The 72,089-nt window shown below is 36.5% G+C and overlaps 2 protein-coding genes across 4 annotated transcripts; one reads left to right on the top strand and one right to left on the bottom strand.

Moving 5' to 3' along the window:
* The first annotated feature begins 1,079 nt into the window (after positions 1-1,079).
* LOC115905193 (endogenous retrovirus group K member 7 Gag polyprotein-like) lies at positions 1,080-2,801 on the top strand. Its single transcript, XM_030951315.1, has one exon. The coding sequence runs from the start codon at positions 1,080-1,082 to the stop codon at positions 2,799-2,801; it is 1,722 nt and encodes a 573-aa protein (XP_030807175.1).
* Positions 2,802-16,349: 13,548 nt separating this feature from the next.
* Positions 16,350-56,532, bottom strand: LOC115905232 (heparan sulfate glucosamine 3-O-sulfotransferase 1-like). 3 transcript variants are annotated; one of them, XM_030951378.1, is made up of 2 exons: positions 56,451-56,532; positions 16,350-17,506 (listed from the first exon to the last, which is right to left on the bottom strand). In XM_030951378.1, exon 2 carries the CDS (start codon positions 17,394-17,396, stop codon positions 16,467-16,469), a length of 930 nt encoding a protein of 309 aa, XP_030807238.1. In that variant the 5' UTR covers positions 17,397-17,506; positions 56,451-56,532; the 3' UTR covers positions 16,350-16,466. The 3 variants fall into 3 exon arrangements, with proteins under 3 accessions (XP_030807238.1, XP_030807237.1, XP_030807239.1); XM_030951377.1 differs by lacking the exon at positions 56,451-56,532 and adding an exon at positions 55,832-56,416; XM_030951379.1 differs by lacking the exon at positions 56,451-56,532 and adding an exon at positions 36,468-36,563.
* Positions 56,533-72,089: the final 15,557 nt, after the last annotated feature.

The following is a 72,089-nucleotide window of genomic DNA, read 5'->3' as shown; positions in this document are numbered from 1 at the left end:
GGGAGAGATTTGGGGCCTGAGGGCTTTCTGAAATGAACCAGCTGAGAGTATACAGTATCTTCTCCTCTGGAGTACTGGCTGTGTGGAATTTTTCCCTCCAGAGCTCAAATGTGTGATAAATTTAGTATATTTAAAAATATGTTTTCCACCTAAGCTTTGCATGACAATACTATAAGTTGTAATTATTTAACTGTTAGTAGTTATGGTTTAAAGTAACAGACTAAGGAGGAAAGACTGGAAATATCCTAGTCTCATTAGAGTCATCACTCTTTGCCTTGGACATTGGTTATGAAATATTATTAATTTGACATTTTCAGCTTACTTTCCAATACTTTTAAGAATCTCTGAGAGGCTTTTATGATTGCTTATTTTAAATCATAGGACATTAAGTACTTCAGACAAATAAGATTTTTATGCTCTTCATTTGTATAATGCTCAAAAGTCAGTCTCTAAGCATGCTGAGACTCTTTTGCTGGAGATATCTTTATTACTCTGTCTGTATTACATATGCCTGTCATAACTACAAGAGGAGCAAATCCAAATTCATCCCCAGATGTGGGGCAAGAAAATGACACTTAGTAATAAGAGAGCAAAGGTGACTCGGCTAAGAAAAAGGACTGTTCAGTCAAGGCAGGAGAGATGTAAAAAAGTTTCTAAAATGTGACAGGTAGCAGAACCACAGTAGTTTGCAGGAAAAAAATCTTATACAAGCACTTGTTTTAAGGAAAAAAGCTGATGTGAACACTAGGAATGTGATCTATTGGTTAGCAGATGCACAAATGGTTATACTTGTTGGCTATCCAGGTGTGTGTTACTTTAATCTGATAGTGAAAATATTATAAAAGCTATGTACACTTTTATTACATGTTTTCTAGTTATACTGTGCCTGGGGACTGTGCATCATTCCTACACCACAAATGGCTCCCTGAACAGGGATACACAAGCTCCTAGGCCATCCTGGACCTGCAGCATATCCTGACTACCAGTGGTGGCCTTCAGGGATTGCCAAGGACAGCCTTTCATCGCTGCCTAAGGAACAGGTTAGCCTTGCAAGCAGGTGGGAAAAGTTCCCCATAAAAATGGGCAATAATATCAGTAAACTGGAAACTCTCCATAAAGACTGTTTACTGCATATTACAAAGGAACAAGGGTATAAAATACAAGAAAGAAAGCTTATACAACTCCTTATATGGGTGAAAACTTACTGTCCTTGGTATCCCCCCGATGGCTCCTATGACCTCAATCACTGGAAGCGAGTGGGGGAGTCTCTAAAGTCTCATCAGTTAGACAGTCATGAGGTTAATCCTGATGAATTCATTACATGGCTGATTGTTTATTCTGCACTACAAGCTTTTCGCGATTCGGGAGAAATATTACACCCAGCCGTAAATTTGTCTGCAGACACTTCCCATGCACCCACAGCACCCCTTTCACGTCCTGATTCAGCTGTTTTGCAAGTGGAGGAGGGAATTAATGGGGAGGAACCGGAGGGCGATCTCGTGAATCTGAGAGCTATTGATCTAAGACAGGAATGTGATTTATATCCTGCTATAAAGCCGCAGCCACTGAAACCTATGGCTGCATCACCATCTACTGACACAAAGGTGCTAAAACAGCAGTCATGTCTCCCACCCTATGACATGTCTCCCTTAAGACATGTGACTGATAATGAACTTTCACTGTCCTCTGAGCCAAAAAGCTTTTTAGACACCTGCCGAAGACAAGCATTAGATCAAGGGGATGTTGAATTGCTCCATGCTATGCCCACAGTCTATCAAGGCAATCAGCCTCATCATGAACAAATTTCTTATGAAATGGTTAAGGAATTAAGAAAATCAGTGAAAGAAAATGGTCTGCAGTCTTCCTATACAATGAGACTTGTAGAAGCTATAGCAAAAAACTATGTTATGTTACCTGCTGACTGGAAAGCTTTATTTAAATTGATTATGACAACAAGACAATATTCAATATGGTGTGCAGAGTATGAAGAGTTATGTGAAAATCAAGCCCAGGCTAACATGGACACTGGTAATGCTGGAATAACAAAGGATCATTTGGCAGGGACTGGAGCTCAGACAACCATAAGAGATCAGTTAAGAATGCCCCCAGAGACACATAACCAAGTGAGGGGGCTGGCTATAAGAGCTCTGAAAAGAGTGCCAGACATTAACAGAACTGAACCTGGCTTCTCCACCATAAGGCAAGGACCCCAAGAACCCTACATTAATTTTATCGATCGTTTGCAAACAGCTGTGAACAGGCAAATTGATTTACCAGCTGCAGCGGAAGTTTTATTGAAATCCTTAGCCTATGAAAATGCTAATACTGACTGCCGTAAAGCACTCGATCAAGTAAAAACCAAACCTGGTACTTCCTTAACTGACTTTATCAAAACTTGTGCACATATTGGTACAGAACAATACAGAGCAGATTTACTAGCAACTGCCTTAGCTCAACAGCTACAAGTGGCTCAGGCAGCAATTAAATGCTTTGGCTGTGGAGAGGAAGGCCATGTGAAAAAGCAGTGCTCAAAGAACAAGCAAGGGAAGAAAAAACCTAGTAAACCGTGCTTCAGATGCAAGAAAGGTTACCATTGGAGTAATGAATGCCATTCTAAGTATGACAGAGATGGCAAACCTCTGCCACAACGGCAAAAATTGAAGGGCGGAGTGAAATCCAGTGCCACACAACAAAACAGGATCCAGGCACAGCAAACCCACACAGCTCAAGTTACATCCGGAGAACCCCAGGCAGTGCCAGCTTGGACTTGGCAGCTTCCACCACAACCACAACCACAATAAATGACACATCAGTTCAACTTACACCTACTGGCTTAAATGGACCCCTCCTTTTAAATGCCATGCATTGCCGTTCTGGAAATCATCATCATCTAAAAGTCCACTTTTTATTTTACTAGGAATCAACTCTGATTCTAGGGGTGAAATAAAAACCATAGTTTGGACTCCTAACCCATTTTGTACTATCCCAGCAGGATCATGCACTGCTCAACTGACACCACTCCCTCTATTGCCAGACATGCAATCAATACCATCTGTCAATGCTGACGGGGGCACTGGAGGTTTTGGGAGTACCAGTACTCCTAACATTTGTTGGTCCAAACTCACTTCAGTACAACAACGTTTTCTAACCTGTGTAATAGATGGCAAATCTTTTACAGGATTATCAGATACTGGAGCAGACATAACCATCATCAGCAAACATGAATGGCCACGTGAATGGCCCTTAATAACTCCAGCAGCCATCATTGCGGGCATCAGAGGTCAGCATACGCCACAGCAGTCAGTTAAAGAACTCATGGTGTAGGGCCAGAAGGGGAACAAGCACCTCTTAAACCACGTGTACTTTCTATTCCGTGTAGACTGTGGGGAAGAGATCTGTGATGACAGTGGGAATTGTCACTGACAACAAGTCTTTAAAAGTGGTCACTGATGAGCAGGTGAGACTTAAACGCTCATGGAACACATACTCCTGTGTCGATCAGTGGCCCCTCAGATGGGAACAGCTGCAACAAGCACAAAAACTGGTCAAAGAACAACTGGATATGGGAAATATAGTCGCTTCCACTAGCCCATGGAACATCCTAGTATTTGTGACTCAAAAAAGACTGGCAAATGGAGACCCTTACAAGATCTGACAGCTTTCGGTGCAGTAATAGCTCCAATGGGTGCACAGCAACCCAGAATACCTAATCCAGCAATGATCCCTGAAACTTGGGAATTGTTAATTATTGACTTAGGAGATTGTTTTTTCACAATTGCATTACACCCTGATGATGCACCTCATTTTGCTTTTTCATTGCCATCCTTGAACAACAGTGAACCCATGCAAAGGTATCACCGGGCTGTGTTACTGCAAAGGAGGGAAAAGTGCTACTATATGCCAGCTTGTGGCCACAAGTGCTTTACAACCAGTGCAGCAGAAATTTTAATCGGTTCTATTGTATCATTATATGGATGATATACTGCTAGCAGGAGATTACTCTTTTGTATTGCAAAACTGTTTTGTTGTTTTGGGTCTTTCTCTTGACAAATTTGGTCTTTGTATTGCAGCAAAGTTCAAACTGTCCCACCTTGGAAATACCTAGGGTTTCTATCATTTGAACAGAAAATTGTTCCTCGGTCCATTGTGCTGCCAACCTCTATTAAAACATTACATGATTTGCAAAAATTATTAGGAACTACTAATTAACTCAGACCTACCCTTGGTATCTCCAGGTATCTCCACTGAGGAATTGTCACCCTTATTTAATTTACTTAAGGGAGACACAGATTTAACATCTCCTTGTGAACTCAGTCCAGAAGCCCATGAAGTGACAGATAAAATTCAGACATCCTTTGTATCCAAACAGCAAGCAGAATTACCACTGAGACTTTTTGTTATCATAGCTGAATTCCAACCATATACATTAATAGCACAGCGATGTGATGATAACAATTATGGATGGTAGAGGGGGTATTTTTACCTCACACATTTTCAAAAACAGCAACCACATTACTTGATGTGATTGTTAGACTTGTTTCCAGAGGACAAAAATTATACCAAACCCTATGTGTTTTTATTTTTTCTTCTTATATCCACATTCCTTTGCCTGCAGATGCTTTTCAGGATATGTTCCAGGAATCATTAACTTTACAGGCTGCCATGACAGACTTTTTGGGAAACATTGTTAATTCTTTGCCAAAAAGTAAAGTTTTGCAATGTTTAAAAGATCTTTCTCTACAGCCACATTTTCTAACATTGTCACAACCCCTGCTTGGAGCAAAGACAGTCTTCGACAGCTCTGGGAAAACTCAGAAAGCAGTTGTTGCCTGGAAAAATTCAACAGGGGATTGGGAAAACTCTGTGATTTCTCAGCCAGGGTTGACAGAGGTAAGAGAATTAGCAGCCACTGTAGAGGCTTTTCGGTTGTTTTGAAATTAGTCTTTCTACTTAATATCAGATTCCTTGTATGTAGTTGGCATTTTAAACCATGTTGAACATTCCTTTCCAAAGCAAGTGAACAACAAGAATTTGTTATCTACTCTGTATGATTATGTCTGATGCCATCTCACTGTTTTTATGTTATGCATCTTAGGCCTCACTCATCTTTGCCTGGACCTCTGCTGGAAGGCAATGCAGTCACAGACACTCTAATGACAATGGCAATCCAAATCAAATTACACAGGCAAAGTTGTCACATGAGTTCTGTAATCAGAATGCAAAAGCTTTGAGTAAACAATTTAATCTTACTTTTTCTCAAAAAACAGACAAATTGTTCATTCTCTGATTGCGCATGCTTAACACCTTTACTTACCACAGTAGGTACAAATTCAAGAGGATTATGTGTCAATAAAGTCTGGCAGATGGATGTTACACACGTTTCTTCTTTTGATACTTTAAAATATGTGCATGCGTCAGTTGACATGCATTCCAAATTTTTTGTTGCCTCTGCTCACAAAGGGGAAAAGGGAAGAGATGTCATTAAGCACATGCTGTGAGCTATTGCTACCTTAGTTGTTTCTGAGGTAGTGAAAACTGATTATGGTTCAGCATATGTCTCACAATCAATGAAAACCCTCTTTCACTCTGGGGGTGCACATCACTTAACTGGCATACCTCATTCCTCAAGAGGTCAAACTGTTGTGGAATGCACACATGCCCTTTAAAAGAATATGCTTCTTAAACAAAAAACAGGGAATCCCCTCGGGTAGCACCTCAGGAACAATTGGACAAAACAACATTTGTTTTAAATTTTTAAAATATTTCCAGATTTGATAACAAAATAGCAAGTGAAAGAAGGTTTTCCCATAATACTTTAACAGATTTTCAACAGCTGTCTATTATAGAGATTAGCAGAGTGGACAATGGCTAGGCCCTCTGCCTTTGCTAACATGGGGGCATGGATATGGCTGTGTTTCTCTATCCACAGGACCTTACTGGTTACCTGCAAAGAGCATCAAACCCACTGCAGAAGGAATGATAGCTTGAAGGCATCACTATTTTAATTTGGTAATCAGTTACAATGGGTTTAGGCACAACATATGTAGCCTTTTTTGTCATCCTCAGTGGATTCTCGAGGATTGTGAACAAAGCATGGGTCCCACAACAAATGGCCAATGTTTGGCTCACATTGGCCAAAGCAATTAATCAACCTACACTTTGAAATGGATCACTAGGAGTGGTCACGTATATACAAACATGTCTGGTTGGCATTCCTTTAATGAAGGATGAATGGAACAAGTTATGCAATCAGAGGGTGACACATGACTGTACAACTCCAGGTAAGCATAGGGTATCATGGTGGTGTTTGGGAACATGGCAACATAATGCTGGCCTGTCTGTGGGATGGTGTTTGGGCAATGTTAATACAGGCATGAGAAAAGTAAGTAACTTCCCTGCTGTCTCACTACATCCTCAAGAACTGGATGTACTAGGCTCTATAAAACTCCTGTGTGTTTTTATCTTAATTATGCTAACAATCCAAGCACAGACAACACAGGAGTTGATGTAAGAGGCATTTAAGGTCATGCCTCTGCCTGGTGCAATCTTACTATTCCTCACAAGTCACATCACAGACCAATGCAATAAGCCTGCCTGATAACATATTTTTATTAGGTGGCAACAGAGCATGGCAAGGCATTCCAGGTAAAGCAGTGGAAGGTCCATGTACTTTTGGTCATTTAACCAAGTTTCATCCCAGTCTCGAAGCACTAACTAATTGGACACCATGACATAGGTGAAATAAACATGATACTAAGTCATTTGGCCCTTCTTAACTCTGAGGTTGAATTCTGGAATCCTGCAAAGAGAGTTCTTAGTTCTTTAATTGCCTTTGTTGATACTGCATATGCCTTGAGCATAATTAATAAACTAGCCTGTTGGCTTGTGAAGGAAATGAATGCTTTTTTAACAGGATCATTAACAGATGTTAACTCTGTACATCATGCAACACTGAAAAATAGAGCAACAATAGACTTTTTTTGGCCCAGGGACACGATGTGAAGACTTCAATGGAATGTCCTGCATGACCCTGAGTGACCACTCTGAATCCATTCACAAAAGCATCCTGGAACTGAAGAGACTGGAGAACTGCAACAAAACCAGAGATGGGATCCTTTCAGCCTGTTCTCCTGGTTGGGAAGTTTCAATTTTGGGCCTTCGGTTAAACACATGGTTGGTTTAGCTATAATGGGACTTAACAGCACTTTTGATGATTATGTTATGTTTGCCATGTGTCTTTTTTTGTATTCAACAGCTGATCAATTAGAACATAAAGCAGGTAATGCTTATGCAGACACACACTGTATTTACTTTGCAATGCTTGTAAATAAAAGGGAGGGAGGTGTGGGACAAGAAAACAAAGAATGCTTAGCAATAAGAGAACAAAGTCTGCTTGGGTAAGAAGAACAAGTACTATTCAGTCAAGGCAGGAGAGATGTAACAAAGTTTCTATAATATAACAGGTAGCAGAACCATGGTAGTTTGCAGAAAAAAATCTTATACAAGCACTTGTTTTAAGGAAAAAAAGATGATGTGGATATTAGGAGCTTAATAACTTACATTATTGGTTAGCAGGTGCATGAACAGTTATTCTGTTGGCTATCCAGGAGTGTGTTACTCTAATCTGATAGTGAAAATATTAAAAGCTATGTACACTTTTACTAAATGTTTTCTATTTACACCACAAGTGGGGACCATGCATCAATCATATGCCAAATCCACATCCTGTGAAATTCTGACAGGTTTACTTAACTTGAGCAGAATATAACTGTACCTACTGCTACTGAAGACACAGGTAGTGTGAATAAAATATCAGAATACAGGCACATCCAAATAAAGGGTCCAGATCTGCAACTTCAGCCAAGGTATTGTGTCTGTAACAGGTTTTTTTCTGACCAAAGGCACAGAATCAGTCTCCCATTTGTTTAGTTTATTTTAATCTTCCTATCAATGGGGTAATGGAAAAGCTAAAACATTTATTCAGACTTTTCTATTGCTCTTACTTTTGGCATTGTACTATACTATATATAAATTGGTTAGCTATAGTCTTATAAAATGTTTCAAGCAATACTTCATTTAAAGCAATAATGTAAAGTTTGACAGTTGTCCTTGCCCACCTTATTACCACTAAAAGAGCACTTCTGCACTGTATTTCTTGATATTCGAAGATATCTGAATGACCATCAGTGATGAGTAAAGAAATAGTAACTGAACACAACTTTGAATCAACAGCAATAAAAAATATTTTAGTAATTCAAATAAAACACTTTCTAAAGTAAAACAAAACTGTTCAAAATAATTTCTGTTATCATTAGCATTGAAATTACTATATTTATTTTAAGAACTGGTGGCTTAATCAGCATTGAAGGCATGTTGCACAGTGTTAGAATATATTCTGTCATTTGGCTCAGCTTTAGGCAATTATACATGTAAATATAATTACTATGGTATTTTTTTTAAACATATTAGTCTCAAGTTTGTGATGAATGAATCTGCAACATGTTTTCTTAACACCTTTTTGAAGTGAATTAATCCAATATTAATTTATTTTAGATGTGCCAGAAGCATCATCCTATTAGTAATAAGTTGAAATAGACAGCAGGAAATGCAGGTCCCTTCCTAGCATTGCCAGAATGTATCTCTGTGTGTATCCAGCAATCTGGGTGATATGTTGACAGAATGAGGCCAGCGATGCAAATAAAGGAATTCTCCCCCTCCTCTCCTTGCGGTTTATTGCTTGTCATTGACTAACTCACTGACTAGAATTTCTACAGAAAAATCAAACTAGTAGAGAAGCAGCTTCTATATTAGCATGACTATCAAGTGTTTAATTTGTGTATTAGGTGATAAGAGTATTTATGTTTCCAAAATTACAGCTATTTAATTTGGTTTATCAGCTGCCTAAGACTGAAGTAGGATTCTCTAGGTATATAAATTTCAGGCTGGATTCTTAACACAAATTAGAGTAGTTTTACTGCAGTCGCTGTAGCTGACTGTCATCAGTGTCACTTTACATTAGTGGAACACATGAATCCAAAGGCTTCTGTTAAATACCAAATAAATACTTCTTTTTTAAAATGGAAGGTGATTTTTTTAAACTATCCTCCCAAAATATCTAAAATTATGCACGCTAGATGTGTTAGGGTTTGTTATTTTGTCTTAATCACTTGCAATTTTTTAATCTGATTCCCTGCTATACTAACAACAGCAGAGAGACAACATATATTTATTTTTGCAAACCATAGGGTATATGTCTCAGCAATTAGTGTTTTCAGATCAGGAAAGCTCAATTTAAGATCAAAACTATTTATTCCATAAAAGAGAAAAGCCAGAATTCATTAATAAATGAAAAAATGCCCCAACAAAAACAACAAAATCAAACACAGAATTTATAGATAGAGAAATTCAAAGATAGTGGATGACTGGAAGGAAAGTTGTATTTACGTGAAATAAATATTCTGGGTTTTAGCATTAAAGTGAGGTAACATAATCCTGTTCCTTTTGATCATAATACACAGATGATCAGGATAGGGAGTCATACAAGCATATACAACTGTACCCAATTCTGATTTGATAAAAAGGAATCATGGACAAAGGACTCAAAGAAGACAGATAACAAGCTCCTGCATTTTCTGGCTCATTGTATCCAGTAGATACAGAAAGCCAGATTAGTATATTTTATTCATATTTACTTGAGTAGCTTTATTTAGCTAGCATAGCTACCATCTGTGAAAACCAGTGCTTTGCACAAAAATAATGGAGAACCTAGTTAAAAAAAAAAAAAAAAAAAAGTGGCTTCCAAATTTAGTTTGCTGTTACTGATGAAATACATACTGCAATTTGGCAAAAATCTCTCTTGTGGGTGATTTGAGGGGTAAAAAGGCACCTGATCACTCATTTCCACACAGGCACTCTACCAGCCAGAAAATTTTTTTCTCAGATTGAAGCCTGCACCTCTGTTTGATGAGAGGGGGAAACCACTCTTCCCAAGCTCTCAAAAACTGCTGCAAGCAGACATTTGACTGCTGAAGCAGCCCTGCTTTCTCCAGTCTGGGGCACACAGCTCAGTATGATTCAGCAGGTGCCCATTTTAAGTGACCATAATTTTATTTCATAGGCCATTTTTCTCACTCAACTGGAAGTGTAAGGCTTGGCTGTCCTCATGCCTAATCTTTGTATATTTAATGCAAGTGATGCATGTTTTGAACTGCACCCTTATAAAATTTAAATCAGCTGGCAAAAAAAGGTATTTCCTATGAAAACATATTTTGAAGGGAGAGATGAGAGGGGCAGTGTAAGGCATAAAAGAACTAAATGAGAAGTTGATGGTGTTGTAATGCTGCTAAAGAGGTAACTTTTGAATGGTAATACCTTATTTAGGACTCTGAAACCAAAGTATTTTTGAATTCTTGGATGCATTTGAATTTTAAAATTCCACATTTGTCATTAAAAAGTGTAGAGGAGGATTTTACACTCACACACATACACACAATTAAAAGAAACTAAAACACAGAGAAAGTTTGTTTTTTAAAAGTATGAAAGGCAGTTTGCTTGAACTATGTTCTGCTGTGCTTACTGTGTATAAGTGGGCCCTACATACACGATCCACTGACTGGTTTTTCTCCAGCCCATCTGTATATCTCTTTTATTCATTATGTCATATGTACACCTGACAAAGAACTTCAATCATATAAACACTGTTTGTCTGGCAAACACATAGTTAATACCACAAATAATAAGTTACAGATAGCTCATATATAACTGCTGCCTCTGGCTTGGTATGCCTTCAGCAGCATCACTTTAGTGCCCAGCTGTAGTTTGTGCCTGTTTTTGTTTTAGACTCAGTGTATTTTGTAAGCTGTGTGTGATGCATGTGTGTAACTACAGCGTATGCTGTTTATGAGCCCTTAATCTTTCTTCACTTGAGGCAGCACTGTCCTCCCACAGTTTGCAGAGTTCCATCTGCATCACTTGTCTTGAATTGTAGATTTGTATCATAGCAGAGTATAGAAAAGGTATCCTCAATCTTCTCATGACAGCTGCACAGCATTTTTCTAGGCTGGCAGCCATTGTCAAATCAACAACAAACCTGCTGCATCTAGTGCTGCTGGTTTTCCATAAGGAATTTCCAAGGCATTTTAAAATGCCCAATATTTAGTGAGGAGAGTTATTACTTCCCATCCAATTTACCAGGGTATCACTGCAGAATTTCACCCAAGGATAGGCATAATATACTCAACCTGTCCTACAGCACTGTAGGACTCTCTGATAAGGTGAAATACAGTGTTTTGAAAATGTATATTCATGTATATTCCTAATAGCCTAATGAGCACAAGATTCATTCAGACATGTAGAAGAGCTAGCTAAATCCCTGAAACAGCATCCTAGTCCTGTGCATTGTTTTACCAGGCCAATCATAATTTTCATTTGTAACTGTGCCATATTGGGTTAACAAATATTTTACAGTAGATGGCCTTCAGCTCCGGTTTTATCTTGTTTTAGTTGCCCTTATTTTTTCCTATTGCATGTTTGGTTGGTACATCCCTAACAAAGTTTATGATGGATCAAAAAGAAAACTTATCCAGTCTAAGCAGCAAAGGGAATGGCTCCTTAATTACCTGGAATGGCTTCCCTTTAATTACTGCCACTTGATTTAAATCTGAAAGGCAGTGCTTTAGAGTGACAATGTGTTTAGTCTAACATTCGTCAGAATAAGAAAAATTGGAACATAGTTGTATTATGTAATGAAGAGTGAGAAAAAACCGAGGCTGTTAAGCTATTATCTGTCCCTATTTAGAAGTGGTTTTTACTGAGAACTGTAGCAAATTGAAGTAATATTAATTCTGGTATAACTCTCTACTTTTATTGCAGGGTGACTTAAGCCACCTTTTTATCTCAGAGGAAACAATCTAATACTAGAGAAATGGTCTTTGAGAGAAAAACTGCATCCCTGGTTGAGAGTTTACATGAAGGTATTTTTTTAAACACTTAGTGAGAGGTTTTTGTAATGGCACTGAAAGAATACACAATGTGAAAGTGTAAAACTATATTGAATCAGAAAATAGACTTCACAGTACTTGTTACATGGGCTAATACGGGAGAGTCTGTATTTTTCATCACATCTATTTTCACAGAAAAATACTATTTTTATCAATCTGTTTTAATCTGCTCTATTTCCCCTAAGTAGCAGATTCACCTTCAAGGACTAATTTATACATTGCAGTTCTGTTAGTGTCTTGGTTTCCAAAATGTTTTCAGGAATTGTGGTAAGCTCATGTCACTGTTAATTAACCTTAAAGGCAAGACAATACAATTGCTCTGTAATCACAGAATGATACTACACAGTCTGTTTAGCTACCATTGGTTTTAACTTTTAAATTAGTTTTAGAAAATAGCAAAACAATTTATAAAGTCACATTGAAACTTGAAATAATTAAAGTGGAAACTATTTGGCCAGTAACTAAATATTGTTCATTAACTGCTGGCAATGATTAATGTGCTAGGCAAATTATTACTGATTTTTTTCCAATGTGTCTACATACTTATGACAAAATTCAAGCTTTTGAAAGCAATTAAGACCAAATCCACAAGTACAGAAAATAATAATCTACAATAATATAATACTTTAATAATTTAATTATTCCTTTCTCATAAGGGAAAAGTTATTGTGCAATTCTTACTTTGAATCAAAGTTTTGTAGGGTAAGTCTCTCTTTTTTAATTTTTTCAGTTAAACTGTGTAAGTAAACTGATAAATCATGTTTTTGGTTTTGATCACATAGATTAAACAAGAAATTATAGGGATTATAAAAATATTAATTTTTTTTCCGACTCACAAAAACATCTGAATTGACAAAGGCCATAAGAAGTCAAATTTGATAGAAACAATTTAATTTTAAAATTTCTTTTTGATGTGCACAAAGGCAGAGAACTCCTTATGTGGATAAGCTTCCCTACAGTAGTCAATGTGATTGGTTTCCAATAGATAATCTTTATAGGAGTATCAGTTTTGTATCAAGAGGACAGGAAAGGAGCTAATGTGGAGCAGCATGCAATGATGTGTGTGCCCTCTGTAAAGCTCTCCACAATTAAAAAATATCTCTGCTTTAACAGGTATCCTTTAAGAGGGACTCCAAATGCCAGGCTTTCAGGGCTAAGTTGTGAAAGACCAGAAGCCAGAGTCCAAGGATTCTAAGCACCTGGATACAGGGGATACAATGGAAAAATCCAACCCTTTTCCTGGTAAAAGAATGGGTTAGAGGGCAATGGAGGAACTTCCTAATTTCTTCCTTATTAGTTAAGTATTACTTAAGCTTAGTATTTTTTAAATGTAAAACAACATCAAAAGCTGGTCAAATCACCATAAATTCTGCAGTAGTCTTGCACATGTAATTATCTGTTCCAGATGCTCCCAAAGACCTTTGAAAAAACTGCATGACTTCTTCAAGTGACCTTCCCACATGAAATTTACTTTTGTAAACAACACTTGAGTATCAGATAATGAGATGATAATTTCTTTTAGAGAAAAGTAACTTCTAGTTTACTATCAATTGTTTAAATTCATGAGATATATGTAAATTCTTAAATTGTGAACTATCTTGTTAATAACATCTGCATACTGATTGTAAGCCTTCAGGTCTTCCCAAAAAAATTGACTGCTTTTTAATTCCAAGTTTCAAAAACAGTACTTTTTATTTTACTATTACTCAAGTATGGCTCAGTGGATTGTATATTAAATTGATCTGATTCCCTTCCTAAGCATGAGGGGAAGGAGGGTTTTCTTAAAGGCTGTAAGAATGGAAAAGGTCAGGACAACATGAAAGAATATTTTTCAGACCACAAATGAGAAACTGATTGAAAGTTTGCAATGTAAAAATGCAGTCTAACCTCTGTTCTGCAGAGGTTTAGGTGCATGCTTTTTGACCATTTATTAAAACAAAATTTCTGGTGAGAATCTTGGTTTACATAAAACCACACCAAACCAAACCAACCCTTCATCCAGATTATATTAATATATTTATTAATACTTTATATACTTCTCATGATATTAGTAAACTCTAAAATAATATTAAATTCATTCCATCAACTCTGTTCGTCCCCAAAATGCTGAACAGGAATGAGGAGTGATAACAAATCAAACAGATATATGCATCACTAATCCATACAGCTCAGCTCTCCTTGAAATGTAAATTCCAGAAAGGGACTTGCATTTTCAAAGATGCATACAGCTTCTGCTAACTGGTGCTCCTGCATTCAGCTCATTTAAAGATTAGCTGTAAACTTCAGAGAAGAAAGACTTGATGCCTGCAAGCATAAATATAGAAAGACATCAGAATTTTTTCCCTTCTTTTTTCTTGGAAGGCTATGAAATTTAATGCGGCATATAGACGTATGAGTTTTTCAATTACTAGCATCTACCTGAAACTTTTATTAAAGTATACATTGTTTTCAAATTTGCTTCTTGTAAGAAAAAAATAAAAAAAGTAGAAATAAATGTTTAGAATGTATAAGAAACAGAAAGTAATATTTTTTTGCCCAATATAAGCTGCATTTATGTTGCTCCCTTTGATAATGTATTTCTGAAATTGGAAGGAGTTTTGTTTATCACTGAGATTGCATTGGTCAGAAGGAACCAGCCATGCTAGACAATATTGGGAATCTGGATTTGGGTGTTCTGTCATCAGACTAAAGTGCTGTGGCCACAAAATAGAAAGAGCCATTCTGATATAGAATCACACTGTAAATTCAGAATTCAGACATTTTCTGGTCTAGCTTTTTACTTGACAAAAGACAAAGAAGATACTGTTAGACTGCACAACTGCAGTCATTACAGTTTGCAATGTCCTTGTAGAGATGGTAGAAGTCCAGCAAAAACATTCTGTTCCTTGACTAATTTGAAACAAATATTTTTGTATTTCCACAGATTCTTATTTGACATTGTATTTCTTAGTGCCTACATCTGATCAATATTAATGATTAAGGAGCCACAATCTCAGAAATGTGGAAGTAAAAGACAATTTGCACCGTCTGTAGAAATCAGGGATGTAGTAAATATACTTCAGAAAGGTAATTTCAAAGATTAATGATATGTTAATGAAAATAATTTGCTCTCATACATACATATAGAAGTAGCAGAACAGCTTACATACCTCTTAGCCTGGAAAATGGAAGAATCCCACGGTAGGAACTCCTTTAGGCTGAGCAGTGACTTAGGTAGAAGGACACAGATGCAGGACCTTCGTTGGGTTTGATGCTCAGAGTTGATTTTCTTCTTTGGTATTGATATGTAATAAATTGTTTACATACATTGTGAAAAATCAGCACAATACTGTTAAAAAATATTGAAAATTAAATCCTGATGCAGGGCTAGGAATGGTTGTGATTCTTACATATAACCTGAGTATGTCATACTGAACACTGTGTCTGAGATATGTAACACAACAAGAGGTTTTTTAATGTTGAGACTATCCCATGGTCTGCATCAGAAATGGCAAAATAAAACTACACCATGCCACAGGGGGCAAGCAAATAATTTTTTTTTTTAACAAGAACCATTGCGCCAATAGAGGTATAGAAACCAAAGTCAGGAGAACAACAGAATAATTAGTCAGAGAGTACAAACATAATTCATGTGGTAGTACTAAGAGCCTTTCCATTCAAGAGCAAAGTGATAACATTTATGCAAACAAATATTTGTACAGTCACTCGTTTATAGTTAATTTTTTTTTGCATTGATTTTTATTTTAGTGTATAGAATATTAGTGTTCCTGGGACATTTTAATTTCTTTACATTCAGAACCCTCACTTTAACCTTCTTCAAACAGTTTATATTTTTACTTTGGGGATTTTTTGAAAACACAAGATAGTAAGAGTGTGGTTTAATACCCAAGTTATACAGACAGGTAGCTTCTAGCTCACCTATTCAGAATTACAGGTGAAATAGATTCCTTTCATTATTAATTAAGTACTTCAGCATATTAAAGATGATGATTTATTTATTGGAGCTACTATGTATGCCCCTATTTTAACATACAATTTAAACTTATTTTATGAAAAATTCTATAAATCAACACCACTATTGTGTGGGATATAAAAAATACTAACAACAAAAAATACAGAACAGTTAGAATAATACTATTTCCAATATTTACATTTTTTTACAGTTAGATGCATTTTTCCAAAACAGCAGAAATCTTGTAGAGATACACCTTTGCTAAGTTTGCTGAAGTTAATGTATTTGCATGTGAGACAAAGAAGATCAGAATATGACTCCCAGTAATCATACAAATACATAAAACTTATTTTTCCCAACATAAAGAGTACCCTTTCAATGAGTTACAGATGTGTTGTTCCAATGAAGCATATAACCAGCGTGTTAATTCTCATAATATGGGTCTTTACAGTTTAGAAAGGTATGTCTGAAAGTGTGTCTCAGGGCCCTTTTAAGAAACATTGACCCCAAATGTGTTAATGCCAGTCAAAGGAATGATTAACCATCCTGTAAAATTTTGCATTGTGCTCTCTGAAGTAAGAATAGAGTTGCTCTAAAACAGTGCTGTTAACAAGAGGATGGGGACGTCCTTTGGATTCATGTAAACATCTCTCCCTCCCATCACTTCTGATGCAGTAGAATCCCTTGGTTTGGTTAAAATAAAAATTAGAAGACATAATTCGGGATGGAAGATTTAGAAATCTTTCAACTTTTTGTAATTCAGGAAGAGGGTCCTTGATCAAAGTATTTCCATCCACTATATGAATCTGATCCAAACTGAAATGCTTAAGCCACTTTTCCATATGGACATCATATAGACTTCTCTGAATAGCTTTGTATTTGGTATTAAGCACTCCATTCTTAATAACAATATCTTCAAAGAGCTGAACAGGCTTGTGACTTTCTACTCTGTTGTAATACACTTGAGTATAGTCAGATATAACTCTCTCAGTGGGATCTCTTAGAATAAGCAGCAGTTTAATGGAACTATTCATGTCATGAATTCTTCCTGGAGCCTCTGGTGATGTAAAATAGCCTGGTGTTTTCTCAATTGTAATTTGATTTCCATAAGAAAATGGCATCAGATTTCTATACCAGTCTATTCCTTTTACATAATTTTCATCCCAATCAAAGAAGTGGACTTCTGTAGCTGCCACCACAATGTTAGGATGAATATCCAACATTTCCAGCAAAGCTCTGGTCCCTCCTTTACGAACTCCTATGATGATTGTCTGAGGTATTTGTCTGCTCGTGCCAGGAGGTCTCACCTGTGCTGAATAGTGCTCGCTTTTATTGCTGAATAATCCCACTTGTGACTTCAGTGTTTCCAGCAGCGCCCCATTCTCAACAGGAGCACCCCGAGCATGAGTCAGCAGAAGATAAGCTGACACAAGTAGGAAGGCCATGTGGAGAGGAATAATTATTTCAAGATAATGTTTTGCTCAATTAATGAAATAGGTGAGTCCCCTCTGGTTGGCAGATCCCGTGGTAAACACACAGCAAGCTTCTGAAGCATCTGCAAAATAAAATAAGACAAATCAGTGATTTTAAACTCATCATCAGTTAAAAAAATTCAATGCACAATTCAATTCTCAAAGCTAATCTGTGATCCCAAGAGGAAATTAATAAGGAAATTATTTGTTTCCCCTGAGTTCATATCAGAAGGACAGAAAAGTCCCATGTGTTGGGGCTTTTTTCTCCTTACCATGAGTGACCACCGATGGTTACTAACCTTTCAATAACTTTTATTTCCTCTGAGCAGATTAGAATTGTTTACCTGATTTTGAATCCTGACCATTTGTTGCTTGCTTGGATTTTCCTTATTATCTTCCATATATAGCACATACTTCTATATGTACCCTGTATGATAACAATAATTCCAAAGAACATTTGAATGTCAGCACCTATCCTCAAATTCCCTGCCAGAATAGTACATTCTCATATAAATAACAGACCTGGATGATGGTGCCACCATCTGGGTTTTAGTGAGCTACGAATCATACAAAAATAATTCTGTTTACATAGACACAAAACCCAAAATATAGATAGAGGCAAAGTTTTGAAATCTGAGCCTATTAGACCAGAAAACTAACTCTGTCAAACAAAAGTGGCTAAGTGGGATCAGTTTGGGAAAAATAAATGATGCAGGGTGGATGGATTCTCTGTAACTACCCAAGTGTTGTGCTGCATGGTCATATGAGTTGGAAAAGTCTGGGCAAAATCAGATCTTCAGATAATATTCTGCAGTTCCTCTAAAGCTCTGTATAAGACATATCCAGATACTTTCTGGTCACTGAGAGATTTCTGCAGGGAGGCAAGTCTGCTTGAGGCTGAACAGCTTCTTTTACTTAATCCACATTGCATGTGATCATTTTAAGAAGTGGCGAATGTTAAATATCTTCAAAATTTGCAAAAATTTCAGGCTTGCAGGTATGTATGTGCATGATGTAAGTGAAAGAAAACATCTATGTAACTGTGTTACTAACATTTGAAATCTCCTGGGTAACTTTTGTACATAGTATTTGAAACAGATTGCTTATGGATCTGCCATCACAACAACAGTCATAAAATATTCAGATCAATGCAACACCTGCACTTGAATCACTGTGTTTGGATTGCCTGTTTTTAACTCTGAAAACCCTACAGGACAAATTCCCATTGAGAGGACTCTTGAGTTTCACTCAATTTCTGAGCAATTACATGATTTAAAGATTTCTGGGATATATCTACATTCTTCTTTTGCTTTTGATGTAGCATGCAGAAACAAGGGGTTTTTTGGTACAGTGAAGCAGCAGTCATTTAATAAACAATAACCTTTCTTGGAATAATTTTGAATTATGGCTCATATTTTAAAGTAGTCTCAGAAATGTTACAACCTTAGCTCCTTCTCCAGTGTTCACTGTCTCTTTCTTTTTCTGAACATATTGGTCACAGTACTTCATCTCTTAGAAACAACCTTAGAAAATACAGCTGATTTGCATTTGCCATGGTACTGAGGAGTATTCAGTATTACTATTTAAAAATTGTTTATTTTGAGTCTTACTTTACAGGCTTAAAGACTTTACATTTTTGATAATAACAGTCTAGGCAATGCAGCAGATTCATTAAATCTATTTTCTAAATTTTATTGAAACCTTCTCCAGCTTCTTGGATATCTAGGGAATGATTGTACTCAGCCTCAACAAGCACTAAACTCACCGTTATATAGCAAATATTAACCCTAAAATTGTCATTAAAAAAAAAACTATGACCTTTAGTGAAGAAATCTGTAGAGAACATTCCCTGTTATGTCTGAGCAAGACTTAAAGGGCAACTGCTTCTTCAAAAAGAGCATAGTTTCAATAGGAAGAGTGAGTATATGATTACTAAATATTGGAAAAGTCCAAGTACAAATTTGCTTTGTAATGACAGAGTGGAATGCTGTTCTTTAGGAATTTGAAAGGAGGTTTCATTTTAAAGATCACCATTTTTTCCACTAGGAACTTCACTCAGAAGTTCTGTTTGAAGTTCCCAAGAGCAAAGAATGTGAGAATTTCTATGGCAGTCACAGGAGGGAAGAACAAGTATGTTTATACCAAAATAATTTATAATTACTATTCCTTTGGATGGCAAGTTTGGGAAGTGGTAACCATGCTGCTGAGGGACTAAAATGCATTTTACAATAATGGCAGCTAATGCTGGTTTTGGAAAGATCCTTAGGACGCACAGCACGAAATGTGACGCGTCGCACCACAGATGATTCCTGGAATGTCAGCTTTCAAAGAAGGAACTCTGCTTTAAGAATTTCAAGCCATATTTTTCACAATTCACAAGGTTCCTGGATAGTTCAATCTGAGGAAAGGCACAGCAATGCATAAGATGGTTTCAGAAGTAGCAACATATGACAGTATGGCATCTTTCCAGACCTGTGATGGCAGCAGGCTGGGATTTGGGAGCAGGGGCCAAGGGAGCAGTTGATCATTCTTTTAAACTGTTCTGAAATCCCAGTGTTACTTTGCATTCTATTATCTTCACTGTTAAATTAAAACTCTTCCAGGAAAAGTGGGGAATTGTTTTTATAAAAATCTTATAGGTTTTCTCAATTTACTTATTCCATGATAATACAGCATGTTACACATTATAAATGCACTTACACATCTATACATTAGATTACAAGTACTTTGAACTAAGGGAAGACCTCTCTGAATGTCTACCAAGCAAGGGATTACTTATAAATACCAAGGTGGAGACATGCAGTTTATTATCTGATTTAAATTCTGGAACTATCCCATTTCGAAACAGTTTCATGAGCTGATTCTAGACAGGTATTTCAGGCAATTTTACTTAACTTGAAAGAAAACTATTTTTAGATTTCTTGAGAATTAGTATTCTTGAGACCAACTAGGTTAACAGCTTAAATTGAAAAAATAGAAAGGAAGAGGGAAAAAAACCAGGAATTTCTCTGAAATAAACTAAAAGTGGAGTAAAAAAGAGAGAAAGAAGTATTTCATACTGGGACTCTGCACTAGTATAGACAGAGATGTGCTCTTCCTAGATCTGGTGACAGGTGAAAAAATTCTCACATTCATTTTTTAATTTTGTTTAAAAAATTCAAACACACTAACATTATTTCATCCCTAACTGAGTTTTCTAGTTTCATACACCTAAGAATTAGGTACAAATACTGAAACCCAAAGAAGACTGTAAGCTGTATGAGAAAATCATACTTATCACTGAGGAAAGATTGGTCTTCCAAAATATTCTCAGGTTCACTTCTGATATGAGTGAGAGTCTGCTTAATTTACCATCTGAAATCAGCAGTTTTCTATAAAACACATTCAGGCAGCAAGTAGCAGAAGGATTTGGACTGAAATATTGTTTGAAAAATAATTAAACATAATTATTAACCATTTTAGCCAGTTTTCAAATTAATTAGTTGTTTTAAAAATTTCTTAGAATCATTGCTAGGAAAAATCCTTACCCAGGAAATACTACAGAAAAAATCAAATTAAAAATGTGCTGTAAAATTGGTTCCTAAATAGATCAAAATTGCCCTTGGGAGCAATTCTATCGCAACATTTCAGCTTTGGCCTAAGATATTTGATTGATTTCAGCGAAGCTCTAAGATGTCAGATCCTGTGGTTAGGTTATAATTGCTACATAAATGTAAAGGTTTCAAAGAAGGTTTATCATATATAATTGGAATGTTATTAGAATAATTTTTGTGTTGCTTTTATGCCTTTATGCAATTACATTTTTAGAAGATATTAACTGCCTTTTATAATGAAAACAATATATTTTACATTGGTGCACTGCACCAATGAAGAATCTGAAAATATTCTTGTAAAACTAACCCCATGACACATGATCAGAATTACAGTGCCTTACTACCAATTTTCCCTGTTATTTGGTAGGGTTGGTGCTGTTTAGTAACATAAGGAACATCAACAGATATGACACTTATTAAGCAGAAATGTAGTTCAGAAACAAATTTGTGCTGCAGAAAGGACTAATTAAGTAAATAGCACCTTGGGCTGCTGTTTCTTTTATTTTTTTTAAACCTAGACTAGACTTGAGAAGCTGTTATGTTGGCTGAAAAATCATTTTAATATTACAGAACTGTACTAAACACCCTTAACTGCTGCACTGTACTCTGAAAAACTTCCAAGTTTAGCTTGTTTTGGGGTAAAGTACAAAATTGTAGGGTAAACATACATATATTATTACAAATTTATAACATTATTAGTTCCTAATATTACTTCCTGTGTTACACTGCCTGTAATGCTTTCCATTGGAGAATTCTGCAGCACTCTGTGTTAATGAACTGCCTGCAACTTATTGAGGCACCATTCCCACCTTACAGGAAATTGCAGCTGACCAATGGATAGATCCAGTTCAGGAGTGCAAATGCCTTGGAAAGTCAGGCTAGTCTGATCTGCTCAAGGTCACACAGCAGGTTTATAGTCCAACCAAAAATAAAAACCTCAGGGCTTCTAATTCTCCTTCAAATTCCCTTTCCAATTCCGACTTTGTGCCATTCCATAGCAGCCTCTCACAGCCCTTATGATAACTTATAGCTGGATTACAGGCTGAACTGAAAAGGAAAGAGGTTTCTCAATGTTTCAGCATAAAACTCAACTTTTTTTTTTTTTTAATAAAGCTGCTTCTTTCCGCTTGCTCCTCACCAAAACAAAACAAAACAAAACAAAACAAAACAAAAAAAAAAAAAAAAAAAAAAACCAAAACAAAGATATCAAGTACTAACTACAAACTCAGGATTTTGTTGTTTCAACGCTTTTGTGCAGAAATACTTCTGTTGGTGACTGAAAACTTTTTGTCTTGATTTTTAAAAATACAATGGGATTCAAAAAAGGGTACAGCTTTTCCTGTTAATTCCTGTTAGATACAAATTTATCACAACACAAAGATCAATCACTGAGAAGAATACAATACAATCATGTTAAGACTTACTGGCACACAAACTTGTAACAGCTCAATTGTATCTCTATAATTAAGAACATCTCTAATGTTGACAATATAAAAACCAATTCCAGCCTAACTGTATTCACAACCAAAGGTCAGATAAGGTGAACAGTTTCAGAAATTTCAGGAAGGACAATCATACTGTGATGTCAATTAGACCTGTGTAAAGGATCCCTATATAGACTGGGTTATGCAATAAATAATTCTCAACAACAAAAATATAATTCTGAAAGTTTTGGAATATCTGAAATTAGGCTGGTGTTTTTCCTTCAGTAAAACTAGAATTAGTTACATAGCATAAGAAATGCAAATCTGCATTCAGTATGGCTTACACATTTTTTAAAAACAGGCAAATGAATTATTCAGTGCATATAGGACACATTGCTTCATAGAATCCAGTATCAATGTATTCAAATCCAATAACGTAATGACTAAGTCAATTAATCCTAAGCATTAAATATTAGAAATAATACTATCATCAAAAGTCCTCTTCATAATACCTTAATTCTGATTATAATATAATTTGTGAAATAATGGACATTTGAAAATACTTGGCACATGTCCAATGGTTGAACAGAAAAGTTCCTCTTTAATATTAATTGGAAGGAAATGCAGTTCAGCTACTTCTATCCACACATGTGAGATATGCCTAGGCAGAGTTCAGGGGACAATGAGAGCACAATGTGAAAAACATTAAAAATTTTGGAAAAGTTTCTTGTGTAAAAACAATTGTGAGTCTTAATTTTGTTACAAGCAGAGCAATTACTTTAGGTCTATGTTAGAATGAGACCAATCAGGGCCAAGTGAAAAACTTTAGAGCTGTGCCCTAGAAATGAGATTTCATTCAGAAGAATCCCAAATTACCTATTCCATGAGACTAAAGACTGTGTGGGAAAGGAGAGCTATCCCACAGAGATAACACTTTATATGGCATGAAACTTCTCTGCTACACTTTTATGCTCTGCTCCAAAGCAAGAGTAAAGTAAGAGTAAAATACAGCACTGGAGTTTTGTAACAGCTGCAAGTTGAGCTCAGTGATCTCTTTTCATACAAGGAGCAGAAGACAAAGTACGAAAAGGACCACAGACCCAAAGCCAAATAAACATTGCAGCAGTTCACATTGCTGATTAAGAGTCTTGTAGGCACCTAAGAATTTTGTTCACTTTCATTTTACTCAAACTATGGGTGTATTTTTGTTAGGGAGATGCACTAAGATTTCCTAAATGAGGTAGTACCTAAAAACCCATAAACCCACAGACTGTCCAGAAATGCTGCCTTGCTGTTGTAACACCTCTTTGGGTAATGAAAAAGTTTAAAGTTTTCTCTTTAAGCATCAACACAAAATATATGTTAGCACAAAGAAAGACAATGACATTAACATTTTAAAGTCCTAATCTCAGCAGTGAATTTATTTGTGTGAGCTTTTTCTAATGAGATTGCAGTTTTATAACAGCCAACAATTACTACCTTACAGGAATAAAAAAATAGGAATAAAAAAGGAAATAGCTATTTGGTGAGTAATGGCAGGAGCTACAAAGTAACAGCAGTTGGCTGCAGGCTTCTACCAGGTACACAGACTATAATGGATAAAAAGGAAGCTAAGAAATGTTAGCATGAACTATAAACACCATTAAATCATTGGCAGGTGATATTAGCAGATAGGAGTTTTGAAGGAAGTTTGCTTCCCCAAGGCTAGCATTACATTTCCTAATTCCTTTTCTGACTGCAAATATGTAGCAGAACAGTAATATATACAGTATAAACACACTAATAAATTTCTGAGCTAAATAAACCTTCTACAGCTGTAGTTTACACACTTATATTTTATGGTATCTTTGAAAAATATCATACTCAAACCTTCCACATAAAAGTCACTGAATTACAGTTTCATAAGGATCTTTAATATGTTTAGCACATAAAATCAAGTACATTCTAGGGATGCTTGTAAATAGACATAAATAAAAATTCAGCCCTATTAAGATGAAAAGAGTGGATAGTGATCAGATAGCACAGATGAGAAGGCCAATTTTACTTATCACATTGGCATATTTGAAATGGAATTGCATTAGCATTTTGTTGAATTAAACTTACACATCTAATTGTTAATTAAGAATCTGAATTAATATAAATTGAGGTAACAAAGATGCCATGCCAGTTCTTCAGCCAAACAAGCAGTAGTCATGTAATTATAAAGCTGCAAGATGTAATGATGTGTGGCTGATAAGTAGCTTTTGTGTATATTTCTACAGCAAAAGGGTCAAACTTCAGCCTCTCTACCTCTGGTATAATTAATTGAATATTATTAATTTTCCCCCACTCATTTTCACAAAGAATACCTTAATACTCATAGATGTTTAGGAAATAAAATTAGAGTTTGATGCAGAGGATTTACTAGAGACCTGTCTTTTAAAGGAAAAAGTTCCTCAGAGGATCAGGATGGCAAATTCTACAGGAAGGACCCCATAGTCCATCTTTTCTCAAAGTAAACAAACAAGTACGACTTGAAGAGACCATAGAAAGCAACTGCTTACCAAGTCTTAACACTGATTAATAAATATATTAGTAAAATAAATACAAATATATCAGTAAAATAAATATATTGGTCAAAACTGCATCTTCCGCTGGTAAGCAAATTCTTGCTAATAAAGAAGGCAAATACACTGCAATACAGAACAGATAAAACATTTCTTGAATAGAAGCTTGATGCCTTCAACACATATCCATCATCAAGCTATGTGCACATTCAGCCCAGCAGACAGCTGTAGAGATGCAGGAGCGAAAGCAATTTAGGGAACATTTGGAAATGCCTGACAACTGGAATAAAACACATATAACAGCCCTGAGTGCAACACTTGTGTCTCTCACACTGCTCCTCAGGCTGGTACTGGGAGACAAAGATGACAGGCTGAACATGGAGTAAGTAAAAGACAGATTATTTTCTGGCTACTATGGAAAATCAGAAATCAGATCCTTGCTCCTTACCAAACCTTTTTCCAATACCGAAGTAGTACATGAAAGTACAGTAAAAGAATACTCACCACTTTTAAGAGTCTGAAAGCAGACATCTAATACCACAAAATTCTAATTATTTTCTCCAGGACTTCTGAGATTTAGTAGGGTCCTATCTAACTGTCTTTTCCATTTTTTAGTTAGGAAAGACAGAACTTAGGAAAGCTTCTCTGCAGTCCAAATTTTTCAAATTTGATGTACAGTCCAAACCTATAGGCATGTCAGTAGTACAACCAAAGATTTAGGTACATGTTAAAAACTCCTACAGTTCAATGGAAAACAAAGCAATTACTTTCCTTCTTTCTGACCAGTCCAGACTGTTATGACGACTTCCCTGTGCAAAAACATCCTCTGCATCTACAAATTTAAGGTGTCCTCACAAAACCACTTTCCGTTGTTACACCAGTGCATTCCACAGCACAGTGAATTCCAGCAGAACATGCTCCTCAGCACACAGCATCACTTCTGCCCCATAGCTCAGCGCCACGGTGCACCCAAACACCTCCTCCACACTTTTCCTTTAGTGCTGCACCATTTCAAATCAGTTACAGCTTCTCAGAAAGGCTCTTTGATGGCTGAGAGTGCCTACAGTAATTTTTTTGGCGCCCGTAAGTCCTGTCAATTTTCACCTAAGTCTTTAAGGTGAAAATTGGTTGGGTGATGGCTCATATTTAGGGGCCACCACATACATACAGGATGTGGACTTTAGGACTTCAGATTTGTGAGACTTGTGACAAATGGTGAGAGTTTGTCACATTAGAAACTTTAACTAGAAAGAGCTACAATAGATGTGGTTGGACATAAAATAAAAGCATGGTAAGATTTGCTCTCAGATTCAAATACTGGTTTTGCTGTTTATGATAATAAAATTTTTTAGTAGCAATTTTTTATTTGAATATGTAGAATCAATTTGGAAAACAGCTGTTGCACCTAGGTATCTTATAATGACCTTTTCATATTTTTCACCTCAAATCTGAATGGTCTTATCAGTATTCAGATAGTTGATAAGATCTCAGGAATACCTATAGCAGAGAAAGAGGCAGAGGTAGGGAAGGGCTCTGATATATTCTCATAATTAACTGCATATTAATTAGAGCAATAAAGGGTTAGAATGTTCAAAGCCATTCTCTTAAGACTAGGTAGGCTGTACAACACATGTACTTTAATTGATTCTAATCCCCTGATTTCAGCTCCGCAAGCAGACACAGTCTGACAGCAGACTGGTCTCATTGTGCTACAACAACTGGACATTTCCCCAAGGACCAATCCTTCAATGTAGCATTGAGGAGACAGGTACCTCCATTATCTTACATTTTCTCTCTCAGTCTCCTTCCTTCTCAAATAAAAGAGAAAAAACCTCAAAGCACCAAATTTTGTTATTTTAGTTCCAAACTGGCAAAAAACCTTTACTTTTTCTGTAGGAAGACGTGATCAATTTTGTGATCCTAGATCCATGTTCTAGCTGCAATTAATTTTTTCCACTTACTATATAGCTTATGAGCCACATATTCTATACCATTCTAGTCCACTTATTTTTTTCCTCAGGAAATTAAAAAAAAAGAAAAGTTGATGATCAGTACTCATTTCTCTTTTTGCTGTTCTCTATTACCAGTACAACACTGCTATATAAAGCAAAGGTGTAGGTGTTAGTATGTGGTGGTTTTAAGCATAAAATACACATCTTCTGCATCCTGATCATTGTTTCTTTGCCCCATTAATACCCATGGAAGTCCCTATGGATGGTGTAATTTAAAAAAAAAATCATTGTCTCACTGTACATTTTAGTTTTGACTACATTTTTTCTCCTTGTGAATACATTTGGAGTTTTTGCAGAGTTAACAGGACATTACCAGCAGGTTTTCTGCAGCATCCTTAATCGGTGTCTCAGCAGCTACTTTAAATGTTTTGAAGAACAAATGTCAACATGTGAATACCAGTTAATTTACAAGTCCAGTGGGATTCATAGATGAAAACCAGAAAGTAAAAAGCACCAAACCAACACTTTCACATCAGATTGCCAAAAATCACATAAAATCAGACCGATGTTCTGCTACCGTTTGCCACAGAGAATAGGAGTTTATTCCTTTAATAAAATGGAGATGGAATTGGATAGTGCTGAAGCTGAGACTAGAGAATCTTAATTCACTACATAAATGGTGGTGCACTTTTTAAAGATTTTGAGCACCTGAGGCTTTTTTTGCATTTTAAGATGGCTGAGAACTCCACTGAAGGTTGCCTGTTCTCAGGCACTGATACAACAATTTTCCAACTCAGCAAGAGGGAAGAAACATATGCCAGTATGTGTAAAGATTCTCTAGCAGACATTTGCAGCCTCTCTCTTTGCAGTTGGTGTTGTGTCCAAACCTGGTACCATTTTATAAGAACTTTAATATTTTGAAAAAGCCTCACATTCACACAGTAGTTCAGAAAGATTAATATGAAATTTAGTTAGGGAAAGAGAATCTCTGGTGGAATCTCCAATTGACTTACACAATTATCCATCCTCCTGCTCTCAGGATTTAGTATGTGCCACATATAGTGCTTTGAAAATATAGCCTTAATACTATTTCCTCTGAGCCCAGTTTGTGAGAAATGTGTACTTCTCTTTAAAGCAACATAATGTTTAATTTCGTGACAATAAAGGATTTTTTTCCTGCATTCTGATTATGAGTGTTCATGTGATCACAAGGGAAAATAAATCTGGATTTGAAATTTAATTTGTAGCTATAAAATATGGAATAGTTATTCCTGCTTATAGCATACTAAAAAAGGTAGTGCAAGTATGCAATGTAAGCTACTGGTTATTGATGCCAGTTCTGTTTTAAAGCACTGATAATAGCTTTTCCTCTCAAAGGAGGATAGTATTTCTTCTAGAAACTGTAAATTGTATAGATTATTTCACTTTTTTAATGCTGAATTTTCATCTTAGATTTGTAGTTTGATATTTCTTAGCTAAAATATTTTCACATTCATGTCCCACTTATTCTTAATGGCATCTATCAATTTCAAGCAGAAAGAACATTAATATTAAGAGAAGGTTAAATTTTCCCTGGAAGGTTTTCTGTCCAGGGAGGTGATATGGATACACTTGGAAAATTATTACAACTACTAATACCTTAAGAGGAATTATAGTCAACAGAAAAAGTGACTTTCAGTTTATAGATAATAAGCAGTTCAGAGCAAATTTTTGAGATCAGAATCAAGATGCTAGGATCAAACAATATCTGTCAGTGTGTGAGAAATAAGGGATTCAATTACTGAATGTGAAAGAATCATGATTCCTATACTATGGAACTTACCAAAATTATAGAAATTAGGGCATAGCGTGTCAAAAAAAAAGTAATAAAATAAAGCTATTTCCTCTGACATTTAAAAAACGCAGCTGATATAACTGTCATTCAAGATCTGGAAATATTTCAGTCAAATATAAAAGTACCAGGAGAAATAAATCATGAAGTCCAACCTATTTCATAAAATATCATGATGTGCCATGTATGTATGAGTATGCAAGAGAAATTGAATGTGAAGTACTTTAAATTATAACACAAAACCATCTTCTAGTAAATGCACCACAAAGCCAGTAGTGAAAGAGCAGAGGATTGGAGAAAGCAAGGGAAGTGATGGAAAGCAAAAAATTGAGCATTTTTAGGAAAAAAAAAGGTTGTTAATAATTTTGGTGAGCACAATTAGGTTCTATACTTGTGCAAATACAAACGCACATATATATAGCACACAGAGAAATATAGAACAGACAGTAATAGAAAATAATATAGACAGATTAAAGAATTCAAATTATGTGGGTTTATGAGCAATACAGCAGATGCTGATAAATAGATCATAAAAGTGGATTGCAAATAGATAAATATGTGTACACTGGAAACATGTTCAGGATCAAATGTTCAAGTGCAGAAGAACTTGATTTGTTACAACATATCCAACTTTAAGAAAATTTAGATTCTGCTATAGTACAGGTACAAAAGGAGGCAAAAGTGGTTAAGGATGGTATTATAGTAGATTCAAGTGGAAATTGCATTAATTGGAGTACAGGTTTCACATTTTCTTGTAGGGACTGGATCAAATATACCTTGTACAGTTATGCCATAACAAAGTGAGATAGAGTGAGTTTGAATTTACAGTTGATTACATGCTTTCCAAACAGAGCAACTTACTCAAACTCTTTTTATTTGCATGGGGAGTTAATGTTCAGCAGCTAATGTGTTTTATAATTTACACCTCAGATTTCTCACAGTAATTTCCCCTTGAAGACAAGCCTTGAGAGTGAAATTTTTCAGGATCATTTATGCAGGTCTCATTCTAGTCCCAGAGAAATCAGTCATAGTATTTTTTACTTAATAACAAAGTTACGAAAATTTTGAAAGATTCCTCTCTCTTCCTCATCTTGTGCTTTTCAGAATTGAATTTCTCACCTTGTAGTGATATTACAAAGGCAAATTCAAACGCCTTAAATGTCCAGGTGGTACAAAAATGGAGGAAACCATAAAATTAATTCCTTAAGATTGAAATGCTGAGTTGCATTGCTACAGCTGAGTAATAAAGGAAACATCTAATCACTATGCATGTTTAGAAATACATCCAGGTGTTCTGGAGAGATTTTCCACAGAGCTGAAAAACCGCCAAACAATATCAGCCCACATGTTGAAAGATATTTTAAACCCATGAACAACAGCAAAAATATCATGGTCATTGATGTAAATTGAGAGAAATTACACTGAAATTAGTAAGAAAATGGAAAGGACGGATGATACGCTAAAATTAAATAAATTTGTTTAGATTATGCCTCCCTCCCATATGAACAAACACATATCCTACTTTGCTGAGCAAAATTTTTACACTGCTTTTGGGTTCCATTGGTCATGCAAGCTGAATAGCATGGGGTGAAAAACAGGTTGACAAAGTTTATTTGGCCTTCTGACAAAGTACTTCACTATTAGTTTCAGGGTAAAAAAGCAAATATTCATTGTGGATCAATAAAATCACTCAGAAAGCAAAGTGCAGGAATGCACAGGAAATCCTCGACATCAAGTTAATTCACAAGCTTGCACCAGACATCTCTTTAGGAAAAGACACTGGCTGAGAGATTCAGAGTCCAAGGAGCTTCAGTTACTGATGCATTTGAAATTTGAATTTCAAATTAGAGATGGACCTAGATCCCTTAGACATCCTGGAAAGCCCTACCCTTAGGATTCTTTATGTAGCACCCCAAAATCTCAGTGAAAATTTCAGTTAGATGCACAGCAGTGGACAAAGGCCAGCACATTATTAGTATGCAAAAGCAGTAAGAGAAAATGACAGCACAGTTTGAATGCATTTGGGTAAACTAATGGTTCAGAGTGACTAGAACAGCGTGTTTCATTCTGGTCGATCACTCAAAAGGAAGAGGGAGTTCAGAGGTGGCTGCCAGCAAAAGATTGCAAGCATAAATAATTTGTCAATATAAGGAGATAGCAAAAAAACGCAGAGTATGTACTTTGAGCAGTCAAAGATAAATGAACTAAGACAACCCTTGCTCATTCCCTCACAAGTTCACAAAACATATTTCAGAGAAACAAAAAGGCAATGAAATTAAAACTGACAAAGTTATACGCTCTGAACAACGCACAATTAATCTAGGAGTGTCATTGCCACTAAATGTTACTCCAGATCTATATAATGCAAACAAAAAGAAAGCAACCACCAACAAAGAAAAAGGACATTTTAAATTGTATTTCAAAATACAGTATTGAATTTCTTATATAAAAAATCTACTATAAAAGTGGATTTTACAAGAACTTCAGCTGAAACAGAGATCAGTTTGAGAAAACTGCATTTCTACCTTCATAATACCTCAGAGGTATGTCATACAGAAATATGTAGCAACTTACTAAAGATACTTTTCAAAGAAATTTCATATCAATAAAGTCTAAATAATTTTAAATGCATTTGGATGTGTTTGTTTATTGAGTTCTGTGGAAAGAGGGAGAGAGAAAAAATCTCCATTTCAGACTAAATGAGCATAGTTTCCACTCTTAATCTCAAAGCCCAACTTTTGCCTTTTCACTAATTTAGTAAAGACTAGGAAATATACAATCAGAGCATACAGTCTGACATTGACACTGAAAGTACAAGCAAACCTGGATCTATAGAGGCCAAGGAAAACCAGAGCAGCATGCCAGACTGGAGTCTCATTCCAGAGGGGAAAAGGCTGCAAATATAAAATTGAAGCAAGCTAACAGAGACAGTTAGGAATTTAGGAACTGGTTTAATAGATGCCAGGGCACAAAGTAACATGATTAAATGATTAAACTCAAGAGGTCATGTGATAACAATCTCAGTTCATTTAATTTCATATTGTGAGTCATGCGTTCTAGACTTGGGCCATTCTCACTGATTGCTAAATTTTCTGTTGCTTCATATTCAATCAAGACACCAAATTCTAGGCCTCGTTACTCAGATCACACTCCACTAACACAGAGAATAACAAGATTATGGACCATGCAAATACTCCTTCCATTTTTCCTGCTTTTTTGCTTGGAGGTGGCATATATCCTTGAACGATTTCTAATCCATCAAATCACATGAAATTCTTCAGGGGAGAACTCTTATCTAGGCAAAAGCTCCGCACTTGGGATTTGTACAGTCAAACATTTATCTTATTTTCTATTTATACTTGTTTCTATTAAACTGCAGCTTATTTTATGCAAACCTTTTCTTGGAGATAGCAACAGCATTTTGACGCAGTTTTGTTCTCCAGTATGCTTGAACCCTGTCTTGAAGTCACCCTTGTCTCCTCCATAACCCAAGTAATTAATAAAAGAAACCACCTACTGGGTTTTTTGTGCTTTAAGATTGGCAGTCTGATGTTGCTTTTTGCCAATAAACACTGAACTCCTCAGCACAACTTTCATTCAAAACGTATTAAAAAGAAAGTACAGGAGTTAAATACAAGGCAAGAGTTTATGTGTGATTAAATGAAGAAAATGAGATATGAATACATGCAGTGAGAAAATTAAAATATAATTAGCCATGAAAGGAACATAATTTCATGTGACAAACAACAAACATTTATAAATCCATCCCATTCATCTCAATGGAGATGTTAATTTCAGATTAAGTAAAATTAAAACAAACATAGAAGAGACAAAGCCAGCTTTCCATCTCTGAAGCTACAAGAAAATCGAAGCATGCTTGCATCTCAGCAGTGTTTTTAACTGAAACCTTTGTTAAGCTTCATCTCAGACAGCCTTTACTTGGTTGAACCAAGCGTTTACTTGTCTTGTATCCCCTCGCCAGCAGTGGCCCTTCAGGGACACTTGAGGGACTGTACAAACCCAAGGCAAACAGGCAGTGATTTTTCCAAGCACACTTTCCTGGGCTCCCATGAGTCTGAGCTCCAGTGGCTCTCTGAAACAGAAGTATGAGCTTTATAGTCCTTCATGAACAACATCAGTAATTCTGTAAATCTTACTACTTTTTGAGTGATTGTTAACACAGCTTGTGTCGAGGAGTTCCATGGTGTAACTATGGGAAACTGAAAAAATACTTCCTTTGCTTCAACTCAAACACACCACCTGCTAGTTTCACCTAATGCCCAACGTCCTTGCAGTAAAGAGCCAGTACACAATCACTCATTATCTATTTACTCACCACTCCTGAGTTAATAAACTTGCCATAGCCTCCTTCTGTTTTCTTCTTCCCAGACTGAAAGCTTGTAGTTCTACCTGTTCCTTGTTTAAAAGATTTATTTAATCATCCTTTACTCATCCAACCCATTCTCTCTTTACCTATTCAAGATGCAGGTGCAGCGCTGTGACACTGCTTGTAACCATGATGTTTTCTAATTTATTCTATTTCTTTCTAAAAATGTGTACTATTAAATTTTCTTTTCTTTGCTGCTACTATTTTCATAGCTCACAGCGAATACACTGTGAATAGATAATCTCACAGTGAGGTTCTTAAAAAATAATTGTCAGTTTGAAGTCCATTCTTGTGCACAAATTTATAATTTTTTTACCCTTTGAGAACCACTTTGAATTTATTTACAGTGAATTTCACTTGTCACTTTATCACTCAGTATCACTGAGGTACTTCTTTGCAGTTTGTTTTCATACCTCCTATTCTAAATAATTTAATATCAGCTGTAAATTTTCCTGTATAAATTTTCCTGTTCTAATGCATTTCAAATAATGCTGGTCTTATGTCTTTAAAAAGTTGCTTTGTAAGCTGTTTTGTAACCTACACTATTGTAGTTTAATGTTGTATTTTTGGGCTTTGTGTGTCTGTTATTCTTGGATAATGGAGTAACAGGCCTGCCTTAATTTCTTACATACTGATTTGTTGGTGTGTCCTTGTAAGAAGACTTAGCCAAAATCTGACTTTTAGAACAGACTAAATGAATCTCTAAGAGGTATTGCAAAAGTAGCTGAAGAGAGGTATTTAATATATAATCAAAGGGACTAGAACAAGTCAATTGAAATTTTTGCATTCTAGAGGATCTTAATTTGTTACTGAAGTCCAAGACTAAAACCAACCACACAGTTCAATATGCCAATACACTGCTTTGGAAGTGGCCTAGATGAAAGCATCAGTTCACTTGCTGAGATCTGCTCATGTTTTTGCAATAAACCTCCTCTACAATAAGCAAAGAATACAAACCCCACCTGCCAGTGGGAATTATTTGTACTCAGTTTAAAAGCTTTGGAACAGTTCATAAGAATGGGTTAAATGTTAATAAACCAATAAGGTTTTACACCTGACATTTTATTATTTGGTTAAGGCTATGCAACCTCTCTGACACTGAGCAGTTATTTCTGGAAAATCAGTTGTCAGTATCTCAGCTAAATTTAAGAACTATATTTTCATTTTTCTCTCTATTCAAGACATGACTGAACAGAGATATCAAATAAAGCTCTCTTAATCGTGTTCTTGAATTTAGGCACACATTAAAATTCCTTGGGGTAAAAAGCACCATATTTCAGTCTAAAAGTGTTTGCTTACATTATTTTGTAATCAAAGAAAACCAGGCAATATATATATTTTTTTTCCAATATCATGCTGCAATTTCAGCAACATCTCCTTCAGTTGGCAGATCTCCCACATCAAGTCCTGAGATATTTTAACTAGATCGTTGTATCTGGTACTTGAACTTCACTTCAGCAAGAATAAATCTTAAGGTTTATGTAAACAGCTCCCTTTCTAAATTCACTGGAAATGCTCACACATTCTTAAATACTTGATTAACTGTGACAAATGACCAAGGAGAACAACAACAAAAAAAAATAGAATAAAAGGCTCAAACAAGTAATTTTCTCTAAAAATTAGATTCTGACACAAAACATTTCAAGACTCCATAGGTATGGAAACATAGGGAAACCTTTTTTAGAAATTCCAGTGAAACTGAATGCATCCCGTCTAAATTAATATTAAAATGCATCCCTAATACATAAACAACCTTTAATATACAAGATTTCCAAGTACAAGACTTCTACAAATACAGCCCATATTAACAAGGACAGTCAGGTACATATCACCTGATAATAACTACACCAAACAGCTAAGAATAGAAGCATATATAATTAGTAAGTACTTCAAAATATGTGTGCTAAATATTTTTCAAGGCAAGAGAAAGTATTTTATCCCACTGTTACTTTGAAAGTGGATATTTGCACATGTGCTTACATTATCAGCACTTATTATTTTAATATGTCTACTCAGAATAAGAAAATTAACCATGCGTGGCCATCTGAGGTAAATAACAGCTTATGTTACCTTCATTTTACCAGTATTTAATCTTACTGATGAAAAAATTTAAGTACTATGGCAAATAAAGGCAATGCTTTAGTCCCAGGCTGCAGGGACTTTCACTGATCTCTTAATTATTCCTGTACTAAATTGCTACTTCATTTTTAATGAGTGTTCTATAAATGGTGTAGCTGTTTGTATTCTGAATCTGCGAATGTTGCAAAAACTTCTAAAAATGGGTCAGTTTCAAAACCCTAAAACTTTCAGTCTATTATTGGATGGTAGTATTTAAAGAACATTCTCAAGAGCTGATGTTTAATAGTAGACATGTATTTTAATGACAGAAATATTACATAACAATATGAAATAATGTTAACTTAAAAAAAAAAGAACTCAGTAAATTAAACCCAAAATAAAACCAATTAAATAAATTAAAATAAATTACTTCAATTGAACAACAAAGAGCAAACACTGACATGCATATGCACAAATTGTTATTAAGCTTGAAAGATGACTTAATCATAAGGCACTGTTCAAGACTCAAGAAACTTCAGTTCTGTTCTACCAGCACAACTACTGCTTCACTTCCATAAGACATTTAATTTCAGTTAATTCTAGCAGGCTTAGCTTTGCTTGTAATAAAAAGCCATGTTGTGTTTCTCATAACTTCTAAGCTGTACCTACAACATGGACTGAAGATTACTGCAAAGCCACTTACATTCTGAATTTTCCCAATTGATGCTCCTTCTACAGAACACGAAAACTGAAACACTTAAATATTTAACAGAAGAGCCATGTCATTAAGCTGTGTTTGAAGGGCTGCTATTAAGACACTAGTCTGGGCTCAGGGGCAACAGTCAAGCACTTGATTAGTCTGGCTCAGACCTAATTTGCCATTAGACCAGACCACTTCAAGAGTAGCACTTGGTCCTCTCCTCTTTACCCAGCTTTTCTATCCAGAATACTTCTCCAACTCCACTTTAATTAACACCTCCCTTGGGATTTCAGTTTTTCAGATTGGGAAGTTGATAAGAAATTGCAGGCGTAGCTGCAGAGGCATGAACATTGTTGCCATCTGCTGGCATCTATAGTTTTGAAGGCTCCTGAAGGTAAATCTACCCTCATTGCATCACCAGGACAATTTCAGTCCTGTTAACAACAGACAGTGAAAGGCTAAAAATGCACATTTTGAACTGCACAGAACAGTCTGAATTAGCATGTGATTTGTATCACCTGTTAGTAAAGGCTAAAAACACTGCTAAACATACCATCGTTTAAATAAGAAAGGTTGCTTTAGCAAATTCGAAGTCTTCATCTGTGTTGCTTTGCTTTTGTTTTCCTTCCATTTAGTCTCAAGGCAGACCACCATCTCAAAATGAATAATCTGATTAAATTGCAAAAATTTCCATAATTAATTAGGAACCATTCTCCTTTCTTTTCTACTTGGGGGTGGGATAAAATAGTAGAAATAAACTTTTCTAAGTGGGTAACTTCTATATACATATCTGCAATTTGTGGCATCACAGTCCACAGAGTCACAGAGCACTGAGGTGGAAGGGACCTCAAGAGGTCACTCAGTTTGCCACTCAGCCCCAAGGCTCGATCAGTATACTGAAACCATTCTTGACAGATGTTTGCATAACCTGATCTTGTAAAATTTCCAGTGATGGAAAACACATCGCTTCCTTAGGCAATCTACAAAAATATTGTTAAAAATTGCAGCTACTATTCAAGGATAGCAAAAGTCCTTACTGACACTGGTCTGCAAGATTAATTATTTCCAGTTTTAATCCACTATATGGCACTCTTGAATTCATGCACATAATGACTATGCGCATATATCTCCATGACTAGGGATATAAAATGTACGTTGGATTCCAATTCTACAAAAAGAGAAATTCTGCGTAACTGATCACAAGTGCTCCTAAATTAGTAAATTAGAGAATTTAAATTAGTAAATTAGAGAATTTCACAACTAATCAAGCTACAAATGCATTGAATTCTCCAATTCTCCAATAGTATATTTTAAATAAATTTATCTTACTTTCATATTATTTTGAAACAGAAGGACACACATTTTCATGTACCTATATATAAATATACACACATCCCCTCTGGGTAGACTGTGGATTAATACAAATTTCTAATGCAAACTATTCCCAGGTGTCTAGGTCTGTTGAAGCCAAAGGTTCTAATGATAAAGAAATTAGCACCTTCACAAATGAGGACTCTCTGGTCAGGCCAAGCCAGATGGCTCTTGACACCTGTCTGCATCCTGACTGGCACTGAAGGGTCAATATTACAGTTTATTCACAAGCAGGAGCTGGGAATCCCTGTTGGTCGCAGTGAGGATGAAGAATTAATTCTCTCCTAACAACATAAAACCCAGCAGGATTTTACTTGCAAAGGCAACAACTCTTTCCAGAATTTAATACACATTAACTAAGGCTTCTTACTTTTTTCCTGCAAGGTTGTATTTTTTTCTCCTTTGTGAGAATAATTTTGCTAAACAAGTTAAAATTTTCATGGTGGAAGAGAGCAAAAGATCTTGCAGTTAAGGGAAAAGGACAGCTTTAAGACTTTAGTCCCAGTATCTGGAAAAAAAAAGAGTAACAAAAATAGATCAAAAACAATTTTTAAAAGTGGAAAAATGGACAATCTCTTTTCTGATTTTATATCCCCTAGAAGAAAAGTTTTGAACTTACTAAGTTAAATATTGACAACATTGTACCAGTAAGTGTGTGGGGACCTTTTCAAACAGCTGGAACATTATAGATTTTTGCAAGTTCACAAGCCCTGTGCTCACATTTCCAGTAAAAGCTGCTGTCTAATACAAAGCTAAATGCCCCAGGGACATTGAAGTGAACATATTTTTCTGCTGGTTTAAGCACACCAGCAGTCATTTGTAGAGTTTACATGGCTTTCTTGTCAATACCTGCTGGTCACAGTTGGTGAAGAAGCAGTTTCACTTATGATCTGCTTGCTAATTAAGCATGGCAGCAGCCATTCAGAGTGAAATTTTCAGCAACCTGACACACAAAAGGAAAGAATCAGATTTATTCTCAGAAGACTTCAATCTTTAAATCATTTGGATTCTGTAGTTACTGGAACTGAAAGATAACAGAAATTACTTTGTCAGATTAACATGTAACTCTTCTGATAAACTATAATGTACTGCATGTAGGATGAATGCTTTAACCCTGATGTTCTACAACAAAATTCTTTAAGAGAAGGAAAATTGAAAGGATTTGAAGTAATCCCAATATAGGCCAAAAATCTGTATAGTCTCCTGCTTCTCCTGATTTTCTTCAGTGGTTCATAATCAATCCTTTTGTGTTGACATCTTTCATCATCTAGCTGTCCCTCCTGTCCGCTGCCCATTGCTGCGCTTGCAGGAGGATTGCACAGCTGGTGCTCTTTGCACACAAAACATCCTAGAAAGCATCAGCAAAGCCACTTCATGGCTCTGTTTCAATTCTTTACTTCCTTGACCTTCAAAAGCCAGTTGCTTCTTTGCTGAATGATTATTATCTCGCATCTTACTGCTGCCTTGTATTACTCCTCCTTCTTGGTTTGTATCCATCTGCTGTCTCTTAGCTCATGCTTGTATTACAAACTCGTAGGCAGAAGTCTTTGGCATTTGTACAGCCCCACCCAGTGGTCCCAGTCTTGAATTCCAGGACACATTGCAATACAGTAAGTAAAATAACCCCTAAAATATTCGTTTCCTTGAGATCTCACTCTTATGTTATGCCCCTTGTGTGCAGGGAAGACAAATCTGGAGGGGCTGGTAACCAAATCTTGTAATGAAATAGAACACACCAGTAAAAGTGAACCTTTTCTGACAGAAACCTCAGGATGGCAAAAACATTAGTGCAACTACCAGAGATGACTGAAAGGCCTCTTCCCACAGAGCAAAAATCCACTCCACAAGGAACACTATCATATCCCAGCATATTTTTAAGCATTTACAAGCCATGCTCAAATTCTTCAAATAAAATACAATAAATGTTTAATTATATCTAGTTTGCAATTGCAAGTTTTCAGTTCTTGTCCACCTATGCTTTATATCTATCTTCTCTAAAAATAGACATTCTACATAATCGGAAAAAAAAAAGCGCCTTTTGCAATTTTGTTGTGTTCCAAAGGAGTGTTCCTGGTGAGGAACCAAGGCAGAGAAGCCCCCAGCCTGGAGCAGGCAGTTTTTGGGCAGTGACTGTGGTGCCCCTGTCACTGTGAGCAGGGATGTCCCTGTGGGTGTTGCAGGGGAGCAGCAGCTCTCCTGCCTGGACACTCTGCAGTGCTCTTCATGGCTACTCTGCTCAGCATAACTTCAGTAATAAACTTCTGCAAGGAAAAACATCTGATAGTGTTATTGAAAACCTGCTTTTGAAGAAAATACTTTGAATACTTTGAAAACTAGACAGACTTTATTTTGAAGCCCTTTTTATCTTATTAGAGACAAACTAAAGATCCTCTGCCCAGATAGTAAGGGGGAAAAATGGCTTCAGAATATATGTATATATATATATATATATATATATATATATAAGATTTAATTTTAAAGACTGATATTCTTTCCCTGACCTTTGGCCATTTTTCTTTTAGTTTCTTAATAGCAAATGAGGTTGAGCTATTAAACTCTCTAGAGATAATTCACAAAAGAATTATCTTCATTATTATAAATAAAGAATCAAAATTGAGGCACAGTGAAAAATACATTAGAAAAATAAACCACCAACATTTTTAAGTAAAGTAGCCCAAAGAGTTAGAAAGCCTCTAAATTTCAATTTCATGATGTTATACTGAAAAGTCATCCCCGAGTCCTGACAATTTTCATGTTTTTCTTGGTTTGGTTTTTTTGTGTTGTGGTTTGTTTTTTATCACTTCATTGGTATCTATTCTTTGAAATGCAGTTCTTGACTGAGATTTTGGCTGCACCTATAATGAAGTATTTTCTGCTGTGGAATACTTGCAAAGTGCTGCCAATAATCACTAATAATCAGAAAATGTCACAGCAGGCAGTGCTGTCAGTGCATGAGTAGCCTCACACATGAAATTCTGCATTGGAGAACAAAGAATAAAAAGTCTTTGAGCTTTTTTCAGTATGAACTGCTACTTATTAAATATCAGGATTTTACTAAGCATGCTTTTAAGAAACACTTCAATGGAAAAAAGGTCACAAGAAAGCCACCAGTACCCTTTTTTTTTCAGTTGGAGACTTCTGCGCAAATGTTACTCCTGTGCAAAAATCCAATTCTGTCTATGATGATGCAAGGATGACACAGTATTGTCTGTGAAGCTAGTTCTGCCCTGAGTAAGAACCTTCTGGCGTCAAACTAGATTAAAAAGAACAGATGGTTGCAGAAACATAATTAAGAAAAAGAAAAGGAAGAAGAACCAGATATCAAAGCATCAGCATCTCTTTCTCTGGATTTTCCCTGAAAGAAGTAGAAAGGAAGTTTTAAAAAGGTTGGATAATCTAATCCACGTAAGATTCTATTAAAAAATTAATATATCAAACACTTGAATCATAAAGAAGAGCCAGATGCTCAACATGAACTTGGACATTGCTAAAAGGTCACCATAGGCATTCTCAAGAAATGAATATAGTTAAACAGAAAAAGTCTTTACAGGTAAATTACCATATTCTTATTCATTAGCATAGAATTAATCAAACACAGGTTGGCTTTAGGTCTCACCTTGCTGTGTATCTGCCCTGAAGACATGGCATTCCTTGTATTTGATTAAATATGGAACTTTCTGGAGCATTAAGAAAACCTAAACCAATCCCCCAAAAAAACTCCAAGCAAAACAATCCAATCCAATCCAATCCAAAACCAACTGCTAGGCAAAAGACAAAAAGTATTAATAATGAGCATAAAGACAAATGTATTTTTAAAAAATACAAAACACCTCCATTTTAGTTATTCAAGAGCTGTTTTTGTATAGCTATCAGACAGCAGTGCCTCAGGGGACAGTTTGGGATTGCACTTGCCTTCTACATCTTGGCTTGCTGAAAGCTGACATCTTCTGCTAGGGTAAGATACAGTTTATAAACAAAACAGCCCTCAAGAGTTAGAGCTACAATCACAGCAGCATAGGCAGATACACATGAAGTTGCCACATCTTCTCACAACAAACTGCGAAGTTCACCAGCACCATCTTCAATGAATCCTACACATGAATCTCTCTGTGTGTGCAGGTTCTTTCCTACAGTTTATTTTACTGAGTTGTTCCATATGCACACTCTGATCATGAAGGTTATGCTTAGTATTCTGCATAAAACAACATTTCATTAAGTTAAAAGAATATAAATTTCAGTCTAGTCTTTGATGCTCTTAGAAACAATTATAAAGCAGCAAGAATTTCAGAAAACAACTGTTAGTATTATTTAAATTTAATCAGAGATCAAAGTTATGAGAGCAGGTAAAAGCAGCAGAAGTTTCTGGGAACAGCTGAAAAACCTCTACATCTGGCTCATTAAAATACCATACTCTACAACTCTAACCATGTGCAATATGGATACCTCCAGTAAAAATAGCCTTAGTTTATAATCTATTCTGTGGCACATATTCAGGGGTTCAAAACAACAAACAAGAGGTACAGGTGTGAGTGAAGATGTTAAAAATAGTCACTCTTGTTACTTTATAATAACGAGTCAATATTTTTAATTATTGTTGCTTTATAAATTTATTATAATTGATAATAACTATCTTTAAAATGCACTTGTGCCACAGTAGTAGCTAGACAGTCACCATAAATGGGAGGAAACGAAGAAAAAGGAAACTTGTAGATTAGGATTGAAGAATGTGCAATTAAAGCACATGTGACCTTTTTGTTAGGCCTGCTCTGAGCCATTGCAAAATATTTCAGTCTGTAGTAAAACCAATGCGTTCATCAAGTACTATCAACTAGATTTTAATTTGAAAGTTGAAGGTGTATATATAAATACAAATGAAAGATTACTGTGTAGTGTCTAAAGGGTAGCCTTGTTTATTGAAACAATAAGCACTGCTCTTTAACACCACTGATATGAAATCTTTTTAGCAGCAATGTTTTTATTCAAAATTAGCTATGTGCCTGAAGTTATAGATTGCCTTGTTCTAAGTACAATGTTACAAAACAGATCACTTGGTGAAGTATCTCAGAAAATGGATGTGCTTGTGATACCTTTAATGTAGGTCCTTTTTCTGAAGAATAAAGAATAAAACCCAAAAACTCAGAATACTTAAAAATTTCTATTTATCAGACAAGGAAAAAGAGCCTACATACATACATTACAGGCTGTCAAAAAGGCTCATTATAGGAAGCTTATATATTTATTTACTTGTAGAACTGGTAGGGATCACTGTCTGTTACAATTACAGCCACAACACTTCATTCCTGACAAGACTTTACCGTGTCTCTGTTAGCCCACAGCACGTCTGTGGAACTCATGGTTATCAATCTGATAAATCTCAATGTGCTGTGTCAGTTTTAAGCACCCCCAACAGCTCAGGCACATAAACATCAGCAGCTACCAGGTACTCTGTACTACTTTATATCCATGCCCTACACTGTCCTTCCTGATATTCAGTTTTAGAAATCCATTTTCAGTTTCATTGCTCTGCTACCAATAATCAAATGGCAAAAAGTGTTGCCTGAAGCTGTACCCAGTGTCCCAAAAAGATAATCTAAGGAAAAGAGGGCTGAACTAAAACCAATATAAGCTATTTTAAAACATTTTTTATGATCTATTTGAAACAGAAAGCAATATGTCAAAATTTAACACAGTGTTAATATGAAGGAAGATATATCTGTAATATGAGTTTATACATGTATGTTTCTTCAGTTCTCCTGAAAACAAATCCTAAAATACAAAAAACAAATTATGACTCTAGGAGAGACTTTAAACTTTATATTTTTAAAGATGAGATAGAATTAAAGCATTCTTTAGACCTAGTTGCAGGTATAATAATAATTAAGCCAGATGATAAGATACAGAGAAAACTGAACTAATGATTTTATTGTATTCATAGATTTTTTTTTGGTCTTGTTGTTGTTTCTAAAAATATGTTTACAAAACAAAATTGAAGGAAAGATGCCCATAAAGAAAAATGTTTTTTTTTCCAAGGACAGGCAGGCATGGGAACAAGTTGTCCCAGGAGGTGGTAATGTCTATGTCCTTAGATGTTTTCCAGACCAAACTGGGAAAACCCTGAGTAACCTGGTTTGATTTCAACACTTCTTGAGCAGAAGGCTGGACCAAGATACCTCCTGAGGTATCTTCCAACCTGAATTTATTGTATGAGTCTATAATCTGTGAAGTGTTTACAGAAGTATTCACAAAAGTATCCACAATTCATTTTAAAGGAACAGAATAAGGTCAGAGCTAGCACTACCACTGTTAAACAACAACAACAACAAAAATCCAAACAGAACATCATCCATCTTCTAGAAATACACACAGTATGACCACAAATAACACACTGTATGGGAATAAGAAAAAAAGGTCTTAAAGTAGAGGTAGGTAAGAGAAAGAAATGCTAAATGCTAATTCTGTAACAAACTTCACACATACAGCAAGAGACAAAATAGTGCAGGAAATAACACTTTTTGGTAGATTCTATCATCTTGCACACTGCACATGCTGCAGATTACAGGTTCTCATACTTTTAAGCAAGCATGGATAAAAAAACCTGTATTACCCACAGCATAAAGAAAATCAACATTCCATTCTAGAAGAATTAATCTCTTTCCAGTTCCAACATGACCAGGCTTGGTTTCAACAATTATAGCTGTGTTGCTCAACAGTTGTTTCACAAGTCAGGGGCAAGAAGTGTGCTCAGGCCTCTCCACATCCAATACCCTGTCTGGCTTCTCAGACATTTCAGTGGAAGCAGGTGCAAGTCTTTCAGAAGTGAGTTAGAGTGCACTGTGCAGATTTAATAACTCCTTCCCCAGCTAGAAGACTAAAGTGCTCTAAAAAATATAAATGAGAAAACTGAAGTTCTCTAGCAATCCCTTGGGCCAATTACACAGATCAGAGATGGAATGATTCAAAGAATGATGGACCTGTCTTTTCCATTCTTTTCTTGATTATTTTAGCATGAAAAGAGTTGGTTCTTGCTAAAGGTGGAATCAACTCAACTACAGCTGACCTAGACAGCTATATAAAATTACAAAATTCTCCAAGTTTTTTCTGATTATGAAAAGAAACAGATGATGGAACTTGGTGTCTGGTGCAATCTTGCTTATTTACAGAGGTAAATTTCTGCTTTTCTTAGCATAACAAATCACAAGCAAGTAAGTTTTCTGTTCCTTACTATTTTCCTTCATCTACCATTCCATTTAAAAACACTCACAAAGCAGTGTCTGAATTCACACTTCAAGTAGTCATTTGCAGAAGATTATGAGCATTTTCTTCATTTTTCACTTCTGTGCCATTTTCTCATTTCTTCTAAGGTTTAATTCAGCAAAACCCCTCAGCTGCATGTATTCTATTTTACTGAGTAACATACCTTTGTTGTCAAGCTTCTTAAATAAAAGACAGTGGCTAATTCCTCTAGCATCCTTGGTTTTCTCCAGGAATTGGCTATCACTGCTAGAGATTGTTAATTTTTAACCTGAGCGATCTGCTAACACTTGGCTGCAGATGGATTTCAGACACCAATTATATGGATGATAAAACACTGGCTTTTTACAACAAGGCTCTACAGTTGAGCCCTTTCCACATACAGCTGCTGGCCAACTGTTGGGTATTCAGAGCAAAAAACTCAGCTTTTCCACTGACAGCCAATCTGAGCCTCACCTATAATATCAAGCCCAGTAGATCAAAACAGACTCGGTTCTTGAGTTTTCTGTGCCAAATGAAGAATCAAAGAATATCAAATGAAGGGCAAAGAAGGCTGTACTTAGAAATGCAGTGCAGTGTACAATCACTTTCTGGTCTGTGAAAGAGATGATCAGGAAAATAGATGGCACTGGTCTCTGCAGGCAAAGACAGTTCTCTTTTACACAGGTGTCATACGGAGAAATTGGATTACCACACAATAACAAGTCCAATAAGCACAGATTATGAGTATAGGATAGAAAGTAATTTACCACTAGATTAATCCCAGGCATTCCTCTTACCTAGGCTGCATTAAAACAGGAGCATTTATCTTTCCACCCTATTGTTCAATGTGTTTCATATCCTCTGTTACCCCCAGAAAGAACAGTACATGATTTTTTTTATTGTATTCTATTTAATTTTTCTATTCTATTTTTTTTATTATATTCTATTTACTCTCTACAAAATAACAGTTTCACATGCAGCAGATGAAATCTATTTGGCAAGAAAGTACAGCAGTATTTTTAACTTGTCTGCATTTTCACTGGATGGGTCTACGACTTGAGCACATGAGGTAGCTACTCTCAGACAATCACACAGAGTACACCTTACTTTGCCAGCTAGGATCTGAGGTCACATCAATATAAGAAAACTCTGGAATATTAGGCCAAATTAAATCTAAAATATTGATTTGTGTGTACAGGTATTTCTTAAAAAATATAATGGCCATTCAGTAAAATACACTGAATGGAGAGAAGAGAGAAGTGTTATATACTTATTGAATTAATAAGATTTAAAAATTATTAAAATTTTAAAATTATTAGTTCAGTTTAACTTTGAAAGGATTGTCTAGTTATCTTGGAGGAAAACCATTTATAGCTCCTCCCATTTCACTCAGCCTTCCTAAACCCATGCTCTTGGCATTAAATAGGAAGAAACTAATGTATAAAACTTCAAATAGGGAAAATGTTTTCCTTATTACCTTAACAATTTGATGGTAATCACTTTTCAGAGCCATTCCCCATGAAACAGGAATGTATTAAAGGTAAGTAGGTATTTACTCAGAGGCAAAATTCAAATAAGTTAGATATTAAAAGGTCAAGATGAAATTATTTCATACTTGGATACTTATCTAACTAACTGGAAGGTAGAATTTGTATTCTGAGGAATCCTGAAGCTCCAGTAGTACAATAAATTAGTTCGTTTAGGAAGTAAAATTCCTCAGGTCATTTGTAGAAAGGGAAAGAAGTTTTGCCCTAGCTCTTTGTTAAAAAAAAGAAAAAGTTCTATTAAGTTAGGTGAACCAAACTCCACTACTTATACAGATATCCTGCTGCCAGCATGGTAAGCTCTGTCCTACAACTCAGCTTCCTGAAACCTGTAGTTCTCTTAAACTTAGTTAGGAGTAGGATGAGAGTAATTCTATTAAACATAATCAGCATTTTCTCAGGTAATATTATGCTGAAATAGTGTGTGGACAGGTACATTCCCTCTAAAAGTTTCTCACCAACCCTATGTCAATACCTAAAATTTCTGCATGCCTGACATAAGTACATTTTAAAGTGCTAAGAACAAACTCACCTCAATTATACCTCAATACATTGAAACCACTGGACATGGAGTACATTCTCATACTGAAAATGTCTCATTCAATAGCTACAAACCCAAAACTTAATTCTGAATCTTACCCAAAGCTTCCTATGTAACAACTCACAGTATAGGCTTGGTTGCTCCATCTGTTTAAGAAAATGAGATTATAACAAGATTGAAAAAATAAATTTAATCTTTCTATCCACAACAAAAAAAATCTACAAAACAAAAATTTTAAAGTAACTATTGCTATTAATAGCTATGCACAAATAACACATTTCACGGGACCAGGATCAACAGCACACGGCTGAACAGACAGAGAATGTGTCAAAATACTAATGCACATATAATACACCATACGCAGAGACAACTGATATTTTTTTACTCATAATTTAAAAAAATACTCTGTAATTTGAACATTCTTCTTTTTCTTAACCTTTTTAGCAAGGAATCATTCATAGATAAATGGGAAATCATCTTAACTGAAACAATCCTTGCAATTTAAGACCTATATCACTATTTCCTTCCATATATATACACACACACACGCACACATATATATGATTATTTCCATTTACTAAATGAGATCACAAAAAGTAAAGTAGAAACAATAGAGTAGCCCATATATTTTATTTATAGTATAAAGTAATATTATGAGCTTGTACAGGAATAAACATGTTAAAACATTTATGGTATTATTCCACAATTGGCTGAACAGTTAATTGCCTTAATCAGTATATACAATATAATCTGATTTTTTTTTTTAATGGCAATTTTACACACTGAATATTAGAGTTCTTAAAGAAACAAAACAAAATGCTTTAACAGCATTTCCTTCTAGTGCAAGCTAGCACAAATTTAAATATCTCCCAGCAGGCTACAGAGAGCCCTGTTCGATGCTCGTGTATTTCTACTGGCTTCCATTTGATGAAAGGAAAGTGCTTCCCTATAGAGGCAAAGTAGAACAATTCCTTGGAGTATTACAGCACCACGTTCCGTGCCTGTGACCACACAAGGATTCAAAAGAAGAATGATACAGTGTTCTTTTTAGAATACCAGATTATCTAACTTTGAGTAATGACCATTTAGTGAAGATTTATATTATTTCCATTTTCTAAAGCTCTATGCATAATTATCATAACAGTTCTCTTTTCAAGATAAATTTCGTTTCGAAACTTTGGTTTTATATCACTGGCACTATTTATACCCTCGGGATAAAGGAGATAAAGTTGCAAGCATAAAAAGCCAGCCATTAACCATTGAAATAACTGTCCTAAACTTCCATAATTTTGCAGAAGAGGGATTTTAAAAAAAGAGTGAAAACAACACAAGTGTTCGGCTCTCTAACTTGCTAAAGAGGCCTAAGCTGTCAGGAGTGTTTGCAGTGTATAGGCAAGAATCTTACTTTAGGATCCAGAAACTTAGAGCTAAGATAAGAATGCAGCAGAATATGAAAATAATGAGCCTTTTGTTCTTCTTTATTCTCCAGCGCACATATCAGATTTTGAATTTAGAGAACTCTAGAAGCACCAAAAAAGTCTACGCATAGTAATGATATTTCATTACTCTACTACAGGATAGGAGGGAAAATACCATAGCCAGGAAATCAGTGATATGAAGGCTGCCAAAACTACTGGAAGACTTCATATTGTATAGTACCCATACAACGAAATTCTGTAAATTAAGTAGATTTAAAAAGCCCAACAAAACACCATCTAAGTAAATTGAACTATTTATTTACAGAATAAACTAAAGGTAGCATGTGATGCAAAGGAAGCTGAGTCATAATTTGTGAGACTGAAATAGTCTAATGTTTGGGGATAAAGTCTAAAAGATTTCTGACTGTGGCAGTCTGGAAAAAGAAACCCCTTACATGTTTATTTTCATATTGCATCTCAAGAATCTAGCATTAGAAAGTGTCAAAGCTGACAAATGCAAATTATTTTCCATCTTAAACTTGACAGTATTTACCTTTATAAGTGGTGCAATGGAAAACACAGTGCTATGAGGATTAATGTGAGCCAAGTCTGGAAGATGCTCAATAATCTGGCTGTCATAAAACACCAACTTCTTTCATCCTGAGAATTACCTACATGCCCTTCATATGTGACAAGGTCACCAAATTAAATATTTCATTATAATATCGGTGTAAGGCTTATTTTAAACACTTAGTATATATAGAAATTATAAATAACAAATTCTGAACTTCCAGTAAAAATTTAATTTTTTAAAATTTTGCATTACAAACTATTGTTTGCAAGGCTTGACTGCCTTTATTTAATAAGGTCTGCTTACTGTATAAATTGCAGTGAACAGCTTAGCTGAGTAATATGGCATTTTTGCAGCTATGATTTTAACTAGTTAAGCCATGGAAATAGATGACAGCTACTTTATTTTTAATCTTACTGTTGGAGAAAAGCTGTAAACTTTTTCCTTCCAGAAATAATCCGCAAACTGATTGCTGTCAACTGCTTGCTGGAGGGAAGGTCTGTCAACCAAGGAGGGTGGAGACAGGAGAGACAAGCTCCCTCTTTCCGTGTGTAAATACCTTTCCACAAAATGGAAGCAGAATCTTATAGAATCTTTGTAAATTAGGGATCTATTCTGTGTGAACCTTTAAAAAAATGTTCTTTATAGTATCCAACACTTTTATGCAGGAAAAACTATGTCTGACTAGACTTTGCTATCAAAGAGACATGATGTTATTCAAGTGTTCTCAATAAAACCCTGTGTCTTTGTTCCTTAAAAATGAAAGCATATCTCGTAAGAGCTGATTCTGGATTCTGAGGGATGTAGTCTGCCCTTTATAAACTTCAAACACATTTATACCAAAATTCAAACTCTTAGCCGATTTCTAGGTATAAAATATATTTGGCCTATACCATTAATTTGCAGAACCTACCTGCCTTCAGAGGGTGTAATGATGATCATTAGTATCTACAAGGAGTTTTTTACCTTGTAAACACTACATAAATGCTAAATTACAACAAGGACAGAAGTAGCCCAGCTTATCTCCATCCAGAAGCTAAAATGTTTTGCTTGTATTTGAATTATCTTATTAATTCATGCCTAAAACCCAGTATCTCTAGTAACTGATACTTTGCCATTTATCAGAATAATCTATATCCCTAATATCTCACTTCAATTTTTTTTTCAGCTATCCACTGTAAGATCCCATTGTAAATAAATACACCCTCAGAACACATTTTTCTGTTGCCAATTTCTGGGAAAAAAGTCTACTCTTTGCAGTTTACTAAAAGTAGAACATGTTTTTTACCTCTCTGAATTTGTGAAACCCTGAGTTTTTTTACTTGCAGAAACTTCCATGACACAAAATGGTTGGTTAGCAATCTGGAGAATAGCAGTAGGAAAAAATATTAAATAATTTTCTCCATTGTTGTGCAGGTAATGTGTAACATTTTACTTAATAACTGTATGTACACCTTTTATAACCTCAGTTGAAAAGGATTTGCTCTGCCTTTCCAAGTTAAACAGATGTACAGTGTTAACAGGAAATTATAGACAATAACAAAAAGGAAAAAAAAACTAAAGCAATTATTTTTCTGAAATTCAGATGATGAGCATTTATGCACTTATATTGATTTTGGAAATAAAAGTAAAGGCTAGAGCTGCATACTTGCACAGTTGCCCATTCACAATTTTTCAATTCCCACCTATTCACTGCAGCTTAGATGCCAAGGGTCATTTCTCTCCAAATTCTGGAGGCCTTAATACTACACAGAGAAGCAAAATTCTCCCATTTTTCTGATGGAGTTACTACAGAATGTGAATTCAGAATCAAACTGCAAAGACGAGATTGCTTCTCAAAATCAGTGTCAAGGTACTAAGTTGTAAGTACAATTAGCTCACCACTGTCCCTAGGACACTATAGCCTCATTTCATGGAGAAAAAAGAGAATCATCATTTTCAGTATTTTAAGTGCTACCTTTGCAGTATTCTGTAAATAGGAAGTAATTTGATTACTAAGTTCCTTTTCATCACTCTTCCATATGCACACACACAAACAAAATGTATCTTTTTTAGCCAAAAGCAAAAGAATCAGCCACTTGCTAGAGAAATAGAAAACTCCTTCTCTACAAGCAATATTGAATAAATTTTCCTCCAGCAGAACAGCTTGATCCTAGACCAAACTTAAATATTTTGAGCCTAAACACAGAGCCCTGAGTCTCAGTCTAGAAATCTTAAGCATTGCTTGCAATGAGGGTAGTTCAGTGTCTTTTCTCACTGCTGCTGGCAAAGCAGGTGAGTGTTAATAGCAAGACAAAATATGGAATACTGAAGCAATTTTTCTCAAAACATTTTTTGCTATTTGAAGGAAACATAAAAAAAGTCCTTGCATTTTTTAACATAAGGTACACAAGTTCTTCACCTGAATGAAAGACCATTTGGCTTCAAAAACGTCGGCTATAGAGCAGTTAATTCACCTGTATTTTGCAATCAATTTCAAGATTACATATTTCAAATTCCCCGTAACTGTAACAAGCCCAGAGGTTCATTTGACCTATAAAAATGAGGTGGGGAAATAAATCTAATGCAAAAAAAAAAATGCAGGGCCTGTATGACATATAAAATACTATCTTCCCTGTGTCAAACATATGGTATGAGTAATTCACAGTCATACACTCAAACATAGACAAACAGACAGCTGTCAGCTGGTGCACGTGTGTGTACACACACGTGCCAGTGCTATTAAACCAGAGCAAGGAAAGATGGTGAAGAGATATTTTTATCTGTTAATTTTCCTGGTCACACAGCAGTAGTAAAATTATTACTGGTGTTACTAACTGTTATTACTAACAATTACATTATTATTAATGAAGCATGAAAGTGAGGTGAAATGGAAAGTACTGGAACTACTGAGCTCAGAGGATTGTGATCAGTGCCACAAAATTCAGCCGGGAATATTACTAATTGTGCACCCCTGTTGATATTTGGGCCATTTCCCTTAAAGACCAGAATAATGGGACTGAGGACACCCTCAGCAAGTTGGAGAGTGTGGGAAACAAGGAGCAGTTGTGCTGCTGTTAAGTGGGGCCTCAGCAGGTTGGAGAAATAAAGTTCGGCAAAAGGAAATACACATACTTCACCCAGAGAGAAATAACTTTGTGGACTTGTAAAAGTCTTAGGACCAACCAGGGGAAAAGAACTGAGCACTAAAGGATGGGGAATGTCCTGGTGGGCAAGAAGTTAAACATAAGTCAGCAAAATGCCCATGTAGCAATGAAAGTGAACACTTTCTGCGTTAGGAAAAACGGTGTTAAGAAAAGCAGGCTGAGAGAGATGATCCTTCCCCTCAGCACCAGTAAAGTCACATCTGGAATATTGCCTCCTGTTCTGGGCTCCCCAGTACAGAACAGACATGGACATACTGGTGTACATCCAGTATGCACATCCAGGACACAGAGATATGGGTCTTGGAGCATCTCTCATTTGAAGAAAGGCAGGGAGAGCTGAATTACTTTATCCTGGAGAAGGCCCAGGAGGGATCTTAATCAGTATTTATAAATGCTTGGTGGGAGAGGGAAGCCAATCCTTTTAAAAGCAATTATGAGAAAGGACATTCAAAATCCACTGTCTCCAGATTTCTTTAAGGAATTTGATATGGTATCACCCAGCAATTATTTACTGAGTTGGAAATACAAGGATAACACAAAAATAAAGTTGATATAAATGGTAACTATTGAAAGATAACTAATGGTAACTATTGATGACTAATGGTAACATATTCAATGGACTTCTTTAAAATCATTCTTTACACTCATCTTACTACATGTCTGTAAACATGGTGAAAAGCAGAGGTGTTTTGATAAAAAACTGGTTACAGGAAGCCCTCTTGATACAGGGGAGGTTCTTGGTAACTTACAGAAGAAGATGGAGGAGCATTTGCACAGGCTTAGAAATGGGAAAACCTTTAGCTACTCTTCAAAACCACATGATTATGAATAGCAGCATTTCTGTGATTATTTCTGTGATGGTCTCTTATTATTTGAGAGCAACACAAAAAGATAAGACACACACCCATGCTTACTATTAACAGATTAACCTGGCCTATCTGTAAAACTAACTTGATATTCACCAGTGTCTGACAAAGTATTTTCAAAAGACCGAGTGGAGCATTAGCAATCTCATTCAAGACTTTGAGCAAACACTTCAGGTTCAAACTCAGGAGAATCAAGTTACTAGCCTCTGTATCTTTCTATTTATTCTGTTTTGCCACACAGACTAAAAGGTGCTTGCTCTGCTTGTTTGATCCTAGCACATAAAAGCTGAGGAAGACGCATGATCGATGTTTATAATTTATTGAGGGCTACACACTGAGGAAGGAGTTGGTTTAAAATAACAATATAGCGAGATTAAAAATTAAGAATCAAAGAATATATTTAGGTTCAAAGTTCAAAGAAAGCTCTAAGCATTAGGAGAGAGGTTTTGAAATATCTTTTGAAATATCCAGAAAGAGCAACAGGGCAATGTACTTAAAGGTAGACTGTGATGACTTTATAACTGAAGTTAGATAAGACTGCTGTTTAGCTCAGAAAGGTTTTTTCTTCAGTCTGGAATTACTACTGTGATCAACTACTCCTGGTTCTGCTGCCTTGCTTCCCAGACTTCTTGCTTCACACTATTCCCACTAAAATTCAACTAGGGCTGTGAGAGGACCTCATGCAATTTTTATCCTTAAGAGAAAATAATCGTAAGACTTAAACTCATACCCCTCTAGCTTAAATGGTTTTATGGAATATTGCATCAAAGCAGATGACTAGAAGACCTCCTTGAGATCAGAAGATTTAATCAGCACCTAAACAGAGCAGTGCACTGCAAACATACAGAAGTGATATTGCCTCTTTGAGTCTTCATTAAATATTTGTCGTCCTGGCCAGTTTAATGGATTCCTGCTTACTATATAAACAGTCAAAGAGAGAATTTGATTGTACTCCAAGCAAAAACACCTCAAAAGCTGTCACTATTCAGAATCATGTAATTTAACCTGTCTGTTAAGACATAGAATTATCTCTGCCCTTTATAACATGGTAACACATTAATCATTGAACGACCCGTTCTGAAGTTTTCCATGGCAGTGGGTAAAGCAAAAACAGCTACAGAGAAGAGAGAGGGCGTATTCACAGATCTATAGCTACTGGCCAGTTGTCACATAATCATTTGTACAGCAGCAAGTGAATACTGAGCAATGTTGTAGACAGCCAACTCTTCGCCATTCAGCTCCTTTCAAAGATGTGTCCATCAATAAACAAGCAGCACTGTGCTTTCCTGACCTAAAAAGCATGCTCAGCTTGTTGCAAATGTTGAAAATGTAGGCGGGTCTGTCATTCACCAACCCCACAATCCCCAAACACAAGTCAGTACTGTAAGGCCAATAAAATCTGGGGAGTTTGAACACATTTCCCCACCTCCCTCTGGCTGACAAATGATTTTTACATTTTCTTTTAGAAATGTAGCAAATGTTTTTCCAATATAAGTGAATCCAATGCTTGACAGCCAAACAAAAACATACACTTGACTGAAATTTACACAGTGACTTATATTGTTCAAACCCCAAATCAGAACTCCCATATTTCATTTATGACTTGCAAAGCCAAAGCACTGGCCAGAAGAATGCCAGTTGCATAGAAAAAAAGTATTTCTATTATAATGGTATCTCAGAACAATAAATGCTCACTAATTAATAAATTTTGACCACTTTGTGGACTGGTATCCATGACAGCATTTCCAGTTAGACACAGAAGATTTGGAAAAGAAAACAAATTATTCTCCTGTTCCAAGTTCAAAGATGAACTCCACTTTTATTGACTGTCATTTGACCTCTACCATCCCTTATTTGGTGGAGTTGTCCAGATTCTTAACAACTGAATCTCTTTTAATTGGTTGGTTATAATCTAGACTAAGGCTTCCACCTTAAATGCCATAAAAATGCTGTGTATGTCAGTATGATTTCATTTAACAATGACCAGCACTCTTGGATCTGACAGAAAGTCTTGATTTCCAAATGTTTTTCCCCACCTGACTAGTCTCCTTTTAGATTTTTGTCTTTATTTCTGGCTTGTGCTTATTTTTGTCTCCCTTATTTTGTTGCTGTAGAACAGTGATGTGAAAACTACTGGATCCAGGCTTGCTTTCAAAGTAAGCATATTGAGTGGTTAGCCTGGCTCATATGTTCTTGCTTACCTCACAGATTTCTGTGTTATTATTAGTTTCTTCTACTAGCGTAGCAGTCTTTTGCCACACACATACACACACTTTTACAATAAGCTCACAACTTATGAAACTTGCAAATCACACACTCTGTCAAAGCACACAAATTCCTTAGTTTCCTCATTCTGAAGCAATGTACAGGATCCATCTATAACACATAACACCTTTTTAATCAAAAAGCAGTATTTTTACATAAGTGGAACAAAAGAATTTAGTAATATTTGCCATTCACAGTTTGGTCAAAAATATGCTAGGCTACTAAAGCAATTAACCCCAATCTAAATCAGTTCCATTTGAAATGACAAAACCTCAGTCTAGTTTTGCCAGCAACAAACCTAGTGAAATATGGGAAAAGTCACAAAATTAAGTATGAATAATTTCTACAATATAAAACCATCATCTCATCAGACTAAATCTGTCATTTTGTATTTTATGATGAAATACCTGGCACAAGAATAACACAAACATCTTACAGAACAGTAGGTCTCCCCAGTTCATCTCATTTAGCAGGCAAGCATCAAAACCAATTACTGTACTGCCTTAGAGGCAGTAAGTGAAATTCTTGAAGTAGCTTATGACATTTTAAAAGTTTTTCAAAAGGTGAAAATAATCAAAGAAGACATCACACAGATTTTAGTTGCTGTAGCTGAGAAAGTCAACATTTTCAATGGAAGTTGTGCTATCCCTTGTTCAAGTTTTCCCCATCCTGCATTCAGAAAATATGGGTTTTTACACACTAAAAACAAGGTAAGCTAGCCTGGTTATTCTCAGTCTTTTCATGTGTGGCAAAAATAAGAGGACGTATGTGGTTCTAAAGCACCATCCTTACACTCCACCACCTCCAACTCCGCAAGAGATTTCAGGCTGTAATGTGTAAATCATTACTACATGCTCTAATAGTATTTTCTATTTAATCAGGGGAGAAGAAAAACCCCCTCTAGAATTACAATAAATAACTACAGTTTTGTTTTAAATGAAATGATGTAGTTTATATCTGACCTGAGTTTCAGTCTTTTCCTAGTGGGAAATATAAATTCAGCATTTGGATACATAATCCTACAGCTCTCAGAAGAAGCCGACTCCACCGCGAACACTTTACATGATTTATAGCTCTCCTCCAGATTCAGATGACAAGTCTCGGCGGAGCAGGTGCAACGGGGTATTTTTTCCTTCCTTCAGACATCATTCCCTCGTATGTAAATTAATTAGCAAGTCTTCCTCACTTTCGCGTAAGCGGGGAAGATGAAGCTAATGGAATATCAGCGTTCGGTTTCTCACGAGGAGCGGGCGACCCGCAGGAGGGAGGGAAGGAGGGAGGGATGCGGGGAGGGGGCTCGCTGTTGTTACTGCTGGAGCCACAGCGATTTCGACAGCGTCAGCGGCGATAAAGTGAGCCTGGCTCCCGCGCACTTATGCCAAGAGAGCGATTTTTAAACCACGGGCAGGATTTGGAGGAACCTCGGGGACGCGAAGCGAACACACCCCGCACACCTCCCGCGGCAACCCGAGCCTTCCTGTCCCCCCTGCCGGCAAGTTGGAGCTGCCCTGCCCGCGCCCCCTCGGCCCTGCCCCTTCCCTGGCTGCCGGGGGACGGGGAGCGCGTCCCGACTCCCGTTACCTCCTCCGGAGCCATGGAGAGCGCCGCGGCCGAGCGGAGCGGAGGGGCCGGCGCTCCCCGCGCTCCCTCACCCGCCGCGCCGCGAGCCACTGGCACAGCCCGCTCCACATAAATGCATTAACAGCAGCCACATCATGATTAATTCATCATCCCAGTGACCAGGGGAGGAGGCAGGCGGGGGGGCTGGGGAGAGGCAGGGCGCACGGGACGGTCCCTTCTCCCGGAGTTCGCCCCTGGCTCCGGGCTCCGCCGCCGCGGAGGGAGGGACGGATGCAGCGCCCGGCTTCCCGCGGGTGCCCGTGCCTGCCCGGCCTGAGGGAGGGCGGGGCCTCCCCTCCCCGGACAGGGCACCGGCGGCAGCCCCGCTCCCGGCGGGCGGGACCGCGCTGGGAGCCGGGCGGGGATGGGCGAGGTCGCCGTGGGAAGTTGGGAAGGCTCCGCGGCACGGAGCGGGCGGGCTGCGGTCACCGCTCAGCGGGAGCATCCTCAGCTCCACGGGAGCTGCAGCCCCTCCTGGTCTCCTGGCTGCCAGCGGCCCGGGTGCCTTGGCGGGGGAGCAGGGCCCGAGCTGCCGGCGCGGAGGGGCCACCGGGCAGTACAAGCATCCCGGACATCCGTGCGGCCGTGATCACGGTAGCAGGACTAAGCTCGTTTGCACAAATGTGTCCAAACCCCTCCTCAGCCTCGGTGGAAACAACTGCTCGGCCACGCGCCAGTTGCTGGAGCCAGGTTTTTCCACGCCACGCGTCATTGGTGTCCCTGCGAGCTTGCCTTGGTCTGCTGAGGCAGCAAGCCCGGCTCCTTCCCCAGTCCTCCGGCACAGAGCTTTGCTGCCCTGTCTTCTAAGGGCAGCGCCGGTTTCTTCAAACACCATTTGTCAAACTAGCGGTACGCTGGGCTTTGAGTTTCTTCACAGAAGGGGCACAAGACCGCTGTGATTTTAAGGGTTTCAGAACAGCTGTTAAATGCAGGAAAACCTTTGCATTTCTCTGCCTTCATTTTCCACTCCAAACATAGGTAGAAGTCCTCTAAGTCCAGCATCCCCCTCCAAAATTTAATACAAGATGTACTTTACAACACCAAGCAAGATGGCACCTTACCTTCTTAGTCAGGTAGGTCCCTAGTCAGGTGATGAAATTTGCATAGAACAGATGATTTATCACTTCCTTATCACTGCCTCACTTCATCTGTAAAACCATGTTTGCCTACCTATTGTCATACTCCAAGGGAATGTATTTGTATAGGATATTATCATGGTTTAACAATTCCTTATTGATCGTGTGCCAGGAGCAAAAGTCACCTCTTGTGGATTTTAGATTAGCAAAGAATCTCCAAGCTGACACGGCTGTATATAGAGATTGCCAAGTACCAGACCGAGTTCATAAGCTTTACATAGAGAGATCCCCAAATTGTCACAAGCCCTGAGATAGGTAATCATAGGCAGAGAGGTTTAAAGTTGTGTAGGGAGGAAGCAGAAAATAAATGAAAAAGTAGAGCAGTTTTGTGGGAAAAAATCATTTACATGATACATTAATTTTCCTTCTGTATTATGCTCTAGATTTGTGTTGCTCATACACAAAAGAATAATTAACTCCACAGTTAAGGCTGTGTTGTGGTTTGCACTTAGAGTGGGAGTAAAAATCTCTAGGTTCAATACTTGAATGCTGCATTTAGACTACACAGCACAATAGCACATAAGAATTACAGTTGAATTTTCTTCTAAAAAATAACACTTACTTGCCTTCTACAGAGAAGAATCTTAATTGTCCTCTTTTTCCAGATTTTCCCATTTTCATCTGTGAATTCTGAAGGTTGCTGTGTATATTAGAAGCCATTCATCCTGTAGGAAAAGAACACAAATAAAGCTGATTTTGAACTTTTAAAATTAAGTAGAAATAGGCTAACACAGACTATATCCACTATATTATTTCATTGCACTTGGTACTGGTGTCCCAAGATAATTACATAATAGCAGATTGAATTGTTCTACCTACTTTTTTAAAAAAATAAGGATTTATCAGAATAAAATGTTTCTTGCAAAAACAGATGTACTCATCTGAATGCTTTAAAAAAATGGAACTTGATTAAAACCTCTGAATCGCCAATCCAAAACTCTGCTTTTTAGCAGACATTACCTAACGTCTTCTGTAATCCAGTGCTTCATCTTAAAATCAGTTCATTTCACTCTTCCTAGTGAAGGCAGTGCCTGAACATGCACTGGCTCCCCTGATTAGAAATTGCCCCATTTGTTTCTCTCCCCAGAACATTCTAAGTATTATTCTTTTCTGTTCACCTATTGCTATATTTATATACAACACTCATGTTTTTCCTCAATTGAAGCAGATTCTCTTTCAATCTCTTTCCGTAAATCAAGTTCTGGATTTCCCTGATGATGTCTATAACCTATTACAATTTGAATTCGTAATTTTTAAACTCTGACAGGTGAACAGAGCTTTATACATGACATTCCAGTAAACTCTTATTAGTAATGCCCACAATGGTCTCTTCACCCCCATTTAAGCACTGATAAAGGTGGGCTTTGCCTCACTTTCTTGACCTTCCTTCGTAATAGCTTTTGGTTTTTCTTGTGCTCAATACCAACAAGTCTTTCTCATGCCATACAACTTTTGACTCTCAAATTAACAGATTATACCAAAAGTTTTTATCTGGCTCTTGTTCATAATCTTGAATTTTGTTATTGTATTTTGGCTCCAGTGTTTTGTGCTATTGACAATCTGTGAATCAACAGCAAATTACGCATTTTCTTATTTTCTGTGATTATTAATTTATTAAGGGATACAGAAATAATACGAACTGAGTCTTAACAAACCTAGCAAATTCCATTTATGCATTGATCTCTTTTCAGCATAAACTCTCTTGCTTTGCAGGTCCTTACCCACTTCACAATTTTTATAAAGGTCTTCTTGTCTTCCATTTCAATAGCTGCCCACACACAGGCAACTGCTTCCAGGTTAAACTCTGGAGAAGGCAAAGGTGTTAAATGAGATGGTGTATGAGGTGTCAACTGTTAGAGAGTTTGGGATAAAGATGCAGTGCAATTAAAAACAAAGGAGAAAACCACTCATAAGTAGCCTGGTAAAAGTCATCTATCTGCCGTGCTACATTTCCAACTTAAAAATGGCCTAGTACTACAATTCAAAGAAAAATCACCATGGCTGGAGAAGGGGGAGAATGGACCTATTCTCTATGCTGTTCGCTAGTTTCTTCTATTTCTGGAAACTCTCCAAGTTCTGTATTACAGAACTCACTTGCCTGGGCAATTTTATTTATGTGCCATCTCACTGAGAGTGGTAGACCTATGTAATTATCAAAGTAAGGAAAACTTCAAAGCCTGGATTTCTTTTATTATTGTTATTTACTGAAGTACAAATTTATGTTTCTATGAAAGATTAATATCCTTGCTGATACCTTATTGGCGTGAAAAGATGGATGCATAATTCCACTACTACAACGTCTGAAGTTATATGGATACAGATTCATTAAAAACATTTCAAGTAGTATTTATTTTTATATTGTGAATCAAGTTTCAGTGCTGCCACATCTAGACATTTGGTATTGGTGTGTCTCTGCCTAAAACTTGGGATGAAATCTCAATCACACAAAAATCAAAGAAATTCTTCTAGTTAATTCATCAGAGCTAGGACTGCATTCACTGATTTTTCTCTGAGGGTTCACTACATTTGACATGAAATCCTTAATTACAGCAGCTTATATTAAATATAAGCATACATGTGTCTAGGTTTATTTCTAGAAAATAAATTATATTGAAGGAAGAATATTGCATGATAGAATCAATCCTCATGCAGTAAAACTAAAAGCAAATGATAATAGTACATCTATATGAAATATCCCTGGCCTGAAGGCCATATGACATTTTCTTGATTCAAGGCTTAATATTCAAAGCTTGGTCACAGTTATTCATCTGTTAAGGTTCATGAAGTTGGTCTGATTTATGACTAATTCTGGCTACTACATGGAAACTGTGGTTTCAGATGAATTATGATTTTTTTTTTCAGTCTGAGGCACAGACTAAAGCTCAAGGCATAAGAGTGCCTTTTGCCTTGATTTTAAACTAATTTTCAGTGAATTAAATATCTGATAAATAAGGGGGCAGGTCTACTTTTTGGAATTCAAAGCGCTTGTGTTAATTAAGAGCGAGTTTGACTCAACTTTCCTCATTGTCCAAACAACTTTTCTTCTCAGCTTTATAAAAGTCAGATTATGTAGACAAATGTGGATTTCAATCTCTATGAAACTTATGGAAACTATATAATATAAAAGTGCAGGGGTTGACATAGGCAACCTCTGTTATTCAATAAAGTAACAACTCTGAAATATTCCAGAGAAGTGCATCTTCTCTCATGTTTATCTGGTCGTTGAGGATTGTAATTTCTGACATCTTAATTTTCTTGAAATGACTTTTCCTTACTGAACTCAGAAAAGCTGTTAGAAATCCTTATTAGCAGTAAAGCAATAGACACAAAATACTGATAGAACACCTATAATGTTGAAAGAAGACATACTTATTTTCTGAAAGAGGGGCAATTCTGTCATTCCTGAAGGAATGCTGAGGCATTACAAAAAGTGTAGATGATTTTTGAAACTGAAACATTTCGCTATATACATTATTTCTGATTTTTAAAATTGCCCTCAGTTTTAAATACCCTTACTCATATGTCAATTGTGTTACCTTAAGTTGTGGCACCAGAGGCAGTGAACTGGAGAAAGAGAGAAAATGGGAACGGTGACTGAAAAATCACAGCAAGAAATAAGATGATCCAAAAAAACATATTACTCCAAATTGCTAGTCCAGCTGAGCTGTACCTTTTGCAGTCTCAGAGCAGACTGTAACTAAGGTGCAATTTCTATTGTAGTTCTCTCACCCTGAAAACAGTCCAAAATTATCTATACAAAGCTAGGGCAAGTTGCAGACAAGGCTGGTGTCTACAGTGTACAACCTCTGAGCATCCTCCTGAAGCTGTGCAATTTGCTAAAGAGTAAAGCATGTTGCAGGCTTGCCCTTCAGAACCTCAATGCATTTCCTGCTACTGACAGAAATCAGTGGAAGGAAAACTCACTACACCACAATACTGAACCAAGACCATTATTGTTTTGCTATCTCTGATGTTTCAGCTGAAATGTGGTTTATAATGCTGTAAAATTATGGGTCAGGGAAACCTCATTGCAGCTCTTGGGTATAGCTGTCCCTCTTCATTTAAGATAGATGTAAGAACTCATTATGCTCCTTTGCTGAAACAGGTAACTGAAATGACTTTAGTCTCTAAACCCCAAACACAATTACACATCTCTGTACAAAACAAAGGCTTGAGAAAGCCAGGTCAGAATGAGAATGAAGTGGGTGGAGTGGTTTTGCTGTTTTTTAAGAAGTATACAAATGAAAGTGACACAATGTATGTAGGCTATGCATGTAGGACATGCATAAATATGGAGAAAGAGGAAATATGTAGAAGCTCGTGTCAAATTAATGCCAAAGAACAGGTACTGAGGAGTAAAGCTAGACAGATTTTGGGCTGCTGGCACAGACTGCCACAGGTTGAACTTCTGAAAAATAAAAAGCTTTTTCAATATGTATAATTTCTGCTATGCTCAAAGAAAGAAGATTTTTTAAGGTTGTTTCTTAGAAATAGGACTGCACCGATAAAAGATCAATCTCTATTAACAGATCCCTATCTAATGGAAATAATAAAAAAACTCCAAATTTTGACTAGCTGTTGGACAGAGTAACATAGTTGACAGAGTGACAGATCTCAGATGTAAATACACATGCTATTATTAAAGATAATTAAAGATATTATATAAATCTCAGCTAGAAATATACATATCGTTATTAATTGATTTTCAGAATTCCCACCCCATATTTTCAGAGGTGTGCCTTCCCTTAAGTTCCCTAAGTATCATTTACACTTTGGGAGCTGTGACTGCTATATCTAGCTTTCAAACACCCCAAGGACCTGCTAAATAAAAGACATGCCTATACAGGAGAAAAATATTTCAATTCTCAATCTCTATATGAAGATTTAGGTGTCTGTAACCTCCCCAACACACCTACATCCCTTCTCCAGCAAGTCTGGGAAAAAAATAAAGAGAATGTAGGCAGGTATCTGTTGACTTTGCCCTCAGGTGCTTTGAAAGGAGCTTAGAAAAGGAGGGGATCTTTTGGGGTAGTGGGCTGAAAGTGGCTTGGAGCAAGAAGTGAAGAAATACTCCAGTGCCTTGTTCAAAGAAATAAGATTTTGTAGTTTTTTGTAAACAAACAGAAGCATCTCAAAGAAACAGCCATACAACAGGATCTAGCTTTACAAAAGCCATCAAGTTTTGACCCACTGTTAAACTCATCAAAGTATAAGTACACCCCTGACTTATACAGACCAGGAAACAGCTATCTCAAATTGTCTTTCCCAAAGAAACTCTGAGAGTAATCCACATAGTGCAAGTGATTCATTTTCTCAGTGCACATGTCACTTCTGACTTCATTATTAATCTGTGGCTTTTTTCTATACCTGCAAATCAATGAACAAACTTAAGTGGAAGATGTAACACAGTCATGAATGAAGCAAAAATATTTAAAATGTCCACCTCTAAGCTCTCCAAATCTCACAGTCAGGACTCACAAAATCCTTAAGGTTAACACCCAAGAATGGAATGCATTTTTTTTCATTTTGCTAAATAAATGCACAGCACAGTGTAAAATGGTCACATAAGGACAGTTTAAAATAAACACACATTCATATCATATGCAACAGCAAAAAGAGACATCTTGCAGAAGACAACAGTGATTGCTCAAGTGCTCAATACACAAAAATGGAATACTTCACATGCTGGAACTGATCAAAGGTCCAGTACTCTGTCTCTGGTGTGCAGCATCTACATTCCTATCCTTGGCCAGATGGTTAAAGGCTGTGAGTGAGTGTGTCTACAAAGTGGTCCTTTCAGAACATCCTCCTACCTTCTGGTGGCATTAAAGTATTAAAAGTATTATTTTCTGAAACAGATTTTCTGCACATACCTGTCATGTTTCATAGCCATGCATGGATTCAATGGAGGAAGAACAACACAAGCAATGATTTACCCTTTCTGAAGAGGAACTGTCACAGCTCCTGAATCTTCTGTGCACCACATACAGCACCCTGGGCTTTCCTGAGAGGTCTCCTATCTAATTACTCACCAAGTTCAACCTGCTTAGCTCATGAGATCTGACAAAATCACAGCCTGATGTGGAGCAGCTGGGATTTAACTCTCATTTATAAAAATTAATTGGGAGAGTTTTTCTTTCTTTCCATTTTTACACTTCTTCACTCTTAAAATCACATAACATCCACACATGCACTTACAAACACACAAAACAAAGAGTAAAAGCAAACCACAACCATCAGTGAAGTTACTTGCTATAGAAATAGCACTGCTGGTATTAGCACTTCAAAGGAAAAAGCTATTTTAAAATTTAACTGGCTGGCAGATGCAGCAGATATAGGACAGGGACCAAAGAGACGTAAGGAGAGAGGGAGAGTAAGAAGAGGAGAAGATAAGTGGGGAAGGTGCATTAATTAAAGGTAAAAATAGCCAAACTGTATGCTGGCAGTGACATTTTGGCAATGTGGAATCCAATAGCAAAATTCCAACTGAATTCAGGGAAATCTGTTTTTCACTCTATATCAATAGTTTTTACTCTTGTGTACTGCAGTGTGTCAACACAATTCCTCAATGTATTTAGTTCCTTTTAGTTCAATCTTGCCAATAATTTATTCTACAGTGACTCTACAAATGTTGTAAAGGCAAGAAGGAAACTAACCTTGACCTTGAGTTTCAGTATTACATTGGAAAATCAGGATAGTTAGAAACCTGTTAGTTTTTATGGCACAAATTGCTATTCACACAGATGGTATTACACAAACCATAAATAGTCATTCATCATATATTAAACTCCTGTATTTTGAAGCAACAGCTACAAAGTTTCATCCCCCTCATTCCTGGGACTTGTTATCATCTTCTACACTGCTGAACTCCAGAGGCCATAATGATTTCAAAGGGAGGGATTTAAAACCATTTGTTTAGTCTGTAATGCAAGATATATGGGATGGTTAGTCAGTCTACACTGATGCATAACTGATTATTACTGAGGCTCAAAAATATTAATGGAAAAATGTTTTACATACAGTCAGTCTGATTGCTGTGGTAACACTGAATAACCTGAGCTGGCTCATTAAATCCATCCATGATGGAGCTTTCTCTGTTTCAGTTCTTTGACAATAATGGTAATAATCACATAGATAAGTCATTAGTCTATTACAACTCTTTAATTTGCTCTTAGATCCATTCTGAACAGAGTTCAGGCAGCACTGTTAAAGTTACTATCCCTGCCACTATTATTCCAGGAGATTTTTCTGATAAAGGGCATTACAGCAAATATGAAGAAATATACCCACATCAAAATAATTTACAGGACCATCTTTGCCTTGATATCAGCAGCCCATTGTGTAAGCACTGTGTGACACCGCTTCACAGGAAGCTTTGAAGGAAAGGAGATGGATCCTTTCTCAGGGCTCCTAAAACAACTGAGGCAGCTGCAAACATTTTACAATGGGGAATCAGGCTCCATCAATCAATGCAAAATTTTCTTGGCATATGGGCCTCTAGGATCAGAAAAAAGTTCATAACTCCAAATGTATGACCTCGTGGAGAAGCTCTGAATACAGGGAATAGCAAAGGGTGACCCATAAACTTATGGGATCATGGTTGAAGGACTGCGCTTTGAACTATAAGGACTGCGAAAAGATGATGGGCACAATCCCAGGTTAGGTTTTTTTGCAGATGATTTTGTGTCTTTTTAATAGACAGAAAAATGAGAAGATCGTCTATTAAGAAATAAGAAACTCCTTATCAATTTAGTGTGTTTTCTGAAAGTTGCATTAAATTCGGATGCAACTGAAAGTTGCATTGAAGTTGCATAGAAAGGAAGCTTTCTTCCTATAGGTGCACAAGGAATATTGCATGGGGATTTTATTTTTCCAAACATTATGGAATGGTTAGCATGTTCTTATCAGGATAAAAACTGACTATGGCTTTAGACAGTAGAAGAAACAGAAGAGACTATCCGTATGGCTGGGTTAAGAGTTCTTTAATTCGATTTCTAAAAAAATCAGTGGTTTTGCTTCATGGCCTCAAATGTTGAATTTCTTGGCTGAAAAAAAAAGCTTTGTAGCAGATAAGTTTCAGGGAAAAACCACTTAAAATGCTAATGGTTAAAATAAAGAAATTTATCAAAACAGCCAGTTATTTAATGTATAAAACCATGTGGCCTTCATTTTCACATATGTAGCAGTAATAATTCTGGATCAAATGAATCTGAATGAATGTAGAAGTTTCTAAATGTAAAATTATGAAAAAATAATACTTGCAAGGCTTCTAAGTAAGGTACTTACACCTCTCAAACTTCTTTATAGGCTTAGTCCATGTTATGGTAGCCTAGAGACTCAATCTGCCATATTTCCTTAAATAAACTGCAGGCTTCAAAGTTAAGAGTTCTCAACTCTGGAAGTCCTGCTTTCACACTGAACACATTTTCATTTGTTTACGTGTATATCACATCTCTGTCTGCATTTGTAGAAATCAGCTGAGATTTTTTCATTGAAACCGTTGGACACTGGAGGTGAACGAGGAAATACGCACATTTTATATTGAGGAAATGACAGTAATTTTAAAAAGTGTGGCCCTTGACTCATTTAGGTTTTGGTATTTGGTCTCTGCAATAGTTTTTATGTAGTTTTTGAGGTTTCAGTTGGACTTTTTTCTTGGTAAGTGTATACAGTAATTGGGTCATTTTAACACTTCAGAGCACTATGGAATATTTTAACTAAATAGAATCCACCCCTCTTGACCTCTAAACCACCAAAGACGCTTATTCAGTGATGATTTCAGTTTTTAAAAGAGCAGGTTAACCTTAAAAGAACAACTTACCATACTTGTCAAAGAAAAAGAAATCACTTGAAACAAGAAAATAATGGTATCTCTTTTCTTCTGATGTTAATTATATGCTTTGTTTTTGATTCTAATGTCAAATAATAAACATAATCCTCTATAGACCAACCTGGCTTTCAGTTTGGGATACATAACTCATGTTACAGTCAATTCTTTCACATCTGTGCCTGTAACAGTGGAGACCTGCTTAATTAGACTCCCCTCCAAAAACCACAAAGAATAATTGCATTCCCAGGTTTTTAGGTACCACATAGTGTTCTGAATACAAAACTATACTCATAGGAGCAAATAAACCCTCCACTACTAATATTTCATAGGCAAAGGCTACCATGCAGGTTGACGCAGAAAATAATGGATCTCTTTGCCTCAGATTTTTTTGCAGAGAGACTTAATTGCTTATTAACTCCACAGGTAGAGATAATTACAAAGATTTAAACATATGCCTTCAATTTTGACATATCCAACCTAATTTTGACATATCCAACCATATCCGAACTCTCATTTTTCAGACTGGTTAGTGCTTCAAAACCCAGCTGATGTTGAAGTGGTAACTGTAGGTACTCATCCTCATTTAATAAATACATTAAATAATTATTAGAGTAATATTCTTATACAAAGGTAGTTTAACTGTATTAAGTACACCTAAAAACCATAAACATAAGTAGTAAAATTTTAATTTTACTTTGGTTTTTCATTTGTTTGTGTTTCTTTTTTTCTCTGGGTGCTTGAGAGTTTTGGATATGCAAGGTTGTTGTCCTGTGTATCAACAAGGGCCTATATGAAAAATCTCCAACAAAAGTAGAACTCTGATTTGAACTAAAAGGCTGAGTCCAGGCCTAATGAATGACTAAATGAGATGATATCGACAGAGGATATATTGATCCTGTGTTTTACCAACAGACACAGTGTCAGTCTTGTATGTTTTAAGCTGAATAGAGGAAAGTATCTTCCCAACAGGAGCCGTGGACTGCTGTGATGCAGAGTGCTGGAGCTACTGAAGCTCTGCAGCTGCCTCATGGCTCATGTTGCTTCAGAGAAAGGGCAGGCAAAAATCATGTTTACCTTTAAAGGCTAACATTAATTTATCTAACAGTGGAAGAACCAGCCTCAGAATTTTTGCTGAATATTAATGACCAAAGCTTATGTTTTTTAATTATGGCTTTTAGAAAAATTATTGTGTGCCTTATATTTCTGTCTGCTGAGGAAGATGATGTTTTGTTCAAGTTGTAACATGGGTAATTTAGCTCAAGTTTTTCACAGACGTTTATTTCATGACGTATGCAAAATCATGGTCTAAAGCAATACTCACACACTTAAAGTAGAAAATTTTTAGGAGTAGATTCTTCCTCTACCCCCAAATTAGCCAAGTTACCAAGGATAAACTGATTATTTCTCTTTGAGATGATATATAATTTATGATGCTAAGTACATATGCCCTGAGGCTGACAATGACTTGTAATATTACATTTTCAGGAATATAACAGCAGTTAGACTATTACCAAGATGCATTGAATACAATGGGCAATTATGGTAATTATGTAGCTAATCACAAAAAACAAGGTGTACTGAAGATGCATTGGTTATTTCATTTATGTGTGTAGAATCTGAACAATTTAGAACTCCTGTCTATTTAGAAAATGGGAAAACATTCTATCGCTCTGATTCTCAAAGCATATTTTAGAACAGTGTCTAAAATGTGTTTGAATATGAAGGAAAAAGGGAAGTACTTCCAAATATTTGCACACCACATTCTATAAACAAGTGTTTCTAAATTTTCATCATTTCCTCATAAGTGCAGTAACTTTCAATAGGATAGAATGTGATGTTGCAGAACACTGCAATTCACATAATAAGACAAAAGGAACCAAGATAGAGGATGCTGGACTAAAGCATCTAAGCTAAATACACAAGGCCACTGAAGCCAAGGCAAAATTGCTTCTTGTACATGGAAGCACCAAGGCTGCTTCTGGACCAAGGGGTCTATCAATAACAAATTAAATCTCTTGGGTTTCCACACACATATGTATTCCATATATTTTTCATAGCAGTTTTGCTTTTTAAATATTTCATAACTTGAAATAACTCCTTCTTACTCATATTTTATGTGAAATAAAACCTCTAATAGAAGAGTTTATATAAATGAGTACGTCCCTTTTAGGTATTTTTTGATTTTGCAGTGTCTAGAAGTTACAAAGTACAAATTAAGTGCATTTAGAAGAGAAGGGTATGCATGTTAAAGTAATAATAAACATTCCTAAAGTTTAGGTGGGAGAAGGAGAGGTTTTTTACTTATTTATATTTTTGTGGTTCAGCTAACTAAAGAATTCAAGTTCCAAGGCTGAAGTCTTTCTATTGTTTGGGTTTTCTTGCTGTTTTAAGACTCCTGGGATCTCTAGGAGGGATCTGCACAAAGAAATCTTGCTCACTTCTCAAGGAGAGATTTAAGGCAAAGTTCTCAAACACTGGCAACACTATTCCGTGTTCAGGAAACACAGGAAAAAGTCTGTTTGGGACACGAGTTCCTCTGTTTGATGGACTATGCCTGTGGCAAAACCTTACTGTCAGCTGCCTTCTTCTGTAGCAGGTGGTGTCAACAAGCACACTCTGCCTTCCCTTCTTTCACCTGGCTTGAGTATCTTGTCAAAACTAGTTATTACAGCTGGGTTGTCAGGTAGCACCTTGGGCCTGATAATGATGAAGGAAGTGAGATAAAAGTTCATGAGGAAGGCCAAGAAAATTCCAAATACCTTTTATGATATAGCATGTCAAAGCTCTGTTCATATGATGTTTCAGGAATCTGTCACAAAGCACTCCATCTCAGCAGGTTTTGAGGTACCTTCAGGTACTGTCCTGGCACAAAAGCTTAGAGTAAAACAGAACTTTTGCAGCAATTATTTTTGGCTTTGTAGAAACAACACCTCAGAAAGACTCCCAGGAGTGAGCTGGTGATTGTGTGGCCTTTTTTTGTTAAAGTCAGTCTCAACATTTTGAAGTTTTTAATAAGCATTTTAGCATAGGTTGCTAGCATGGAAGCTGCTCATTAGGAGCTAATTGTATCAAAGAGTTGCTGAAAGTGCTTGAATGTTAAATATATGCTACTGTAAGCAAATATTCACAAGTCTTTCAAAACAGATGTTTGAAAAATAGTAGGCTGTCTGCTCATGGTAGCAGTACACAAAGGACATGAAGAAGAGGGATTTAATAATAAATATGCTCACAGCTACATGGATGGTAATCCACAGCAGGGTTTTTTAAAAAATTTTCAACTAAATGTATAAACCAGCAGTAACCCAAATAATTTTTGTAAGCAAGTTTACTTCAAACAGCAGTAATTCTTGGCTTTTCTCTGTTCTCTCATTCACTTCTCTCCACTGCTTTCCTAACTACCCTGTCTGTGCATGGCCCTTCCAGTCCCAACACCGACTCACAGCCCTTGTTTTGTTCTGTCAGCTGGGGCTCTGCCTATTTTCAGTCTGTGCACACACCCATTGTCTTTCCTTCTTCCTTTCTCTTCCTTCCTTCCTTCCTTTTCCTTCATTTTTCTCTTTCTCCCACCCTTTATCTCTTTATTTTTTTACTGCTTTCTTTCTTTCTTTGATAATAATTTTGGTGTCAAGATGTCTTAAATTCCCCAACACAAAGTGGCAAAGTTGGATAGTATGGCATTTAGTGTGCCACTCATTATGAACTACAGAAATACTAAAGCTGCCAACACACACATCGCACATTCTGCAAAACACATGGCAAAAGCTCCACTGTCCTCTCTTCTGCCTTTTGTTCTTGTTTTACCTCATATGTTCCCAAATCAATAGCATTCTGTTGACTGATTCCTGGTATTGACTATCTAGGACATTCAGCAGATGCTACTTTACCAAAAAAAAGAAAAAAAAAATACATTGTTAAACTGGCCTTACAAACTTTAGGAACCGGTATTTCTTACTTCCCTATTTTTACTTTTTATTCTTATGGGTTTCATCTGTTTTCTTGTTTTACCTTGCACATAGACAGTTTTATTCAGCAATCTGACATCTGAATAATGTATGGTTATATGGTAGTTCATGGGGTTTTTTAATGGCAGATACATTTGCTGATATTGAGTAATCTAGCACGTCATAGTACTTGGCGGTCACTAAAGCATCTGGGGGAGAGATCTCTGCACTACTGAGCTCAAACAATCAACAGCTACATGAGTGTCACATCTTACTCATCAAACAGAGGGGATTTCTGATCTTAAAGAACTGAAACCCGGATTGAAACAGAACTAATGTTACAAAATTCAAATAAAATACATTACTAAATAAATAAATTTCTACAGCATTATATTTATCCTGAAATTATTTTTCTACTTGCTGAATCTGGAATTGGTTGGTTGGTTGGTTGGTTGGTTGGTTGGTTGGTTGGTTGGTTGACGCTTGTTTTCATTCTTTTGTTTGTTTGTGTTTGTGGATTTTGTGGTTGTTTGGGGGTGGGTTGTTTTGATTTCATTTTTTACAGATAATTTCTTATTTCTTCCTTCTATCCCCTCAGAATGTTTCTCAGCTTTTTATTATATTGAGTTGGAGCTAAGATGACCCTTCTGATCTTGTTCCAAGAGTGAATTGGAAGGGCAGCTTTGCACTGACAAGCAAAACCTGACCTTCATTCTCCCTTAGCTATGTTTTTCTGTATTTCAACATTTTAACCAGAATCACTCTTTTACTATAACCTCCTACAGCTTTTGATGCACACAGAGCTTTTCAGCTTGTCTTCACAAATTCTTCCTGACGCTCTACTTCTGTTCACCAGCGTGCCACTATCATTTTGTACTATTATATCTCTTCTCATAGTGAACCATCTTCAAACTATGCCAGAAGCTCAAAACAGGAAAAGGAATTTGCAGAATCAGCAAGTGCCTTGAAAAATACTATTGGAAAATTGCTGCTAGGGCAACAAAGGAGAAAAGAGTTTCTTCCTTGCCCAAATGTCCAAATTATACTCATTTGAGTCCTTTTCACATCCACACTCTAGTTTTCTCTGTTTAACACTTACATTAAAGTACACCTAGATGAAATGTGCCTTCATTTAACTCTTCCTGGTATCTTTAGAAGATGGGATTGAACTGTTACAACTTAATCCTATATTTGATGATTTGTCTGCTGCAAAGCTGCAGAAAATGAGAGTCATCTTTTGCAGGCAGAGCTTCACCCATCACCATGGCACAGGGACTCCTTTTTTTCCTTAAATTTGAAAATACCAGTCTTCAAAGCACAGTTTGAATAGCAGAGATGAATCAGAAACACCAGCCATTTTCTCCCTATGGGCCTGATTCCATTGGGAGCTAGGTGAAGAATTCTGCATCTGCAGAGCTGAACCCTTAAAACTTTTTATCGTTTTATAGAGACACTGTGGAAAAGAAGAGAGACAGTGTTGAAGAAAATATCTCAAATCATTGCTTACTTCATCAGCCTGATCTGCCACAAGAGGGCAGAGGCTTATGTCACTCAGCTTCATCTACTGTCACATGAGAATGTCAGGGATCTTTAATGGGAAAATTCATCATGTTTAAATACCAGGGTGAAAAATGAAATTCTGTTAACTATTTTTAAATGCCTTTAGGCCAAAAAGCCAAACGCAGCAACAGAA

Source organism: Camarhynchus parvulus, chromosome 6, assembly GCF_901933205.1.
Source record: "Camarhynchus parvulus chromosome 6, STF_HiC, whole genome shotgun sequence".
Classification (NCBI taxonomy): Eukaryota; Metazoa; Chordata; class Aves; order Passeriformes; family Thraupidae; genus Camarhynchus; species Camarhynchus parvulus.
The sequence above is the reverse complement of the archived record's forward strand: the minus strand, read 5'-3'. Positions and strand labels throughout refer to the sequence as shown.

Coding starts and splice junctions, on each gene's coding strand:
- LOC115905232 (XM_030951378.1), bottom strand. CDS start 17,396: ATGGCCTTCCTACTTGTGTCAGCTTATCTTCTGCTGACTCATGCTCGG.
- LOC115905193 (XM_030951315.1), top strand. CDS start 1,080: ATGGGCAATAATATCAGTAAACTGGAAACTCTCCATAAAGACTGTTTA.